Source organism: Saccoglossus kowalevskii, chromosome 3 (assembly GCF_978046115.1).
Source record: "Saccoglossus kowalevskii chromosome 3, keSacKowa6.1, whole genome shotgun sequence".
Taxonomy (NCBI): Eukaryota; Metazoa; Hemichordata; class Enteropneusta; family Harrimaniidae; genus Saccoglossus; species Saccoglossus kowalevskii.
The window spans coordinates 32,161,222-32,233,310 of NC_140643.1; the positions used below are offsets into that span (position 1 = coordinate 32,161,222).

Here is a 72,089-nt window from a genome sequence, read left to right on the forward strand (position 1 = left end):
TTGTAGGAGTGTCCTGTCTGTGATTCGAACTTGCAATCTTTGAGTTCCCAGCGCACTGTCTTGTCCATTGTACCACCAGTGTCTTCACACAAATGATAGGATTTAAGGTATAGATGCATGTTCGTGGGCACTAGGAGTGAAATTTTTTCTTTGCTTTTTCTTACCCAGACAGTCTTGGCTAGATGGTGTTAACATTTTGGAGTATTGTCAATGCTGGAACATACTCAAAAATCGATTTTAAAATATAGGGAACCGAGGCACGCGTATGGGATTAAAAGTTCCGAAATTTTGTTTACGTTGCTCTTTGACTGACAAGTCACTGTTGATGTTATATGTAAATGAGTTGATGGCCTCAGTTACGGTGCGGCGATGTGTTACTTCCTGTCCGCGACCCAGTTTAACTTACCTCAAGCGCTAACAACTAGTCTCGCAAACTCAAAAAAAACACAGACAAGACGTAGACGCTTCCAGCATGCAAGCGGAATACAAAAAACATACAGTTGTAAATGATAAGTAAACTTGTTCACGCTTATCTCACAACATGTCGACAACTTCTAGCCATGCATCTTCCAGTGGTGTACTGTTTTTTTTCACGCATTTTTTTCTCCGAAGGCATTATAAAACTGACTAATTATACATTTTTCGTTTCGCTGAACAATCACCGTACTAATAGCATTGCGATGCAATGGATAAACACCATTGCTGTGCTGTCACCGATAACTAACTTTTCAGTGGCAAAATACACAAACGTAAAATGCTTGGTTAATTAAAAATAAAAAGTACCCCGGAAATTACAGAAACATCGGCAACGAGATGCTGTTTTCTAAACACCACGGAAAAATCAAGCACTCTGCGATACCATCTTGGTTACCTTAATCGGAAACCCCCTTGTCAGCTAGCATGCATCTGTAGCGATGTCGCAAAGTACGTTGTACGGCCGTGCTCGGCGACCTCTGGTACTAAGACACTCTATGAATGAGGTATTTCCAGAGGTCAGGGTTCGTTTTAAATTGTGTCGACCCGTCTCGTCTGCTCGTAGTTGAATGAAACCTGTTTCGATTTACAATAGTTGTCTTCAATTTCGTTGTGTAGCAAAATATTACGGCCTGTTTCAACCTGGCCGTCTAACTTCGCACGGTCCATTTCACCGGAGATCGTGAAAAACTGCGTCATACAGAGTATATTTTTAAAGGTTTGAGGAAAGGCAAATTTAGACTCACCCCACCCAATGGTGATCGCTATGTTTATATAACTGTATGAATATCTCATCGGCTTTACGTAATCCATTGTGCCCCTCCCTAAGTGGAAATGATAACACGACGCCATGACAGTTTTCACGCAAGGTTTTGACACCGCGGACGATTTTACGTCTGTTTCCCTGGTATTGTAAATATTTTTATTTTATTTTTTTATCTGACGATTGAACATCAGCAAGCATCGATGTATGATTGATTTTGGCATGTCGTCGTGATCCAATAATCATTTTTGTAGACGATTAACGTCGCTTTCATAAAACGGGCATTATCTCCGTTCGTGTTTTCTGGTTGGTTAGAGAGATTGAAAATTAATTAGCTCCCACAGTTTTTGTCAGTTTTTCTTGATATTTTCACACTATTTGGACAACGTTTCTACGAACAAAAGGACGTCTTGGCTTATTTTTAAAGCTTTGCATTCTCGGACAATGACATTCGAAGTGTGAATTACTGACCGAGATTGAATATACGGCACGCATCCTGCTTGACAACTTTGTAATATGAAAACAAAACACATTACATATACGCCTGGACGTCTTTTTGTTGATAAACAACTGATAAACGTTGTGTGAAAGTTTCACTCAAAATAAACAAAAACTGTGCGAGCTATTTAGATTTGAACTTCCATGCTAAACTGAAAAACACAAGTGGAGATAATGGCTAATTTGCATAACCATTCACTCAGTAAGAAGTTTGCTAATGCTCATAATAAAAATGGCTGTAACAGTTCCAAATTTAAACCTATTATCGTTTTGTAAAAAGTTAAATATAGTGCATAATATGGAGATCCCGTCATTTCTTTTTTTCACCATGTTTCTCTTTTATTACTTATGTACAGCCTTGCTAAATCTTGCTAAGCATTCAAAAGAGAAAATGTTTGTATCTGTTATCTACATTTTAAAATCGTCTTTTGAGTAAATCCACTATTCATAATGCTGCAAAATGTTAACAGTCTATAGCCAAAACTGTTTGGGTAATAACAAGCAGAAAAAAGAAAATTCACTCTCAAGTGCCCACGAACCTGCATCTATACCCTAAGTCCTACTTATAGGATCAATGTTTTCACTAGCATTCAAAAATCGTACTAACCGTACCGGATTCGAACCAGCGATCTCGCACATTGCCTACATTGTACATATCCACTGAACCATATGGGTAGTCATGCAAATGAATGATTTGTTTTCATATTTAGCTTTATTGCAAATTAGTGTTTGCAGGGCCTCCAGATCACGGTGTAGACAACTGAACCACAAGACCACAATTGATTGACTGGATGTGTTTGCATTTGATAAGACTATATAGTGTGTATATATATAGAAATACAACATATTTCTATTATTGAGTTACAATTGTCCAAAAAATTGCCAATTTTGTGTTTTTACTTGTGTAAACTATATGCATGCCATAACCCGTTAGTGTACATCTTGCCAATTGGGTGTTTGCCATTTGCGTTGCCCATACCTGACCCGACCCTTACCCTAATGCCAAGACACGTTCCTGTTAATAATTCCGTTGCCCATACCTGACCCGACCCTAACCCTAATGCCAAGACACATTCCTGTTTATAATTGCTCAATAATGATACTCTGTTGTGCACTGTCTGCGGGTAAGTTGCATTGATGTCAACTGATTAAACAAGTTGCGTTTAAGTAATTTCCACTATTAACAAGTGGTTAAATTGTGACAATAAATGTGTGGACAAATATTTAAGCTTAATTTTGGTGTAGACAACTCTCGTTTAATTATTTTACACCATTACAAGTTGTTAAATTGAGAGAATAAATGTCTCAACAAATATTTAATACTTAGTTTGGTGTAAACAACTCACGTTTAATTAATTCCCACAATTACAGGTTGTTAAATTGAAAGAATAAATGTGTGAACAAATATTTTAGACTTATTTTGGTGTAGACAGCTCTCGTTTGATTAATTCCCACAATTACAAGTTGTTAAATTGAGAGAATAAATGTGCAGACAAATATTTTAGACTTATTTTGGTGCAGACAGCTCTCGTTTGATTAATTCCCACAATTACAAGGTTGTTAAATTGAGAGAATAAGTGTGTCGACAAATATTTTAGACTTATTTAGGTGTAAGAACTCGTGTATGACCAACTTCCACCATTGCAAGTTATTAAAATAATGAAATAAATATACTGGTATCATTGGATATTTGATTTAATTGTGAAACTTTCTAACAAAATGTTAACTGCTGACTTCGAACCCTCAATCAACAATTCCGCAGACACAGTATAAATTCCACAACACCACAGAAGATATTCGTCTGTTGCCTGAATTGTTTTCGTAATATAGGGAACGCCATCGACACTTTAACAAAACTTACCTTGACTTGGGTCTTGTTTATCTCTTGTCACAATCTGGAAACTGTTGAACAAATTGCGCATTGTCCAGTTTAAGACGTAAGTTATTTTATTATTTATTCATTCAGTTTTGTATGGTGGAGTTTTGTGAGGTTTATTATTTTTTCGCGACGTTCTTGGTTTACTTGTTTACGGCTTGAAAGATTTCAGTTTATTTGATTTACATTTTTACGGTAGTTCTGAGTGGGACTCGAACCTACTGTCTTTTCAAGCTAATTTTGTTTTATTTTGATGGCACGCTTGTGTACCACGCCACAACGTTGGTCGTTAAGTGGTGTTCATTTTTCTAACTACTCCAGTGTTTCGATGAGTTGAACGGAAAAGCCAAAATGATTGCTGGTTTCTGATTGCTTCGGTTCTGGTGAGTGTGTATCTAGTGTGATTCGAACCCATGTCGTTTGTATTGGGCGTTTTTTATTTCCCATGTTGGCTACGCCGTAATATGCAACCACTTTCCCGTTTTATTGTGATTTTGAGAGTGTTTAATGATGTCTTCCTCACCCGTCACGCCATGACCCAGTTTCAACCACACGGCCATTTTGCAACACAGTGCGTGACCCTCGGCATGACCTGACTGACTATATGATCGTTCTGTTCAACTGTTAAGTTAGGATTTATTACCGTTATTATCATTATATTGTCACGTGATTTTTTTTTACCTTATGTGTAATGTCTTAAGTATCTTTATTGTAATTTGTATATACCAATTCGTATATACCGAGGAAACGATGCCGATTGAAGGTCATGTACTGTGTGACGTCACCAATTCGTGTGTAGGTACGGCTTCTAGATCCGTGCCATAGTTTATAATACTTTTAAATTATATAAAAACAATCTATATATAACAACATTGTTATTGCTTTTTCCTTCATAGATAAATAAATAAATATCTAAACGACATCAGTGGATATGTATGGTTTTGATTGTTTGAAAAATGCCAGTGTTTATTTCTGAGAGACATAATTGCTCTCAAAAACACAAAGTTGATGATACAAAAATAAATTTCCATCTCAATAAACATGTGAAAAAGAAGTTGCATAATTGTAATTCAATGAAAGTTGAGTATTTATCCCATAATCAGCAAGAGGCTGCATTTAGTAAAAGAAGGAAGGTGTGCATTGTTTGACACAGGATTAAGTACCTCAAAGTCATCAAAGAGAAACGACTTGTATTTTGTATATCTCATGAAATGCATTGCTGACATACTCAGCATTCAATACCATGAAAGCAAACTAGGACCGAATAAAGTAGGTATACTGACCAGTACGTAGATACATACTAAATTCAGGGACAGTTCTCAAAATACTGTCACTGATTTCACATCAAATGTGGCTTCAGTAAACGTCACCGACACGGCAACTGCTCCCTTTGTTATCAGTTATCAAATTAGAGAAACAAAGAACTCAAAGAAACAAAAGGACCTTTGATTGATCAGGAATTACATTCAAGCATGTGTCCAGTTAGCATTTGAAAGTGTTCATACTGCAATTCATTGCGGTTTCCAAATAAGTTTTGGCATACAGTTAAAAGTGAGTTGAATAATCTTGGGTCATGAACCATAAAGCTGGAATCCTTCAGTGACCTAGTGAATAGATTTGGCACTTGTGTGCATTGCACATGGGGAGTCACAAATTAAAACCACACCAATTTTTCTTTGGACTAGAAATAAAATCTTTGTTTTTCCCATCTAAAGTTGCATTCAATGTTATTAAACACTCTGAAAGTTTACAAAAGATACAATTATTAAGACTTATTATTATAATTTAAATCCATACTCACTTTTTTCTGAAGATTGCTTATTTCATTTTCAATATCAGCAAGACTTTCAAACTTTCTTTTCTGGCCAATGTCAACTTTCTCGGCATTCACCTTTAATAATCAAAGCAGTTAATATTAATCTTCTAATGCATCTCATTTGAACCCAAAATACAAGAACTTGTAATGCTCTTCATTACTCTCCATGTCCGTAGCACAAAATAATATTATTGCCGATTTAACTAAATAGACTATATATAGAAAGGGATAGGAAACACGATTCTCTCCATGTGGAAAGCAACGTGTTATCTAGCAGGGTTTTTCTAGGGGAAAACTGCAAGAGGGAGCACTGCAATTCAGCACCGCCACCAAGTGGGGGAGATATGGTTCTCCCTACCAGGGTGTGGAGTTTTTGATAATTCTAAGTTAAAATGGAGCATTTTATGGATTTCTTGGGGCCAAAATTACTATCAGGCAGGTCACAGTTGAAGACTGTGGCCACATGTGACCCCTGCTCAATCAGAATTTTATGGTTGCCAGAGGATCTGCTCCCCAGGGTAAGGGAGCGCATGGCCATGCCATGAGGGCGCTGCGCCCCTATTCCCTTGTTTAAAAAAATCCCTGCCTAGGTAACATCATGGAGGTATAAACTGTTTATACCTCCATGGTAACATCAACCCTCTATCATGTTTATTGAATAAACATAGAAAATGAACAAAAGTTTAAATTTAACACAAACAAAGCACTGTAAAAGAGATTCAAAGAAAGATTAGAAAGAACTTATGTGTGCTGAGAGTATTCAAGACACATTAAGATTAATTCAAAAGTAGCTTGGCAACTACCAGGTAATATTTGACTGCTATTTGAGATGCACAATGTGAAAACAATGTGATCCACATTATTCAAATTCATAATACTTACAGAAAATAAATTTGATTTTACATCTGTGGTTTTCAGTCCAATTTATTCCAGAGATATCAGATATTTATAATTAGATAATCAACATGCAAGTTTTTTAACATTAAACTAATCATGCCCGTGGATTACCCTACGGATCAAATTTAAATGAAATTTAATGAAGTATAACATTTCCATAGCAACTTATACAATAGACATAATATACATTATTTGTTTACATGAAATGGGCAGGGTAGTAAATTCTATGTCTCCGAATTAATTTAAAAGGAAGTTGTTATAATGTCAATAAACCAAAGTTGAGTATACCACTCAATTTAGCACAATCAACACAAAATACACACTTGCATCACTGAAAAGTAGAAATAGTAATTGGACCAAGAGCCCAACATTCTGTACGCCCATAATGTGTGTATATTGTCTTTATCTGACCACAGTCCCTCAATACTGGTGTTGAGGGACTGTGATCTGACATTAGCAACTGCGATCACCCACTTATTTACAATGATGCGCTTGCTGATTAGATGTAGAGCTATTAAACTCATTAATATTAATTAGAGCTCTTGATAATATTACAATATCACTTTTTGATTGGTCAATTTGAAATGTAAGCCATTTTGATTTTAAAATTTTATTTATAAAAAAAATGTTTGCATCATTCCCTGGTTTCTGCTGTTCACAGTGTATCCATCACTACAACTGACACTATATGTAGTATGTATGTAATTCAATACAATTATGGAACTAAAAACATAAATCAATAATTTAGTTAACATTGGTGCCCGTTTCGAAAACACCTGACATACGGCCTCAATGAGGCTATTCTACTCACGGTTACTGAAAAAAAAGTGACCGTGCTTTACTATAGTGAGCATCCCCTGCGGTACAGCGCGTGCATCTCCCATGTTCAAAAAAGCGGCGCGGTACACAATATACTAGTTGCATGATCGTATGTAGTTGCGTTGTAAACTCTGAATTTACCAGGGCTTTGCAACACATTCAACATGCACAGACGAGAGATAGGCCTCAAACATGTGTAATACTGTCGATGACTGATGACTGTGGTATGATCACAGGGAGCCCAGGAACTATAATCAACTGTAATACGCAGTCTCTATGAGCGCGGGGGGGGGGGGGGTGTCGGCTGGTATCTAGTGTAAGAAATAGACAAGGGATGAAGGCTCCAGCCAGCTCACATTTTTTAAACTCGAAAAAACAGACGAAAAGAATGAAAAATAAAATCTAAAAAAAATACCAGGTTGAAGAATATTAGTTGCTTCTTCAAATTTCGCCAAAGCCCTACCTACATTTTACCGATATCTGCAGAATAAATCAAGAAAACTACACAAATTTACTCCATTTAGGAATTCCTAACGGTTTGCCCGAACGCACGGCACAGTTGGAGGCGTGGCCTGTTCAGCATTTGTCAACAACAAATCACAAGATGGTTACGAACCACATCGAGGTCACGACTCGGTTAGCCTTGCTCAACTGGTTCGTAACCAGTCTTGTGATTGGTTGTTGACAAATGCTGAACAGGCCACGCCTCCAACGGTGTCGTGCGTTCGGACTAACCGTTAGGAATTCCTAAATGGAGCAAATTTGTGTAGTTTTCTTGATTTTTTCTGCAGATATGGGTAAAATGTAGGTAAGGCTTTGGCGAAATTCGAAGGAGCAACTAATATTCTTCAACCTGGTATTTTTTTTAGATTTTATTTTTCATTCTTTTCGTCTATTTTTTCGAGTTTAAAAAATGTGAGCTGACTGGAGCCTTCATCCCTTGTCTATTTCTTACACTATATACCAGCCGACACCCCCCCCCCCCCGCGCTCATAGAGACTGCGTATTACAGTTGATTATAGTTCCTGGGCTCCCTGTGGTATGATAACCAAAACACTGATGGTACGCTCAGCGTATTAAATGCAGTCACGGAAAAATAAAAAAAAAACACATAATATTATAACCACCCAACCGTCCAGCCACAAAACTAAACATGTGTTCATGACAAATAACATGCTTACCTTATTGGCCGATATGCTACTATTTTTCCGAGTGCAAGACATTTGTAACAAGTTCCTGCCAATGGGAACGATCCGACGCCGTATTCATGCTCTCTGCTCTTCTGTTTGTAAAAACCATCGAGCTTCTTCGCATCTACACCTGTCAGTGTTCATCCGCAAAAGGTAAAATTTCAATCAGTGGACACAAGCAGATTGTATCAGATTAATTTTCATTTTATCGTGAAACTTATATATAGTTTTACAAGAAAGCGTGAATTTCATAAAAGTTGATATCACTTACCTAAAACGACCTATATTGTATGCGAACGCTTACAAAATAGAAACCGGTGTGACCCGTACCCAAAGTGCAGTCGCCGGTCTTCGATTTTGCGTATTACAGCAATTCCAGGCACTGATTTGACGCTGAAGTAGTGCTAGATGTTGATAACTTACTACAATAGGTTACACACTTTGTTTTCACATTTACAGAAGTTGATACAAATAATGCAGACAGCATGTCTGCAATTTGAAGCGCACCGGAAGAAAACTCCGCCCATAAAAGTGGCAGTACATTAGTTTTGAATTTCTCCTCCAATAAACGATCTCAACTTAGTTTTGTACTTCAATTTGCGTCACATGTTATTTCAGTGAGAGGGCGCATACAGTGTTGGCACTGTAAAGAACATTATTTTACAGAACCAGCTGACCGACTGATCATGACAGAATTATTGATCAAAGTGCATTCATTATTCCTACTATGGAAATATCCGTATCACGTCGATGCATATAACTGAAAGCTGTCTGCAACAAATGTCCTATAAAGACGTCATCCAGTATATCAATAATGAAAATGAATACATAGGTAGAATGAGTGTTATTCGATTATTATTTCTCGACGATGAGAACCAAAAGGTTGATGTGCCACCAAATAATAGCTTTAAAAAGTTTATCACTCAAGGCTGGCAACACATGGTCACACGTCCGGGGAGGGTTGCCGCCGTACACAAGTAAATGCGCGGTCGCAATGGTTTAAAATATTCGACATACTAGTAGTCTATAACGTTGTCAGTTTCCTGGCAGGATACTCTCGGTGGTAACAAACCGTTTGACGATATTATAAGCTGTCTGTTTTGAAACACCATTTCGATCTCTAATCTCAGCAAATGACAGTCCACGAAAATACAAATCGACAACTCTTGTTCTCACTTCAACTGGTTTTTTGACTCCTTGCTTCTCCATCGTGGTGCTTAAACAACTTGGACAAATGCCGATTTGTAGACACGCAATCTACACGATGACCGACCAAAAGTGAATGAAAGAAAGACGCGCCTCAAAGTCTAGGTGTACCTGACTTTGTATCAAAAGTAGAAAACATTGTGGGGCAATATCTGTCAATCATTCCTCTGATTCGTCGATGTTTATATTTCTAGTTATAACTTCTGTAAATGTGAAAACAAAATATGTAACCTACTGTAGTAAGTTATCAACATCCTGAACTACTTCAGCTTCAAATCAGTGCCTGGAATTGCTGTAACTCTGAAAGCTTTTACATAGGTGTATTTAATTTATTGTTTCAATAAGTGTTAGTGATATTATATTCGACTTAAAATTGGATGATCCGCCCAACCACAGTCCCTCTATCACAGGATTCGTTTGGGGTGGGTGGCCGGATGGAGGTCTCGTGTGTCACCGTGCCTTCAAAAATATAAATTTCTAACTCAATGTATATTAAAGTTGATTGAGAACGACAGATGATTTTTATGTCTACATTGTAACTCAGACGATATTATGGAAGAAAAACGTAACTGCAATGGGAACGATCGTTGACTAGCGAGTTGATCATTTTTTACCTTACTAAACCCACATATGGTTAAGTTGCGTAATAAAGTTATTATTATTATTGATAATAATAATAATATCGAAAAAAAACGTAACTGCAATGAGAACGATCGTTGTTGATAATGTCGAAGTACAGGCGTTGACTTACGTTTTTACTGGTAAAGCGCGGTGCTCGTCGCGCAGCGCGTGCTCGAATTTCATGTAAATAAACAATGTATTTTACGCGCGTTGTATACGTCGCTATGAGTCGCATATCGAACAGGACGCGGCATAACGACTGCCGCCCTTTAACTTAGACGGTGATATCAAAGAAAAACGTAACTGAAGTAAGCACGACGATAATACTGAAGAAAAACATAACTACAGTAAGTACGAGGCGAGCGTTGACTTAAGTTTCTAACTTAGACGATAATATCGAAAAAAAAAGTAATTAATAATGAATACGGCAGTTGACTTACTTTTCTAACTTGAGGAGTGTCGCTATTAAGGTAATTATACTCAGTAAGTTTCTGAAACTTTCTGTAGTAGTAGAACTAAGTACATTTGTATTCAAGAACAAATAAAATGTACCACCTGTCAATTTTGGGGGTGGCGCCCTCTAGTGTCAAGTAGTTGCCTGAAACTAAACCATGGGAGGCACTAACGGAAGGTACTCCGTTAGTACCTTCCATGACTAAACTAACTCCTAAAAATCAGCAAAATAATATTTTTCTCAAATATGATTTCAATATCTGGCGAATCAGTCAGTTTATCAGAAAAGAATAATCAAAGTTCTGTATAGCGAAATGATACTGAATTATGCTAAATTATCTGCAATATTTGAGAAGATTACAATTTAAAATTTCATTAAAAATTTTGATAATAGCAACACAGCAAATTCCTAAAACTGCATATAACTTGTTCACCGATCTTGATTTTAAGATATTTACTTTACAAATCACCATCGTCCGATTCGGACAGTTCCGCTAAAGGCTTCTGTCGAATAAATGGTCCTTGGCTGGCGAAGATGACAAATCACATGAATCCTAATAATTAATGGAAGTTGTAATGGTTTCCATAGCAACAAGTAACTGTGGTAGTTATGGAAAATTGTACTTGAAAAATAATTTGAAACTAAATTGATTGAATGTTTATCTTGGAGATGTGAATTTTGTGTTGCCATGGCAACCATATTTTAAAAGTTAAGAATGTGTCAAATTGTTCAATGAAATGTGAATGTAAAAAAGTTACAATATACATATTATTTTAGTTATGACCTATCTTTGTTGAAGTGAGAGGGAAAGGGGCAGTTTAATACTACATTCATACTACATTGCATTACAATAATACCACGGTGGAAGGTACATCAGTCAAGACAACTATACATGGCACCTTCCCTAGTTATGTGATCACTTTCAACCAATCTAGGAAAACAATCATCGTCTGGGTAATTGCTTTTACTGGGAGAGGTCACTACTTCTTCCTGATGTTGAATTACACCGTCACCCGGGCTCGACTGTGGTAGGAATGATCGTCATAAGGATCGTACACTGTTTAACCACATGTTACACGTTTGTAACTGCCATCTAACCGTACAATCTCTCGCTCGAAAACTCCACAAGTAAGAGGGGAGGCAAGGGGGTAGCTGGTACAGTTTTACGGGAAATAAAAAGGGCTTTTTACAATTTACAAGGAAAAAAAGACGTTTTTACAGTTTACAGTGAAAATTGAATTTTGCAGTGACTTGTGTCATCTAGTCGTTTTACAGTTTCGAAAATGTAATTTCCATGGATTATTCTTTACGACTTTTTTTATTTTGGATGTAAATTCTTGTACATACCGAGAAAAATGACACATTTTTACAGTGTACGAAAAAAATATTTGATTGATTACGTTGTACGTCTAGCCTGTGATTACAGAATTACGGAATTTATTTTTTCAATTTACGTTGTACGAACAAAAAAATATTACAATTACGTTGAACGAAAATAACCCTTGCCCCCTTAAAGTAACAAATTTGCCGTTTTTATTACGAAACATACTTGTTGAGGAATTTTAACACAGCGCTTCATAAAGAAATTGTTTGACCTGACCTCCAATGTTTGCCTTGAAATTTGCGGAACACGCGCATAGATATATGCACAGAAAACGCCAAAAGTTTTAAAATTGTGAAACATTTTAGATACATTTATGACCATCAATTTAGTTTCCAAACGGGCAATATACACCATGTTTGATCTCGAAAATTCCAAACGTGTATATTACTCTAGTGTAGGTCTTACCTATAGACACTAAGGAATACCAACAACTTACGAGTAATATACTTGTATTGAAGAGAAATATAATATGAATTTTATATTACAAGATTGGAACGACGCAAGATCCGACATCAAAGTCCGTGAACACTATCAAACACTTGTGGACCTGTGGGTGTGGCCGGGGGTGTGGCTAATCACAGTCCATCAAGAGCGTTAAGTTGAGGTTTCCGAAATTAGACGACGCCTGATTTTAAGCGGATTTATTCCAGCACTAAACTTCGACTGAGGTTTAGTCACTTGTCATCTTTAAAAAATGACATGTCAGTATAATAATTATATATTTCCAGTTTATTATCGCTATCGTAACTTGTGTACGTAGTGCAGTGTTTATAAAAAAAAAAAACGTAACTGCCGTTGGGGCAGCATACAAAGGTCATTCCAACAATTGACAAATCTGATATTGAAAACACATATTCTAAAAACAAAAGATAAACAATCACTAATTCATTTTGCAAAATATATCTTTGAGTGCTTCAATTTAAGAAATGACACCCATGAACAAAAAATACCAGCTGCTTTATAATTTTTATAATTGAAATAACTTATTAAGATACCTCTTCTGTTTTGTTTTTCTAACCATTCCTTGTTCTCTGTTTTTATTTTAATTTTATTATGTTTTCATTATGTTTTCATTTGTATTTTTTGTCTTGCCATTCTGTATGTATTTGAAACTTTATTGTATTTTAAAAATCCAGATCCTGAACAGGATATGATTTCAATAGAGGCATTATTCTAATTCTACAATCAACGACCACTCTACTACGATAGCTTTTCCACTCACATATTTAGACGGGCATAGTAGTGTCGGGGTTTGTAGGTCGGATGGTAGCACAGTTTGGGCTCAATTCGGGTCTATGGTAGCACGGATTGGACTCAACTCGTACTACCATACCTACCACCACGACTATAAACGTTCATGAGTTTTCATTAGAACATTACTGATTAAACATAGTAAAACTCTTCCAAGGCCGTAGGAAGCAAAAATTAGTTGGTCCGGCCACAGTCCCTCTATAGAGGTCCGGCCATCCATCGAGGGCCGTAAGGTCTGAGGCGTATGGTGACGTGGGCCGAGGGACCATGTCTGCTAGGGGAGACGTGCAGAAGTGGTCCGGCCATAGCCGGTACGGTTCCTACGGCCTTGCCTTCTTGTGAACTCTCTGAAGGAAAATGGAGTCTACCTTTAAAAAAATCTCAGATTAGTGATGTCATCATTTGGAGCGTGACAGCTGTAAAAAAATCATCCGCTATTAGTATTTATTGATTTTCAGCCCCCAAGTGTACGGAAGCGTATTAGTGCCATACTCTTAGCAAAATAATAAAAAAAATCTCGTTATAACGAGTTTATTTTTCTCGTTATAACGAGTTTTTTCTCGTTATAACGAGTTTTTTCTCGTTATAACGAGTTTATTTTTCTCGTTATAACGAGTTTTTTCTCGTTATAACAAGTTTATTTCTCGTTATAACGAGTCTTTTCTCGTTATAACGAGTTTTTTCTCATTATAACAAGTTTTTTTCTCGTTATAACGTGTTTATTGCGCCCTCAGCGTTTATTTTAAATATGAATGTATTTCTGGTTCATTGGCATGCTTTTATGTTTTATGTAAGTTTTCTGGTCTACAATGGCAGATGATGATAAGTTCAACCAGTTTTTACGAGAACGCGGAATAGATGAAACAATAATAACAGCGCTAGCCAGAGAAAAGGTAAGTCTGGGGAAAGTGAATTGAATATTTAACAGATGTGTGTTATGTTTATGCTCCGTTAATTAGCAAGCAAATTTGACCCCGAGGCAGTTTTGCTGTATGGGGGCCGGACAGCACGCGACACTTCGCGGGAATCAGACGGAACTTAAATAGTAGACGAGAGAAATACGAGAGAAATCGTGTCATTCGCGGGGTTAGGGTCTTTTAACCCAGATGGTAGGACCAGTGTTTAGCTTGTGTCGTGGATGAGCCATCGTCCGCCTGCACGGTGTTGCTCCGTTCGAACATTTCTCCCTCCACAACACCGTGCGGTAATTCTATTCATAACCGTGTATGTCACGTGGTTGCGCGATAGAAAGTTTACCGACCAATAGAAAGCTTTGTTACAATGACTACCAAAAAGCGTTTCGGGCTTTGCATTTCTGATGTCTTCATCTTCGGCTTCATTTCTGCCAATATATGTTGCAGTGACACCATGAGCTTTGAAGTATAACACCTACTCTTCTATAATACTCAACAGGCTGGTAAAGCATAATAACATAATGATTTACCATTTCCAGTGCGACTAAAAACGAACACATCAGACTCGGAACAAAGTACCCTGAACGGCTTTTGTCCGAATATTGTATTGCCTCGACATCCAAGCCAACACAGCTTCCACTGTGCGAGCATTTTCACCGCCTGGCAACCATCATGGTGAAAACAAAGGCCAACAACTCTCAGAAAACGGTACATTGGGATGGTTGTTGACACTCCCTGAACCGTGTAACAAGATTACCCTGCATATGCAACATATTTAAATTTGGTTGTTTTGGATTTCTTTAAAGTTATGTTTGTGCTGTTTTTTCGATTTTAGCTATTTTCAACGGCTTTTCGACCGGCGTTCCACAGCAGCTCGCACAGAGCCCATAGAAATACATGGTAGAGTGGTGCGCGTCTTTAATAACGTCTTGTGACTTAGCTCTGCCCCGACAATGTTGATAGCTTGGTCAAGCGCGTTGATGAAAGAAGCAATATGATTGGCTGTTGGTAAACTGATTCTAAACTGTGAGGGCATTGTCACATACACATATTCCTAATGAAATACTTCAAGGTGATAGTGGAGTGCTTCGCCGGAACATTCACCTTGAAAATTCAAGATGTGGATGAGCTGAAGCTAGCAGACACTCCCAGTAGACAGTAGTAGACAGTGGAAATTAGCAGACATTAGACAATGTTCAAATGGCCAGATAGTTACGAATACATATTCCCATCAAATAATCATTTTTCACGATCAGCATAATGTATAATATTATAATAAAAACACATAGTGACTACAACTTATGATCAAGCAACTTAAACACCAAAAATTCAACACAGTGGAATGCCCAATAGAGTGTAATAATTATACAGAAGCAATTTTATTACCAACTATCTGTTCTGAACAACATGACTTTGACCCGTTGACCCCTACATGTCAGGTCTAGCTTATTTCAGGGTGGATATACATAATTGAGGACAGATATATATTTCATTACAGAACGTAAAAATATGATGAATACACATCTGAATGAACTGATTTAAAGGCCGGAGGTTATCGTGCGTTATCCAATTTCGAGTAAACAAATAATATATTTTACATGTGTTGTATATGTCGCTATGATACCCATATCAAACATGACACAGCGTAACGACCACCAGACTTTAATACTGCAAGTTCAGAGAAATATGATTGACCTTGACCTTTTGTGTTTAGGTTCTGTGACGATATAGCCTGAACCCCATATTATGCCACGACCAGTTTTCATCAGGTTGACAAGCAATTGTATAAACACCGTAGCCCTTGTGGCTGTAAAGTAACATCCCAAAATATTGTGTTTTTCTTTATCCTGTGAAGTGTGGCATTATAGCCTAAACTGTATTTTGGGGCTTTATAACCATGAACTTTGACCTTTTACCCCCCCTCCCAATATAACATGTCCCGTTTCCTTCAGGGTAAATGTACATGCCAAGTTTAAGCACCTGAGGCTGAGATGTTATAGCACGAACTGTTTTTTTTAATGGTTCTTGTGACCTTGACCTTTGACCTGTTGACCCCCAAAATATATCACGTTCTATTTTCGGCTGGGTGAATGTACATGCCAAGTGTAAGCACCATAGGTGGTCTTGTTTTTGGTGTGAACAAACACACATACGTACATACACCCATACATACATGCACACATACATAGATACACACAGACGGCACTGAATGCCCTACTTGCACTGCCTCTCGGGCAACAGTAATAATTAGCATGTTTTCAGATATTAATTTCAAAATTATGCTATGGTCCTAAAAAATGTACCCTAGCAGACACTGTTTTTAATACACTAATTACACTCAAAATTGGTGCACAATCTGGGAGATTTAGTGTTATTAGTAAGTTACACACAAAGTTTCTTACACAATTGAAATGAATTTCGGATAGACGAGTTCCATCTTTGTGTTCGTCTGTGCACTCGGAGCCATTTCTTGAACATGCTTTGACTGATCTCATTCAAACTTTACCTAAATATAGTGTATGATGATGTACAGATGCAGAAAGATTTTCGTTGTCATTTGCTCAAAGTTTTAGTCATCAAATTTGCTTATTTATTATGGTTAAACATGTCCGGAACTGTTTCTCGAAGATGAACTGGGTGATTCAAACATTGGATAATGATCATGTTTATTATGTTACATTTTGAGATTTTACATTTTTCCATGTGCGTGCTGATTCCTCGCTACCAGTATTTTTTTGGTGGATTCAGTTGAAACATTGCACAGAAGTACTATACTGGTTGTGTTGTAGGTATTGCACAGAAATTGTCATGAGGGGGATAGGGATTATGTAATTTAGTAAGACTTGTTTTATCATATTTTTGACTCCCGTGTGCGAAGGAGGAGTCTTTGCAATGCGCAGATTCGATTAGGTTTTGGTAATAATCTATGCATATTAATTACCTAATTTGCATTATAATTAGCAAATTTTTAACTGTTTCATGACTGTTTCACTGATATCTAAAGAACCAGTCGTTGGATTTTAATGAAACTTAGTACATAGATGCTCTGAACTAATGCGCGGACTTGATTAGTTTTAGGTGAAAATCTGTGCATATTAATTAGCTAATTTGCATAATTAAATCAATTTTAAGCTTTCACAGTACTAATTATTCAATTGGTACATAAATGCTCTAGGTCAATGTGCAAGCCTGATTAGTTTGGGGTTAAAATCTACTATTTCCATAATTAGCATAACAATTTATAATTTTTTTATTCTAATCACATTTCAATGAAACTTGGTACATAGATGGTCTGTTACATTGTCTCTTGTCTCCAATACTCTCAGTACATGAGAGTTCTTTCTAAGCTTTCTTTGATTGTTCATTTGTTTATTGCACTAAATAAATAATTATTATTCAAGTGAGAGAATCACTTGTTTTTCTGTATGGCTCAGTTGACTTGATTTTTGTATCATATTTATTTTATTTCAGATTGATAGTAGTGTTATCAGATTCATGGATGATGAACAACTAGCCATGTATATTAAACAGTATGGTGATAGACTGGCTATATTCCAGTTTTGCAGACGAAGCGCTCCTGAAGCCAAACGCAAACAACTTCTCTTTCAGAAGCTGAGAAAAAAATGAAACTGAAATCAGCTACATCATCTGAAAAAAGTGATTCTTCTGATGATAACAAAAGTTTATTTTGTCCAACCCGTCAAACAACCGCTAGTAAATTGGTTGGCAACCTAAATGCCAAGAAAAATTACAGGCAAGTTGAAATTGGTTGGATTATGAAAGATGTGAGCTACAGTAAGCATGTACGGACCAAGCAGGGTGGTGGTACAAGGAAACTAAAAGTTCATAAAAATGCCAACAAAACTGACTTGCTCAAAGAAGGACTAAGTCTGTTTTTCCCACATGGACAATCAACGAAGGGACCAGAAAGTGATTTTGTGTTTGACATCTGTGGTTTCACGGAAAATATTGTGGATGAGAACATCACTGTAGGACAGATGTTCATTGAGACAAAACTGACTTCACTGCGTTTTTATTTAGCCAGTACCCGTAAACCACGTACACAAAATAAAGCACAAGTTTGCAACGTTGGGGAATCTCTTGGTTCAAATGACGTCAATGCAGTTGAAGTGAAGCAGTGCATCTCTTGTATGCAATCCAATAGTATAGCTGTTCGCATGATGTCAGTGTACTCGTAAGTGATGATGTAAATGCTATGGCAGATACAGTACAACCAAGTGGTGATGATGTGGTGAGAGGTGATCCAGTGTCGTCACCCAGTGGTGATATGATTGTCGGTGATCTTGGCCCGTCAACCAGTGGTCATGTGATGAATGATGAGCAAGAGCCGTCAACCAGTGATGGTATTAATGCAACAGGATTAGATTTACATGTATATGATAGAATTCCTGATGAAGATGATAGTGAAATTGAATTTGGCCCTTTGAGTCCTTCAACCACTGACCATAATGCCACTATCCCAGCAGTAACTATAAGAACTATTCGTGTGCACCGTGGAAATGTTTTGAAGGAAATGATAAATGCATTTAATGATGATTCACTGCGAGTTGGAACTGACATAATTACTATTGAAATGGTGTTACCAAATGGTGTTACTGAAGCTGGCGAGGACATGGGTGGTGTTACAAGAGACTGTCTGTCTGAATTCTGGGATTCTTTTTACGAACAATGCACTATGGGTTCTACATATAAGGTTCCATGCATTAGACATGACTATGGCAAGGAACAGTGGATGTCAGTTGCTAGAATAATAGAATTTGGATGGAAACAAGAGGGATATTTCCCAGTTAATCTGGCTCCACCATTTCTTGAGCATTGCTTTTATGGTTGTGTTCATAGCAGCATAGCTGAAGCATACGCTTTATTCTTACCAGAGTCAGAGGCCCAAGTGATTCAGCAAGCGGTTAATGATTTCACCAGTGTAGATGAAGATGAATTGACTGATATACTTGATAGCCATCAGTGCAAATCACTACCTACATGCCATAATATAGCTACTATTGTAGATGAGATAGCACACAAAGAAATGATACAGGAACCTATGTAGGTTATTGATTGCTGGCAACAAATGTTCAAATGTATGCCATTATCATATGCTGAGTTGTCAGAAATATATGGTAAAGTGAAACCTACAGCACGAAAGGTTTTGAAGATTTTGAAATTTCCAGACAACTTATCCTGTACAGAAAATGAAGTTGCCAACCATCTGCAAAGATTTCTACGTGGACTTGATGAATCCATGCTGAAGAAGTTCCTGCGATTTTGTACAGGTGCAGATTTACTAATTAAGGATGAAATATCTGTGCAATTTACTAGTTTAACAGGGCTTGCACGCAGACCAGTTGGACACATGTGTGGATGTGTTCTTGAACTACCAAGAGTATATGACAACTTTTTGCAGTTCAGATCGGAATTTAAATCAGTTGGATGCAAATGTTTGGGTGATGGACTTTGTTTAGATTGTTGTCCATCTTATATAACATAGTGTTCTCAGGATGCATTAATACAGTATAAAATACGGAAATTAAAACCATTTATGGATCTTTGCCCTTGGTTCTCAAGATATTGCGTATTTTAGTAGTCTTAATTTAGAGTATGGTGATTGGCCATTTTTAGTTCGAAGAGAAATACTCTCTAAGACAGGGGGCCTGACATATGTGATGCCTAAAGACGTCATTCCGATCTTAAGAAATAATATATGAAATTGTCTGAAATTGTATGTGTGATATCGTATGAGCAATTCCAATTGTATTTCTGCTTATAGTATTGTTGCCATGGCAACACTAAGAATTATGGGTCAAAATAGTGGTCATTATGTTAAGTAGGTTTTCACATGTAAAGGTCAGTTGTTTTATCTTTATCATTTATATGCCAAAAAGTATGTGTCATAATGACCATAATCACAGAAATAAAATGTTGCTTATTGGGTCTCTGTGTGATTAATGTTGGCATTGCAACAATTGTATAGGCAGAAATACTGTAGTTATTACTCAACACACAATTTCCATCAATTTGATTTATTATTAGCTATGGTTATTAACATTTATTTCAATTTTGGCATTGTATGAGATGATGTCCGACCTCCTTATAGCATACTCTAAATTAAGCCTACTAAATATATGATATCTTGAGAACCAGGAATGATATCAAAGATCTGTAAACAGTCTTTGTGTCCTTAGTTCATCATTTATTACATGCAGTTAGTAAATAACCACATTTACCTTTCTTTTATTATTGGATGTGTACTGTTGACAGTGTTTATGTAGTATTGTAAGATAATACTAGTGATAGAATACGTAGATTATGTGTATGTCAGTTGGCATGAATTGAATCTGAATTTGTCAACAAATTATTTTGTCTCAAATTCAGATCAAAAGTGCATCTGCTTAATTTGCGTAACGTCTGCCACATTTGGTTATGTTTAAAAAAAACATATTTTCTAATGTTCTGAGTTATTTTAGCAAAATAATGCGCTTTTAAGGAACATAATCAATGTATACTAGTAGGTATTTGGCTCCTGTGTGTGCGAAGCACAAAACACGAGAGTTTTGCAGTTACCCTATCTGTGCGTCACACTTGCCTTTGTCTAATGCTATCTTTAAAATGCTTTGGTCAATGTTTACCAACTTAGCCTGAAGAAGCTATACATTCATTTAAAGAGTTGAAAAAAGTTTTGTGCAATTCAGTACTAATTAGGTATTTTTTGAAGTTATTTATTTTAACTGTATGGCTTGTTCGGGTAAATTTTGTGGCTGCCTCTTTTGAAGAAACCTCCACAATTTGGCCTACTTTTATATATCTTGGCATCCACAACACTAACAAACATTATGTTTACATGGTGGGCGGCTATAGTAGGACCAGATGTTTTTTTCCTAAATTTGGGGTGACCTTGGATGACCTTTGACCTGTTTTTACATATCTTCAAATCTAATCTTCAAACAATTACTTGCAGGTTTGGGGACAACTATTTGGCAAAACATTTCTCAAAAATGTTGTGATGGTAATTTGATGACTTTTGACCTTTTACATATCTACGCATCTGCAACACTTGCGTGCATAGTAAAGAGTTTGGAGGATTGGGGACTATTTGGCATAACATTTTTTCCACAAATTGACATTAAGTGACCTTTGACCACTTTGCTACTACACATTCAAAGTTTTCTTTGATGATATATTGATATAGATGACAGTATATTGTTTTGGTCTATACAGTTGTAGTGTAACTGCAATTGGCTATGCATAAAAGCAAGCCTTGATTCAACTTCAGAGCGAATTAGCCAACCTACTATACTATCATGTGTTTTCAAGGAAAAAATTAGTTGCATTATTATCCCACAACATGTAGGTGCTGCAGGGGATATTATGGATCCAAGTCCGTATAGAGTAATATTTGTGACTTCAAACTTAGTGTAGTTATTGAACTTATGGGTCCAGTGCTGTCAGCATGTAGTGTGTGTGATATTTTGCATATTTGCATATGTTTTCATATTTTAATGCTTGTTGACTAAGTCATATCTTTCATTTCTCTGTCGATCTTCACTTGGTGCTATCATGGGTGCGGTGGCGACAACATATATTGTTGGTGCTTATTTGCATATTTGCATATATTATTCCATAATTAGCGTCTTTACCAAGTTTTTACCATATAACTTCCTGGTTTATGCACCGATGAAACCTGTTGTGCTTGGTGTAATTGTGACTACCATGGCGATGACGTAGAAAATGTATGCTAATATACGTCTATGCACATATTAATAACAACAATCCTCCCTCCAAAAAAGCCGGTGGATTTCTGATCGCTTTCTTATTCGACATTGTTGATATTATATTATACCATTGTTAGGGTTTTTTCAAAGTAAGTTATATACCTGTGTAGTATAGACAAATATATCTTTATATCACGTTTTATAAACATTCTTCTGTTCATGTTGTTATTATGAGTGTTATGAGTGAATCCAATGAATGAAAACGACATAGATTCGTGCACTGAATAACGCAAGCAAAAGTCAGTGTGAGATAATTACTTGTGTTGTTGAAGATTATACCATGAATTAATAAGTAATGTTTGTGAATGGCACTACGTTAATTGAGAGTTGTTTATTGCCCATGATGATCCCTTCACTACAGAAATCCAACATTGAATCTCAATTGAGTACTTCGTTATCTAGCATATTCACCAATGGTCAGAAATTACATGGCAGTCCTTAAAGTATGGTTTTATCTTTATTGTATTAATATCTACGAACTGAAATGCATTCAAATACATTTAAACGAATTTTAAAAAACTGGTTGCACTGTTTTCACTAGTGCAAATGTATATTGGCCAGTAAAGACACAAATAACTTTGTCTCTGGTCTGATTGTATTTGATACAAAGAAAAAGGCAAATAAAGCTTACAAATTGAAGTGCTCCGATATGTAGGGGCACTATTAGGAAATACTTTGCAGTGCTCCGATATGTAGGGGCACTATTAGGAAATACTTTGAAGTGCTCCGATATGTAGGGGAACTATTAGGAAATACTTTGCAGTGCTCAAGGAAACCTGATATAGAAACACACGCCAAAAGCTTTATCTTGCGGAAAAAAACAGGTTTTTGAAAATGATGCTCAAATCTTCAATCCTGGTATTACATGCATCTATATGAAATGTGCTTAAAATGTGCTTTGTGATGACAAAAGGAGTTCATACAAGTAGTTAAGTAATACAGTTAAAGTGTTTGTAGGTTACAGAAATGTGAAATTCATCAAAATCCAATAAAGATATTCGTCGATACAGCACATTCTGGAAAACTGCTAATTGGTATGCAAATTTTTAATTAGCATAGATATGTGCTGAAGTCCACTTTGTGGTACAGGATTCAGATCATTAACCCTGGTTACATTGCCTTTGCACCAAATGATAATTAGCCTCAAAGCATCCATTCATATTTTATTCAAATCATAGCAGTCGCATATATTTCAGGGTCCCAATGTTTACTTCGTACACAGGAGCCTATGATCTTAGTAGTCTGCGCTACTGTATCAAAGTTTCACAAAACGGCATTGAATGCACCTCTCAGCGATGTGTAAAGTTGTGCTGCGGCAAACAGATCTGAGGGTTTAAACCAACCGTTTTCTTCCATAATTATGCAGCTAAGCTCAAATATAGTCTAGTCACATGGATATTCCGATTTGGGAGTGCATTCCCCTTCACATACGCAAATTTCCTCTACATCGACATCACGTATCTGATGACTAGTTTCATACAACTCTGGAACTGAATACATCATTAATGGGCGGCCGCTTGGTGCTGTTTGATTTCTAGAAGATCGAATCCTGTGGCTGTTTCAAATTCTGGCAACTTCGTCCAATTCCGCCTTAAAAGAAATGAAAAGAAGTGTCAATGTGAAAGTATAAAAATATTTTATTTTATTGGACGTCAGATAAATGATCGACAGGCAATGGCCACTTCGGCACATTTTGTCACGATTCGATGCGACTGGAATTTACAAAGACGTACCACACACTATTATGTGATAACTGAATAAACGAAAATAAACGCATATAAGTACTTCTTCATGGCATGTAATGTCTACATCCAAATTTAATTTAGAATCTAAACTAGGCGGATACCTATTAGCGATTGAGGGAGTGTATAAATTCCACACACCCATCAGAACGAGATGTGACGAGGTGGGATTAGTAATGGATTGCTCTGTGGTGAGGTAATTCGTGTAGTTTTACGGAATGGATCATGATTAAACTACAATACGGGTTACGTTAAATGTAATAGATAATATACCTGAATTACAAATCAGTGTCTATAGGTTTGTCATGCAATTTAGTGCAAACGAGTCTAATACATCTGTAAGATTTAGTAATTTCAGAACGATTGAAATGTCATATCCTCGAAACCTGAAAAGCTGCCAGGGATAGACGAAGCGTTGCGAAAGAATCAATGAAATACCATTTCACACAACAATGGTAGTGATAAATCACGAGACATTACATACATATCAGGACCACATGGGTGACGATACGACAGTGTGCATGGGAAGCGTTTCAATGAGCATTACCTGTATCAAATTCATAAAGCAGAACTGGATGATATTTACATCAAGAAAACTTCCAGAAAACAAACCATCATCTCTAATATTTGCAAACAGATTTATCCAAAACTGGGAATTCTGCTTCCTCATCGTACTCCACCAACACTCTATTCTTTGATTTGAAGTACTCCGTCCATATAAGAAGCTTTTAGATCCAGCGAATGAATCAGTGTGGTTTCTCCGCAGAAATATTTGCATTTGTTCAATATAGCCATTTTCAGTGCCCCTGTCTGCGCGTATTATTCGTGGGCACCCTTGTCTAGCCTTTACAGCTTCTACATAGTAGCTTGCAATGACTTTAGGGTCATTGTTCGTTTTATATGCTTCAAGCCATATGATTGATCTGGAAAATCCATCAATGCACCCACTGATACATATTCCATATGGCTTGAGTTTATCATACCCATCTAGATGCCACAAAAAATCCGGACCTTTACTATAATATCGTCTTCGTCGCAGCCTACGACGGCTTCTAAGAAGAACACCGACAGGATCCAACAACTTCAGCAGGAGTCTCACTGTTTCCTGGGTCACAACAAGTCCACTTTGTATACACTTTAAATGTATCCATCGGTAGCCTGGCAATTGATTAGATCCCTGAATTTGTCTCTGAATAAAACTGACCACGTCGTCGATATTGGTGAATTTTTTTCTCCTGAAGAGTCCTAGCTTCCGCAACCATCTTTTGAGAGACCGGATACTTAAAATTACATTGTGCCTGTGAGCTAGGTTGACCAATATTTCGTTGTAGTTGAGACCAAGGCGGAAGTAAAATGTAATGAGTTCATCTCTATCCGCCATTGCACAGCATATGACACCAGCTGGGACAACTATAAAATAAACTCGTTATAACGAGAAAAATAAACTCGTTATAACGAGAAAAATAAACTCGTTATAACGAGAAAAATAAACTCGTTATAACGAAAAAAAACTCTTAACAAAATAATAAAACAATCTCGTTATAACGAGTTTATTTTTCTCGTTGTAACGAGTTTATTTTTCTCGTTATAACGGGTTTTTTCTCGTTATAATGAGATTTTTCTCGTTATATCGAGTTTATTTTTCTCGTTATAACGAGTTTATTTTTCTCGTTATAACGAGTTTTTTCTCGTTATAACGAGAAAAATAAACTCGTTATAACGAGAAAAATCTCATTATAACGAGAAATAAACTCGTTATAACGAGAAAAAACTCGTTATAACGAGAAAAATAAACTCGTTATAACGAGAAAAATATACTCGATATAACGAGAAAAATCTCATTATAACGAGAAAAAACTCGTTATAACGAGAAAAATAAACTCGTTACAACGAGAAAAATCTCATTATAACGAGAAATGAACTCGTTATAACGAGAAAAAACTCGTTATAACGAGAAAAATAAACTCGTTATAACGAGATTTTTTTATTATTTTGTTAAGAGTATGGCACTAATACGCTTCCGTACAAGTGACTGTGCTCACACATAAATAATATATGGAGAAACAGAAATAACTAATGGCAATAGAAAATAAAAAAAAAATATGAATTGAATTACGTGACCAATTAAACGACAGATTTTGATTAGGCGACTATTATTTGAAGGTTGAAACAGTTAGACAAACGAAATCGAAAACTCCAACTGAAAACACGATTTGCGGATTATGTGATAAAGTAGGTATAGAAGATGAATTCCACTTTATTATATCGTTTCCCAATTTAAAATCCATGATACATGGCTTTATGAATCAAAACGAGAAATAATGAACGAAAATTACACAATTACTGAAAAACTAAATTTATCAAATGCAGCACCGTCAAATCATTATATAGAAAGAGCAAGTTGGCCTGTGGCTAATGACGGCCAGGTGAATTTCTAATATTTTTCAGGAATCTAGCATTTTGCTTTTTGATGTAATTTTAATTGATGAATTGGCGTTAATTAACAAAGAGATTGTTGCCATGAACTTATTTGAGTATTTTTTTTCATGACGAGTGACACAGATAGCATTACGTAAAGAACAGTAATTGGATATATTGGGTTAAGTTGTGAGCAAAAAGGCCCAAAAGGGGCTACTGTAACTGCGAAAAACGGCAGAATCAGGACAAAAACGAAACAAATTCTTATTTTTGAACTTTTTTCACTTCCAAATAAAACAAATACTGAGACTGGAATATTAAATAATGTTTTAATTTTAACTTTTTATAATTTTATTCATGTGAGTGTGTAATAAATATTATTTTATAGACAACATTGTATACCATACCTGTTTTTTTTATTTTATTTCTCGGTTTGTGTTGTATCACCACAGATGGCGCTCGTAACCGTCATGCATTGCAAAAAACATGGCCGATGAGCAGACGGAGTGCAACCAAGATCCTGAAAGAAGGATGGTATCTTTCGGTTTTTCTAAAAAGAAAGAAAAGGCACACCTTGAAAAAGTCAGTATAATAAACGAGGATGGCGAGAGACGAAAAGAAGATACAGATTTTGTTCTATCGTTGGAACACAGAGAAGTACAAAGGTAAGTAAGTCAACTGACATTGTTATCGGTCCTCTTCATGTCTGAATACTACGTTGGTACTACGTTCCACCAGTCTTCAAATCCTCGAAAAACATACTCCGATCAGTGGCCCTATGGAGTACTTTGAAAGCAGACTTAGTTCAATGTTTGATTGTCTGTCTGTTCTTCTATTCCAAACCTTCATTTGCCATATACTAGTATATTGTCTGAAAGCCTGGATATAGACACATTTGAACATACTAGACAATCATTTGTTTACTTGTAGTACCACAGGGAGCCCAGGAACTATAATCAACTGTAATACGCAGTCTCTATGAGCTGGGGGGGGGGGGGTATCGGCTGGTATCTAGTGTAAGAAATAGACAAGAGATGAAGGCTCCAGGCAGCTCACATTTTTTAAACTCACAAAAACAGACGAAAAAAATAAAATCTAAAAAAAATACCAGGTTGAAGAATATTAGTTGCTCCTTCGAATTTCGCCAAAGCCTTACCTACATTTTACCGATATCTGCAGAATAAATCAAGAAAACTACACAAATTGACTCCATTTAGGAATTCCTAACGGTTAGTCCGAACGCATGACACCGTTGGAGGCGTGGCCTGATCAGCATTTGTCAACAACCAATCACAAGACTGGTTACGAACCAGTTGAGCAAGGCTAACCGAGTCGTGACCTCGATACCCCCCCCTCCCGCTCATAGAGAAATCCTCCAAATAACTACATGTGACTTGAAGACAGGTATATACAATTGAAATGAGGGAGGGACACTGGAGGTACAGGGTTAGGATTAGAGTTATGGGTGAGAGAGGGGCCCCAAGGCACTCTTACCCAGTACCTGATAGTCAATTATTGAATGACTTTACAGGCACACTCAGGAACTCTACAACATTCACTTGAGCGTTTTACCTGTACATCTAAGAATAGAAAGTAATAGATGGTAACATTGGTTATATCACTCATGGCGATCAACATTTCAAAAGCTTTCCATGATAGCTTTAATTTAGAGTTCATTTTGATGTATGTGTCTACATTTGCGTGTTAAATCGTATCAGTGCAGCAACGGCCGACAGATTGCTATTGAATTACTGTCAGATTGCTGTTGGATTGCTGTTGAATTACCTTTAAAATGAAGTTGGTATAATAATATATTAAATAGGAATAACCACCCTGGAGTAGAGTATACCACTAGATTATGACCAGTTCACCACACACACTCACTACCGGTACCATTATAGTCATGATTCTGGTCAAAGTCTTGTGGTATACTTGCATCTGGGAGTGTTAAACGAATCGTATTGATCCAATTTTTGTGATTCTCAGCCCTCAAGGGTGTGGGGGAGGGGGAAGTGTGTTAATTCGAAATGGAGTTAAAACACCTGTCAATTTACATAGACAAGAATGTTCGTAATTATGCTAAGAGTATGACCGCCTAGGCCCATGTCTATTTAAAATTCAATAAATCAAACCTCAAACAAATTCAACTGTGACCCAGGAAAAAACTTAATGCATTGTCATTGGCTGTACTACAGTGCACATTGAGTGTACGTACCTCTCACAAAGAATATTGTATTGGTGTAGCAGGAGTGAGAGTGTGAGTATCGTAGTTATTAGGCCTTCACCAGCGGATTCTCTCAGAGACAAATTATCATAACATGATTTGGTGCCCTAATTTTAAATATCCCACTAGTAAATAATAGCCTTTATTACAAATACGAGATACAAAAATGAAACTGTCATAACTGTCATAGTGCGTTTAGTGATCAAAACTGATCAACTTCGACATGCTCAGATGAAGATTATTTATCCGCATGTCTCACTAAAAATTATCTGCAAAAGAAGAACTATTAATAAATCCTATTAATTGATTCTATGCTCTTTTACAGTATTAAACCGGCTGAAAAAAAAGTAGATTTAGTCATTCCGTTAATTACAAAGAATAGATGGAAACTACAAACATCAGACAGCAATAATGAGCAGATGAGTGGTGGTCTTGATCAGAATGCTGCTCAGGAAATCCTTGAAGGTACTGTTGTCATTTAGTTTTGTGTTTGTACAATTGATTAAATTAAATAATTTATTCTCTTTCACAATCAAAGTTAAGTTCAGCAGTCTCAACATGATGATGATGACAATGATGATGAAGTTCATATCATCATATCTTTTTGCTGTACAGATGTAGGCAAAATGTGTAATACACAAAGTTGTTCTACTGAAATTGTAAATCAAAGTGTCAGACCCAATCACAGTGGTTTGGTTTATTCTAATTAGACTGTTAAATCGAGGGAGTCGTCACCTGCGCATGCGTCAGATGGCCATAGAGTGTCATTGTTTACAAACAAGCGTGTACCTATGAGCCTTTGCATTTTTAGCGTGTGTTGTTATCGTCGCTTGGGACTCAATTCCTGCGCGTGTGCAGGTGACGACCCTCCCGCTTTAATATATTGTAAACAAACTTAATTTTGAGAGAGACAAAGTTTTGCAAATTGAGTAAATCAGAAAAATTAAAAAAGATGAATCTTGCAGCATTAAAAATTACACTGGTGTCTTTAAGTCATAGTCACATTGACGCTTGTCTCCACGAACATCATTGCATCATCAAGCTGTTTATAGTATCGTGTTAACCCTTTTCCGGTCAAGTCGGTGAAAAACCGCCGTCAATATGGGTATGCTAGAATTTCCCACTCCAGCTAGCTAACTGGTTAAGTCGTTGAAAAACGGCCTGTTATTTAGGTTGCTCAGACGGTCAAGCGTTTATAATACGTTGTACGGAACCTGATATTTTACACTTGCGAAATTATGGAGGGAGAGAATTTTTTTTCGATTACGTCAAGTCAAATAAATTAACCAAGTAATAAAGAATGTAATTCTATACTCTTGTCTGCTCATTTCACTATTTTACCGTCACAACGCGACGTTTGCGACGACGTAAAAAAACCGCCTTGACCACATTGCAAACTGCAGCATTACAACCGTATTTGAACGACACGATTCACGGTTATAACGGTAGTAACGTATTTTGACCAGCTTGGCAAATAGTCCCGGCACTTAGAATGAATAGCATAACGGATTCCAACAGCTGAGCTTGGAATGTCGGCAATCACCAACGTAAAATGACCGGGACAGCTGGTGGGAAATATTAAAGTCCACGTGATTTCACCGTCTGAGCTAGCATATGCAATTTTATGTGTATGCAAATTGTAACCAATCTGTGTTCAAAAAAATAACATATTTATTTACATAACAATAAATATTCAAATTGTGGGGAGATGCAGTCTTGTGGACATCTGGTCGTTCAGTATAAATATGGCCGAAGAAAGTGAGATAAAGCCCAGACTCGCTGTGTGCCTCCTTTCCGACACATACGTTAATATGCCGTCCTATACAGATAGAAAGTGTTTTATGAAGGCAAGAAGGAAACTGAAGAAAACGCGTCAATCGTGCAGTGGCACGGGGAGTGATAAGTTTGACATTGACACGACAGATTTTTCACCAGCAAAGCGTGGAAAAAGAAAGAAATCCAAAGCAAAGGAAACATTTGACGTCGGTGAGTTACCAGCCGAGCGTACCACGGACACCAGTGATAATAGTCCACTCAAGAAAAGGCGTAAAAAGAATAAGAACAAACGCAAGTCGGAGACTGTCTCCTCTGTCAATGAACATGCGATTACAGAAGAAAACCGTTTGAAGGACTGCAGGGGCAAACCAGGAGGCAAACGTAAATCGAAGACGAACCGTAAAGTGGTTGAATTGCCAGCTGCCGACAAAGCAGATGCCGAAGAAACGGAAGTTGGTCACGCTGAAATACAACGTGCCGTCGAAGATGTGATACAATTTTTGCAAGACAATGTTTGCGATTCGGAACCGTCGACATCCGCCACAACTGCCAACGCAGAAAAGCAGGGGCCTGAACATATCGACCCAGCGAGTACGCAACAAAACGTCGATGTCACCAAAGAAATGGTACAAGAAAATGTATGCGGTACAGAACAATCAACACTTGCGAGTTTCCCCGAAAAACAAACTATTAAAAAACGTGTTGTGTATGCACACGCATCGCCAATGGACACGCGTGATGATGAACTTGTATTGGACGAAAAAACGGGTGAGCTACGACACAAAATACCAGATGATTTCATAGTTGCAACTGACGACGATACAGATTCAGAAATCGATGAAGATCGTGCTGAGAATGACGATTTTTTAGAGCAACGTTACCCACCTGTACTCGATAGCGACATTGAAATTGAATCCGACACAGAAATTGGTGCTACATTCGATTATGTTGCCTCCGGCACTGGTGAATGGAGAATGGCCACGGAGGAAGACGGCGATATATTTACTATTCCAGTTTTTGAACCCGAACCTGGACCAACTTTCGAACTGCCTTCATATGCTCGTGAGGTGGAATATTTCTACAAATTTATCCCACCAGAACTGATAGAACTGGCTTCTACCGAGACTAATAAATACGCCAAATATCATCAAAAATGCATTGCAAAAAAATTAAATGCCCGCTGGCGTAATACAAATTTCATTGAAATGCAAGCATTCTTTGGTGTGATGATATGTATGGGTGTTGATCACAAATCAGCAATCGACGATTATTGGTCGAGTGACCCCTTTCTGCAGAACATGGGAATTGCATCAGTAATGACTCGGGCCAGATTTCAAATGCTAATGCGTTATTTTCATTTAGCTGATCCAGTAAATGACCCACGGCGGGATCCTGACATTGAACGTCGCCGTCAACGATCAGAGGCCGACCCGTTGTATAAAATCAACCCGTGGCTGAAACCCGTACTCGAAAATTGTCGGCGATACTACCAGATGGGACAGGAAATTTCGATTGATGAGGGTATGATTAGATTCAAGGGACGGTCCAAGTTTAAGCAGAGATTGCCCCACAAACCCGACCGTGATGGCTTCAAAATATGGCAGGTGTGCGACTCGACAACGTCTTACATTGCAAACTTTGAACCATATTTGGGGGTGAAATATAAAACTACAATTGAGGGGAGAAAGAAAGAAACTGGGACAATCAAGAAGACAACACACCGGTTGCTACAGCCCTTCACAGAAAAAAACCATATTCTTTTCTGTGATTCGCTTTTTACGTCAGTTAACACAGCCCTTGAATTACAAGACAAGAAAGTGTACATGGTCGGTAGTTTTAGCAGACGAAATCGGAAAACCATGCCGCCGCAATTAATTCCTGAAGGGAAAAGCAAGAAGCTGAAATTGAAAATTGGTGAAATGAAAGCAGCAACTAGACCGGACGACACTATCAATATTACTGCATACCAGGATGACAGCGCGCAAATATTGATTTTAAATACAGTCTATCCCCCACTGGCTACGTCGGCAGAAGCAGTAGATGACGAGAGACACGTGCCTGTATCGTTACAATGTTACAGACATCACATGGGTGGCGTGGATCGTTCTAACCAAAGGCGAAAATACTATCACACGGGCAGAAAAAACAATCGTTGGTGGATCTACATGGCCTGTTACCTCATAGATGTTGCATTGGTCAATGCTTATGAATGTTTCAAGGCATTGAATCGCACGACTAAAGTAACGCACAAATTCTTCAATATCCGCACAGGTAAACAACTGATTGGTGGACACTCGAGTAGAATTCAAAAATCCATAAGAGAAGTTGGCTCTCTTCCAAGTAACACGTCATTTATTCGTAGTGAAAACATGGATTCGCACGAAATATGCAGACTATCCGGGCGTCAAAAATCGTGTAAGCAGTGCAGCAAGGACGGGAGAAAAACTGCGAGTGGCCGATTATCAGAAACATCAAAAGGATGCCCAATTTGTAAAGTTCACCTTCACGCGGGCGAATGTTTCGCTGCTTTTCATCACAACATGGCACTGAGGGGAAAACGCACCGTGGGAACACAAACGCGAAGTACAGAAGAGCAGCCCTCGACATCAGGCAGACGCATGGGAGCAGCCCGCCGGGGTGGACGACTAAGAAAGGCGTACAACAAATAAATTTGGGACTTATTACAGCGTCACGAACTGTACAATAGTTTGAGTTGGTGAAAATACGTTATCGTTAATTTAGTTTCATGCTCAGTCGGTATTTATACGTTTTAATGTCAGGATAGTTCATCGGGTCTAGTCGGTGGAAATACGTTTCTGCGTGAGTATATATACACGCCAAGTCCCTGCAGTTACGTTCTCGCTAGTTCGTTTTATTTCAAGTCGTTAAATATACGTTGAAATATTTAGTTGGTTAATGTGGTCATGTCGGTGAATATACGTTGCCGTGTGAAGGTAACCCCGATCAAGTCGTTGCAATTACGTTCTCGTTCGTTTCAGTCTCAGTTTGAGTCGTTAAATATACGTTGTAAGTGTGGACTTACTCATACGGTCAAGTCGGTTAATATACGTTAGAGCTTGAATATAACATCAGTTAAGTCACGGAAAGTACGTTGTAATATGTTACACATGTAGTTCAAGTCGTTGAATATACGTTGCAATTTGAAATGTACGCTAACGGGTCCAGTACGTCAAACACGTTTTCCCCCGTACATGTCCCAAATATCCCCATACTCACGCGTTTTTTTTCTTCTTACTTCGAACTTGCATTCATGTAGTGACCTTGTACTTGCTTGTAATGTGTTTTCAATTAAGCAATATTTATTTCAATGTTTAACACGTGTTTATTGAGACTGTACAAAGGGCAAAACATCGTTACTTAACGACAGTAAAAAATGTGTATTGAAATAAAACGGTGATTTTTTTTATACGAGAAATTGTTGTCCATGGTGGTAATGAAGTGTGTATGCAAACAGATTGCAAAAAATGTGAAAACTGTGGTTGATACAGTCTGTTAACTATGGCCTATTTTTGCAAAAATGTCTGGCAGGATAGCATACACAGATGCTGGCTACTGGAGTGCATTGAATCATGACCGTTTTTCAACGACTTAACCTGATAGCGTGAAACTCCCCTGACCGGAAAAGGGTTAAAATAAGCTTGTTTTGAAATCTTTCCAACAAAATTTACAACCTGTGATATATGGTTATTTTCAGACATTGCCAAAGAAAAAGAAGATTTAATCCGAAGGAGTAAAGAGAATAGCAACTTAGCCATTCCATTATTAATGAAAAATAAAATACCAGAGGGTTTTGAAACTGATGATAAATTGGACACTTCTCTCAGACCTAATGAGGTAAGTTAGAATTCAGTAGTGAATTTAATGCAAAATTAATGAAAATAAGAGAATCTGCAATTTATTGTTTAAGGTGCCAGAGTATCATGCAGGTTTGTCATAACATTTATGTCTGGGTATTTAACAAAATGGCCAATTACTAAATAAACTATAAATCAATATAATAAGCTTTCATATTTTTGTTTAGGCCTCTGCAGCTGACTATGATGAGGTACCTATAGAAGAATATGGTATGGCAATGTTAAGAGGAATGGGATGGAAACCTGGTGAAGCTATTGGAGGAAGATTTAAACAGTATGTTATTATCATTAAGCTTGTGTTTGGTTCAACCATATATTCATGAGTCCTCAAATGTAAGCCTACCATTTCTTGGCAATACAACCAACATGCCAGTGACCTGCAACCTGAATGATGCTATGTACTCTAGGGGAGAATAGAGAGGTCTAATCATAGGCAGACCTACACATATTGGCTAATGATCAAATGCAAGTCACATTGAAACACTCGTCTATGGTATTCAAGTATTAGTCAGGGCCTTCATGATGTAGTAATTGTTGAGCTTCCTATCAAGAGTTGTTAGAGTTCAATTTATTTATATGTTCACATTTGTAATCTATTTCCTACAACGTGTAAATGTTTGTGTTAATTACCGGGCTACCATAAATCCTATGGCTCAACCTATTGGCACTTGAGTTTACATGGGTGAGAATGAATTTGAAACTAGGAAACAATAAAATTCATTTGTGTGACATCTATCACCTATCTTACTGCTATTCATATGTAAATAAGTGATGCTATATTATACATTGTAAACACAACTGCAATCAACATTTCTTGTCAGTGACTGAGATTCATTCATTTTCATTCAGAATTGCCAAACCTGTTGATGCTGTATTGAGACCAAAAGGTCTTGGTCTAGGTGCAGATAAGAGACAGCTTGATGCACTTTCTGACAAGAAGAAGAAAAAACTGAAACCTGGTGACAAAGTGGAGGAAGAGGAACCCCAAGGATTTGCTAGGGGTGTTGGTGTATTGGTCGCAAGTGGGCCACATAAAAACCTATATGGAAAGGTATGTGGTACATTTTATTAGAGTATCATAATCATAAATTTGTTGAGATCTATATTTGAATTTACTATTCTGGTTCATTATAGTGATTATCTCACAAGTTTCATAACTAAAGAACAAAGATGGCATTTTGCCCATGTGGTCCAGTTCACAACAAGGATGTTGGCTTATGCAAAAGTTCTGCATCTCATATTATTGATCCATAGACCCTAGGGTCTATGATTGAGCAAAGGAATTAAATTTTGTGTTCTGATCCAGCTTCTAGCTACTATTATAATCAAAATTTGGTCTCAGTTGGGAGTCATGGCAAAACTGGATTGTATGACTTATATCATGTATTTTAATCTAGTAAGTTGCATGGTGCTTTAAAATATTTATGTTCATGTCAGACTCTAGCGCCTTTAAAAATTGCTGGTTGAATATCAGTCATCTTTGATGGCCTATTATCTTTCTTGTAATTTCATACAACACTGAATTGTCCTTTTGTATCATATGCAATTCAGTTAGGAGTAGATACTGGTGTTGCCACATTTACAAAATCAAAAATTCATTTAATATGTAGCATTGTTTCTCTTCAGATAGAAGGTGTTGATGAAGATAATTCTAGAGTTTTAGTCAAATTTGCAATTAGTAACCAAACTGCAAACATCAGTCAGTATGCTGTGAAGATTGTGGATAAAAAAGAATACAGAAAATACTCTCTTGATATCAGTAAGTAAAATTTCTTAATTTTATTAATTTTGTTTGACCTTGAAAAATCCAAGTTATGTGCAAGTATTCAATAAGGCTGCAATGATGGGATGAGGCGTCAATGTTACTGTACTGTTAAGCCATAATACACTGTCCTCCCAAAAAGACAGCTTGAAATAGCATGTTGTGATTTGCGTACATGAATATTCTCATAATATTCTCCATTGACCGTGTTTTGTGATAACATTTTTGAATTATCTTTCAATTAACTAGAGAGAGATGTCTGTGTTTTTCTGATTTTTTGACCATAATTCACCCTAATTACATCATGAATAAACATTTTATGTGTTGCCTGATAGAGACAGCACCTGTGTTTAAACATGTAATTGTTATAATTATTTATCTGGGATAGAGTTGCCAAGATGAATAATGTTCATGTTTAAATATATTAATGCTTTGGTTAATGTATAATGGTATGTAATAATATCTGTTATTTTATCACCCATGATGAGACAAAGGCGAAGATGAAACTCTGTCAGGGTTCTGATTACTGACCATTTTCACTTTCCTTAACTAGGTCATTAGTTTAAGCCTGAGGTGGTAGAAACAAGCATACAAAAATAACAGAATTTGCTCTAGTTTTTCTATTGATTAGTGTGTCATTCATTATCACAGGTAGACTGTCCAAAGCACACCAAGATAGAAAGGACGAGGAGAGGAGGAAACAAGACAAAGATAGGAGTGAAGACAGAGATAATTCAGATGGGTATAGACACAAAGACAGAGAGAGTGATCGGCACAACAGAGATAGACACAGAGACAGTTATGACAGGCAGACCGATAAATACACACACAGAGATAGAAGGAAAGAAGATGAACCAGATTCAAAAAAAAAGAAATACAAAGATGAAAGGTACTGATATTTCAGTCACATATGGCTTTTTCATCACTCTTGGCAATGTAAGATTTTAGAACTTTTTTTGAATAGAAAAATCAAATGTGACAATACAAATTAAACATGGCTGACAGAATATTACTGGTATTCTTATTTGAAACTTATATAGCACCATAATTCCAGATAAAGTTGATACCAAGGTACTTTTAGGTAGTACCTTTGGGCAGATCATTGTATTACTCTTCAGGAAATCTTGATGACTGAAATAGAATTCAGTTTGAGATTAACTATCATCATAACTTGAATAATGATTCTAATAAAAAATATTCTTTAAGCAGTATGGATCTCACAAGTTAATTAACAAACCCACTCATAATCTAGCAGAAGTGCTTGACCTCATATTAATAAATAGCAATATATAAATTTTTATGTTCTGTAAAATGCCTTATTTTTGCTTTTTTTGCTGGAGGGATGATTCAGTAAAAATAAAATCTAGCGAATATACCTTTTTTCCTATATTTTACATTCAACTCATCAAAAACCAGTGAAAATAAACCCAATACAAAACACCCAAAAAGTCTCTTCATTGAAAATGAATTCATGAGCTCAGGAACAATGATCAAAACAGTGTTCTGATAATCAAGTTTGCGAACCAATCAGTTGGAAGCATTATGGAAGGTGAACTTGGCCGCAAATATAGAAATTGTACAAAAATAGGCCTGGGTATTTAAACGAACATGGGGCACTAAGTCAGTCAGATTCAGTACTTTTCATACCACTTCAATCCTTTGTTGCTGATAACCTTTCATACCTTCTTGTTTCAGATATACTACAGCATCTTCTGATCTTAGTGACCAAGTATACTGGTTGCGTCCAGATTTAAGAGTTAGAATTATTGATAAAAGATACAAGAAAGGCAGATATTATAATAGCAAAGTATCTGTAGTAGATGTTGTTACTCATGATATGTGTTCATGTAGAACAGAAGATGGCAAACTACTTGAAGGTATAATATTTAATACTGCCCAGTGTATATCAGTGACTACCAATCTATTTTGATAAAATTGAAAATGCTTATAGACATGTTGATTTACTGTAATGCTTAAATCTACAATTTGATATATATATATGTATATTTTATTTCATAGAATTAAAGCAAGACATGTTGGAAACGCTTATACCCAAGTCTCAACCAGGTTATATTATGGTTGTGAATGGAAAATACAAAGGACAGGTAGGCATTTCAAATTATTTATGTATTTAAAGTTATTGCAGCTAGATGACATGCCCCCCAATAACATGGTAATAATTATAAACCACACTTTGAACATTATGAGGTTTGACAGCTGCCCACTAACATTGAATCCCTGGTAGATTAAAGAACAAGGTGTTGAGATTGGAGTTGCGAGTTTAAATTTAACTAGGAGTGTTTCTTGTAGTACCATTGCTTCAAAATTTGGTATTTTCTATAAATATAAAACAGGTTGACAAGAGTCCTGACTTTTTACTAGATTGTGGATGAGCTTGTTGATAATATTAAGATACTACCCTGCACTAGGTCAATTGGTCAAAGAATTTCACATAACAAATAGTTAGATCACATGCAGTGTTGTAATTGCTGTTACTGTTGAGTGTTTTATTAGTCTTTTATCACTGTATTCAATCACATTAGTGTTCAGTCAAGCATCCCTCTCCCCCTTCAAAATCATAAATTCTGAGTTGTGGTCACTGGCCATTACCGTAACACATTCAAGATTTAGACATGCTTTTCCTGCAAATGTCATAGTTTAGTATATACAAAAATCCATGGTATTTTGTTGGCAAATGTCAGCTATAGTGAATGTTTGACTGGTTTTCATTAACCATTGATGTGTTTCATGTCTTGTAAACTTGTCGATTATCAACTGAGAGGCATTTATTACAAATTCAGCCCTAATATAGGTGTGCACTCACACAAGGAGGACATTTGCGCTCCTAACGTCGGGTAGTGATATGACAGAATGCCATGACATTTATGGGGTTTGTTATTTTCAAGAGTAATGCAGTGTATCCTGCGACCATGGATACACCATATCATGATAATTCTTGATATTGGCCTTAGAAGAGGTCAATAACTGAAATATATTCCTGACTGTAACAGTGATTTTTTTAAACAAGGGAACAGGGATGCAGCGCCCTCATGCCATGGCCATATGCCCCCTTACCCTGCGGAGCAGATCCTCTGGCAACCATAAAATTCTGATTGACCAGGGATCACATGTGGCCACTGTCTTCAACTGTGACCTGTCTGATAGTAATTTTGGCCCCAAGGAAGCCATAGAATGCTCCATTTTAACTGAGAATTATCAAAAACTCCACACCCTGGTAGGGAGAAACCCTGCTTGGTGGCGCCGCTGAATTGCAGTGCTCCCTCTTGCAGTTTTTTTCTAGAAAAAACCCCTGCTGTAATGTATTCCTCAAGTTACAGTACAGTATGAATCAGAAATTACTGTCTACTTCATCATTTTTTCGTTTATTGTTTTTCAGTTGGGGACTGTGATAGACAAAGATAAATCAAACTGTATTGCACATGTGGAGTTATTAATAGATCGGACTAAGATAAGAAAACTGTCATATGATTCAATATGTGAATATATTGGTAATATACAGGAAGAACAAGACTACTGAAGATAACATCATGACAACACACTGCCTCATAACGTATACCAAGAATAGTTATAAGTACTCTGTGTAAACAAGTACTTATGTCAGACAACCTTTGGCTGAGTAGAAGCGACTGTTTGGAGCCAGTTCATAATCAATTACTCAATTCAAATCAAATACATGCATGGTATTTATTAGCCCCTGATAAATGCATTCAGGGGGCTTATGAATAGAGTTCCATTTGTCCAACCAACAAGGATTTTCTCAGATGTTCATGGGTCAAATTTTTCCAAATATAATACATAGTAATTGATAAATAATTGTAATAAGAACCATATACATGTATATGTTGATAGTTCATTTGTCATGTCTGTACAACAAGAGAGGTGACTGTGATATTCTCAATGACTGTACTCAGTGAATAATGTGAATTGATATTAAGAATACTGCTAAGAATATGCAGACTGTCATAGTCCAGTATGTATAGTAGTGGAAGTTTATACAACTAAGAGTAATAATGTCTTCTGGCTTAATACCATTTTAATATTCATTTTGTAAAATTCCAAAATCAGGTGTGAACCTGCTTCATTCATAACTCTTTTCCATTCACTTATCTCAAGGCAGTTCTTTCATATAGTGTGTTTTCATGTGTCACCTTAAAATACAACAGTGACAATTTCAGCTGATTTATCTTTCTCTATATATTTATCTTTCTCTGATACATCAGATGAGTTTTATAGATGTAATTTATTCTTTTTTTTTTTTTCTGCCTAGATTTCAGTAACAACCTCAAGTGTTACTGTTTGTAAATGGATTTGTTCATTAAGTGAAATGCTAAAAAGAGGGTTTTATTTTGTATTTATAAAAACAGCTGTATTTGGTATTTTTATAAAAATATTAATCTAATCTGATCTGAGAAATGTTTGTCATCATTTATTAATCCTATTTCCTCAGACAATACAGAAAATACAGATAGAATTTTAATGAATTTTTGTACTGTGGATCGTTTTAACTTCAATTTTAGAGAGACGCACAGTCAGCTGGCATATACCCGGTACTAAAATAAATGCATTTATAATTTACAGATATTTACTATACTTGTGGGGTGGAGCATTTTCTTGGCATTTTCACCATTGGCAACCATCACGGTAAAAACAAGATGTTGAAAACTGTACTTTGGGGTAGTTGTTGAGACTGAACAGTGAAACAAGATTACTCCTACATGTACAACGTATAACAAATTTGGCAGCTCAGTATTACTCAGTTGAGTTACTTTATGACTGCATGCTTACCTATGCAATATCTGGATATTACACTGCCATAAACCATCATGTCTTGTTTTAGAGACCTTAACTCGTATAAACATTAGAAAATACAAATTTGGAAGTACCTGTACTAGAAGCAGGGCCACTGGGAAGGAGAACATTCTACGCTAAGACGTACACTACAGTACAATGTATTCTGCACGAGCTGCTGTGGAGCACCACTGAAAGCAGCTGAAGTCAAGGAAACAGCACAATTGGATGTAATGCAAGTTTGCCATGTTTGGCAGTCACAGCAATGCACCAAATTCCTGTGATTGGTGGGTTCTACTGGAGCCAATCTTAACACCCTAGGAGCTTTATCCAAAAATAATTATTACCGGTACCAGTACTAAAATAATGTGAACGAGATAATGCTGATAAAAGCCTTGAGATGTTTGAATTCTATGAAATAGCTGTGACATACCAGGCAGCATTTCAGCTACATCTATTGAAAAAATGCCCATGAAATTCTGTAAACCTGTTCGAAACTAAAAAAACTAACCTATATTTGCTGTCAGTTCAGCTGCAACGGCTGGGGCCGTAACTTAGCTGATAACAAAGTGTAATTTCTTAGTGATGCAATCAGAAGTTTTGAGTGAAACAAAATCTCATTCTGTTGAATGGTGATGTAAAATTGTCAGTCATTGACGGCAAATTAAATCATTTTTTTTCGTTTTGCTAGAGGTCCATAGGGATCGTATGAATGGACTTTTAAATTAAATTATTTATTGTTTAATTCGGATTGTAGCAATTTGTGTAAACGAATGACATGCTATGTGGCCACAGAGGGCGCACCGACTGAAATTTCAAATATTAATGCAACCAGGTGGCGCTGTGTACTGCTTTCGAAGACTACCATTATCAGCCGAAAAAATACTGTCTATGGTTGAACTATGTCCGTTAAATAGATGACCGGCAGACGTTTTATTTCAACAGGTAAATACTGCCCTCTCTACATAAAATTGTCAACACATTTTCACAAGAAAAAGGTTCGAAATATAATTTTGAAAAAAAAAAAACATCGTGTCGGCTACTCCGCAAATTGGTAGGAGGCGGGCCACTCATTCACAAATTGAATGTCAAACTTGCTGTGCGTTCCACATTTACGTGTATTTGACGTACAAGATAAGCAATTACTACGTATTAAGAAATTGAAGCATGAGAACTGTGGTAAAATACGTACAAAATCCTCGCCAGTTTCGACAACAAAATATGAGTGATGGTATTCTCGCCGAAATCATTTCTAAACAATGTATTATAAAAAATGTACGTGTTCATTTGAAAAAAAAAATGAACGCGCAATGTTCTCGAACTGTAAAGTAAATTAGTCATTCCTGTTTCACCAAGCTGTCCTCAGGCTGTATGCAACTTACTGATGTACATCCATTACAATGTACTGTGAATTTCATGAAGGTGTGAATTTGTTTTATAAAATGTTTGAATACAATTAGAATTAGACCAATCACAACATGTGCATGGACAACAACCCAAGTATCTATTTTAGATTTGAATGAAGCATGAGCATCTTCTTCGGTAATTGTTTTGTAAATATTTCAATAAAAGCAATTCATGTCGTCATGGAATTCATAGTAAGTGGTAATACTATATTGTTTATACCTAAAAATGCTTGATGAATGTGCAAGAGAACCAAGTTTCTCCAGTCCCTTGCTGTAAGGCAGCTTGCTGGGTGCCCGGGGTGGAATCACAGTAGCATGGCGACAAGGGGCTGGAATTGAGTCTAGGTAACAACAGCACTGCAGGCACTAATTTAAATAATTTATTTGACTTTTCAGCAGGTTAGGTTTTTCATTAGTATCTAAAAATGCTAAATAAAAATCTGGGTCTCAATTTGAAGGTGGTATACAAATTATACAAGTCTGTATCTATTTTCTCAGTTCTTGTATGAGTAATGTCACCCGATATTACTGTTGCATCGTAGAATATGTCCTCTGATCATGGTTCTAATCATGCATAGTGCGTCTGCACTAATATTATATTCAGATATTGACAACAATATTTTCAGTCTCGGTATTGAGTTCCAATTCCATGTATTTATAATCCTTGTTCAATTAGTCTGCCTGATGAACTGCTATCAGCAACAGTGGAGATGTTTTCATATGCAACATGATTAGTAATAATAATAATAATAACTTTATTACGCAGCTTAACCATCTGTGGGCTCAGTAAGGTAAACAATTATTACACAAGACAAATAAAATAAGACACACTAAAACACTAAATTAAAATACACTGAAATTCAACATAGAAAGAAATAAAAATTAGAAAATCTCTGAAAAATTGATTAAACAGCAGCAAGGTTCTCCCAGACCACAGTTACATATTTAACTTTGGAAAATTGTATTTTTTAAATAATATGATAAAGCCATATTATTTCCCATTATTTTCACGAAGCTTTCCATTCTGGACAACTCATTAATTTTTATTTTAAAATGCTTCAAGACATGTTTTCTCTCTACTTCATAGAAATTGCAATCTAAGATGAAATGCATTTCATCTTCAATTTGATCTGAATTACATTTTTTGCAAGTTCTTTCATTTTCTGGGGTTTTTGGTTTACTCTTTCTTCCCAATTCAATTCCAAGGTTGTGGTCACTGAGTCTGGACTTTGCTAAAACTCTACGTTGGCTGAAGTTTTTCAGGTCATTTAGATAGTTTTCCAATTCAAAATTTTGTTTAAATATACTATACATTGTATGTTCTAAGTTTGTTCCCCTTTTTTTTATTTAATTGTTTTCTCTATGATTGAATAGATTCATTTGTTTTTACAACATTGGTTAGTTGATTAATATTGTTGATCTTATAAGTTTCTTTTATTTTAGACAAGTTTTTTTCTCCAAAAATTGTTTTTATTTGAGTAATCCAGGCAGAATTATTTTGTATTTCCTTTAATGCACATTTTAATATGTGATTTTCAGGAAGCAAATTTATTCTGTACCAGTATTTAACCTTTGAAACCATTGCATTTATTCTTACTGGTAATCTACCTAGTTCACCCCTTATACCAACTGATGGTGTAAATTTACTAACACCAAGAATAAAATGATAACAATTATTACAAACTTGGTCTAGGTTATTTGTGTCATTTGTTAGTTCACCTGCCCAAATATCTGACCCATACATTAGAATGGATGTAACCAACTGATCAAATAATTTTAAACACAATGAAGTTGAAATCATTTTATGACTCAGTATAGTTTGTCTAATGGCAAATAATGTCTTCATTGCTTTATTTTTTAGCATACCATGGTTTGTTTTAAATTTTCCATTTGTAGTGAATATCAACATGATTAATCTTAAATCAACCAGTGTTTCTGAATCATGATGGTTGTAGTATGATTCCATACTTTCACAATGTATTAGTTCCTTGTCTTCTAGAAGGAGATTTTAAAAGATAGGTCTTAACTATTTCGTAGCATAAAAATGATTTGCTTCCTTGCTTGTTGTGACACCCTCAAATCAACTGATTTCCATTCCGCTCAAGAGTCAACAATGGTATATGCCTCTATTTTATGCCACGGCTCGAAACAGTCTTTCTTGCTTGACATGTTCATTTGCCTTCAGTTGAAAACAGCAACCATCTTTATGTAAAAAAAAGTAGAACCTGAACTGGCTTTGTAGTGTATAGCCTCACTATGAAAATGCAATTTTTAAATTACACGAGACATGGTTTAGGGTTTAATTGTCCATATAGCAAAATAGGGTTTGGCCTGTTTGTCATTTGCTATTGACAAACTGTACCATACTGAGCTTTCCATTCAAAACTGCTCTACTTATGGTGACCACAATATATTTGAAGGTAATATCTTGTTGCCATGATTTTAGTCACTGTTGCAGATAACTGGGAGGTAGTATTGCAACTGAGACAGATAATACATGCATTGATTTACTGTATGAAGAAGTCATGCAGATGCTAATTACGGGATTTAATAGAACGACCATTTGCAGTAACATTTCCATTATATCAAACCACTTATTTTGAATGCTCATCCCTCGTTAACTTTTTACATGTAAGATCACAAATCATGTCTTTCTTTCTTGAGCTGAGTGCTGTGTCAGTAGTATTGTGAATTCTCATTCTATTTAACAATGATTCACACTTAGTCTTGGGAGACCCGTTACTGCTGGTAATTAAACTGAATTACCAAAGTGTTTTGTAGTGGGATTAAAGAGAATGTAGTCATTTTGATTTTATTAGTAGTTAGTAGCCATTTTGATTATCAGTGTGTCATAATCTAGTGAATTAAGTTGAGGCTATGACTTGCATATTGAGTTGGTTACATGTCATGACGTATTAATCTCAGTCTTGTACAGTTGAGGATCAGACTGGTGATTTATACACTGTTTTGAAAACAGTGTTTTTAAACTATAATGAAATATAATTGTTTTATGCAATAGCTATCATTCGGTTTATCACTTATATGGTACTGAGACGTTTGATGGATACAAATACAACTTGCTGATGCCTATTTATTATGTCATTACTAATAAGCATTCTTTGGAGCCACTTCATCTTAAATTGCCATATTGTGATTTTGAAATAATAATCATAGTTTTATATGGTGATTTCAAGACAATAGCAAACATAGTTTCATATGGAGATTTCAAGATGATACCAAACATAGTTTTTATGGTGATTTCAAGACAATAACACTTATTGTTTTTTTATGATGATTCCAAGGCAATAATAACACTTGTTGTTTTACATGTTGATTTCAAAACAATAACACATATTGTTTTACATGGTGATTGTGCAAGACAATAGCAAACATAGTTTCATATGGTGATTTCAAGACAATAGCAAACATACCGGTAGTTTTATATGGTGATTCCAAGACAACACTTATGGTGATTTCAAGACAATAGCAATCATAGTTTTATATGGTGATTTAAAGACAATAGCAGTCATAGTTTTATATGGTGATTTCAAGACAATAGCAATCATAGTTTCATATAGTGATTTAAAAGGCAATAGCAGTCATAGTTTTAAATAGTGATTTCAAGACAATAGCAATCATAGTTTCATATGGTGATTTAAAAAGCAATAGCAGTCATAGTTTTAAATGGTGATTTCAAGACAATAGCAATCATAGTTTCATATGGGGATTTCAAGACAATAGCATTCATATTTTCATATGGTGATTTCAAGATAATAGCAATCATAGTTTCATATGGTGATTTAAAAGACAATAGCAGTCATAGTTTTATATGGTGATTTCAAGACAATCGCAATCATAGTTTCATATAGTGATTTAAAAGGCAATAGCAGTCATAGTTTTAAATGGTGATTTCAAGACAATAGCAATCATAGTTTCATATGGTGATTTAAAAGGCAATAGCAGTCATAGTTTTAAATGGTGATTTCAAGACAATAGCAATCATAGTTTCATATGGGGATTTCAAGACAATAGCAATCATAGTTTCATATGGTGATTTAAAAGGCAATAGCAGTCATAGTTTTATATGGTGATTTCAAGACAATAGCAATCATAGTTTCATATAGTGATTTAAAAGACAATAGCAATCATAGTTTTATATGGTGATTTCAAGACAATAGCAATCATAGTTTCATATAGTGATTTAAAAGACAATAGCAGTCATAGTTTTATATTGTGATTTAAAAGACAATAGCAGTCATAGTTTCATATGGGGATTTCAAGACAATAGCATTCATATTTTCATATGGTGATTTCAAGACAATAGCAATCATAGTTTCATATGGGGATTTCAAGACAATAGCATTCATAGTTTCATATGGTGATTTAAAAGGCAATAGCAGTCATAGTTTTAAATGGTGATTTCAAGACAATAGCAATCATAGTTTCATATGGGGATTTCAAGACAATAGCAATCATAGTTTCATATGGTGATTTAAAAGGCAATAGCAGTCATAGTTTTATATGGTGATTTCAAGACAATAGCAATCATAGTTTCATATAGTGATTTAAAAGACAATAGCAATCATAGTTTTATATGGTGATTTCAAGACAATAGCAATCATAGTTTCATATAGTGATTTAAAAGACAATAGCAGTCATAGTTTTATATTGTGATTTAAAAGACAATAGCAGTCATAGTTTCATATGGGGATTTCAAGACAATAGCATTCATATTTTCATATGGTGATTTCAAGACAATAGCAATCATAGTTTCATATGGGGATTTCAAGACAATAGCATTCATATTTTCATATGGTGATTTAAAAGGCAATAGCAGTCATAGTTTTATATGGTGATTTCAAGACAATAGCAATCATAGTTTCATATAGTGATTTAAAAGACAATAGCAATCATAGTTTTATATGGTGATTTCAAGACAATAGCAATCATAGTTTCATATAGTGATTTAAAAGACAATAACAGTCATAGTTTTATATTGTGATTTAAAAGACAATAGCAGTCATAGTTTCATATGGGGATTTCAAGACAATAGCATTCATATTTTCATATGGTGATTTCAAGACAATAGCAATCATAGTTTCATATGGGGATTTCAAGACAATAGCATTCATATTTTCATATGGTGATTTAAAAGGCAATAGCAGTCATAGTTTTATATGGTGATTTCAAGACAATAGCAATCATAGTTTCATATAGTGATTTAAAAGACAATAGCAATCATAGTTTTATATTGTGATTTAAAAGACAATAGCAATCATAGTTTCATATGGTGATTTAAAAGGCAATAGCAGTCATAGTTTCATATGGTGATTTAAAAGGCAATAGCAGTCATAGTTTTATATGGTGATTTCAAGACTAGCAATCATAGTTTCATATAGTGATTTAAAAGACAATAGCAATCATAGTTTTATATTGTGATTTAAAAGACAATAGCAATCATAGTTTCATATGGGGATTTCAAGACAATAGCATTCATAGTTTCATATAGTGATTTAAAAGACAATAGCATTCATAGTTTTATATGGTGATTTCAAGACAATAGCAATCATAGTTTCATATGGTGATTTAAAAGACAATAGCATTCATAGTTTTATATGGTGATTTCAAGACAATAGCAATCATAGTTTCATATAGTGATTTAAAAGACAATAGCATTCATAGTTTCATATGGTGATTTCAAGACAATAGCAATCATAGTTTTATATTGTGATTTAAAAGACAATAGCAATCATAGTTTCATATGGTGATTTCAAGATCATAGTTTTAAATGGTAATTTCAATACAAATTGAAAATTCATTTCCTAGTATGCAACTTTACATACTTCTAGTATATACAATATGATTTATGTTAAAAAAAACCATAAAGGCTAAGTGTTTATAGTTATGAAGTCTGTAACATGGATGATCATCACAATGTATCAACCTCGCCAGTGAGGGCACCTTTCATAAATGATTAAAATCAACCCTTGGGATATTGCAGTGTCTAGACCTTTCACCCAAGGTGTTCATGGGCATGTAACCACTCATTCGGATTATTATTCGGTTTTCTTAGACAAAAATTAATATTTAAAAAAAAAATGAAATCTGAAAATATTAACTTTTTGTTGAGTGTACATTGTGTGTTTAAATAGTGTGTATCTACTATGCCAGCTAGTAATTTTCCCAGTAAATGAGTGAACTATTTTTAGATACGTGAATATAACCATCATTAGATATTCATTGTGTGGACCTGTGAAATCTAGCGACATTCATGATGACTTCAATTGATTAATAGAATGTCTATGTGTAGTGATTATATTTGCTGCAGTGGGCTTGGAATGTTTTCACCTACTATGTCATTATTTCACAAAATACACTTATATGCACTCAACTCAAGTGCTATTAGATTTCTATGAGCATGCAATAACATCTTCCCTACATAGTCAATGGCTTGGGGAAAATTACTTTTTCTTTCATTCACTCGCCTCATCATTTTGATAAATTAAATTCCGGTTTCAATATAGCTAGGCTATAGTTTTGACACTTCTTCTATTCTTTCACCTCAGCTATCTCAATATAATCGGATTATATATTCTGAGAAAGTCAAGAGTTATTACATTTACAAGATAGTATTAAATCATTTCTGTCAATTGCATTCTTTTGGCTGGCTTTCATCCTACCTCTTCACAAAATGTAATTGATCTCAAGAAATAAGACTCTAATTTTAATACGAAGACAAGATTCAGTAATTTTCATTTTCTCTCTTGAGAATATTGCATTAAGGTGACAATGATTATATGCTCCTATGTCTCAACATAAAATGCTATCTACTTCTAAGACTAAAATACAGAGCTCAATTAAATACATAATTTAACACTGTATTCTGTAGTTACAGTGTAGATTCTTTTTTAATAGATGAAAACATCCCGAGTTGAATTTCTCTGATTGCTTGAGAATATTCATCCTACTTGAAAAACTGGATTGCTCTCAAGGCTTGTGATCTTCTTATATATTCATTGTGAAACTAAATTGCGTTTTACTAAATGATTGACTGTACACTGGTCATATATACATCAATATTCACATATTTATGCTAAATATTGTACCAAAACAAGAACTGTTAGAGCTAGGTTATACTGTAATTCATTTGCATGATTCAGTATAAAATAATTGAAAACTTTGTTTTATGTCTGCTTTTGATAGAGTAAATATTTACAGATGCCTTAAATATATATTGAGAATTTCAGTTTATTTTTCAGTGTACATAAATATTTTTAGCTACGTTCACTTTAAAGAATCTCGACACGTGCCAAAATTTATAATCCTACATGTTCGGAGAGGGATATTACAGCAGTTGTATTCATACTAGTTGGGACCACATTGGGACCCACTCAGCTTGTTCCAAAATCATGTCCACATTCGTTGATCTGATATTTGACCCAAACATGGAAAACATGCATATGAAGATAATAATAATTACTTTATTGAAATCATATTCATTTGTTGTTTTGATATTTATTTAGTCATCGCACACATGAACAGCAAATAACAGTAATTATTTCACATTGATGTAGCATTGCAAAAAGAAACCTTGTTGCAGCAGCAGCAGCATTGCCGAGAACATTCTGCATTCAGTACTACGGCATCCAACAATATCTAGCTACATCAGCCTCCATATCATACTACCATACTCGGTTTGACACTCGGCATGTGCAAAGAACATCTGTAACATGAACACCAGTATTTTGACATCCAAGATGGCTGCCACCATCATGCCTCAGAGGTCTACAATTTAAAAATCACCTTGTGTGCTTTTTCTTTATTTTTCATCACTACCAGTGTGCTGACAATCCTCATGAGGAATGTCATGCGTTTTGTCGAAATGTAGTCACGTTTTGTAATGTGATGTTTGTGCCGTTCAGGGTTCTGACACCAGGATGATGATAGATGTAGATTGTTGTTCTTGTATGCGTCACCGCTTTGTGATGAACCTCACTTGAAAATGCAAGTGCAAGAGGTAGAGCGCATGCAATTATGAAATTCCATTTACACAGGATTTGATTTGAACACTTGTGTTTAAGAAGGTTTGCAGCGCAGTGGTATAGTTTATGTACACACCGTTTTGATTTCCATGCATTCATGTGACTGACTTGTAGATAAGTACTTGTAGGGGGGATAGCTGGTTCAAGTTACAGGAAATAAAAGATGTATTTTACGTTTTTACAGGAAAAAATAGGATTCCACACTTTACAGATAAAGAAAATTCCTAATTCCTTTTTACATTTTTATAATATACATGTACTATAATTTATATAATAATATTTTATAAATTGTGTTTAAGAATCAAAATTGGAAATTACGTACGAATTACGACATTTAATGTGGAAAATGCTTTATATACTTACAAAAAATAAGATCTTTGTACAAATTACGAACGAATAAAATAGCTGATTACATTTTACAACTTGCCCATGTCTATGAATTTACGTTTTTTATTTATTAAAATTACATTCTTACGAAATACCTTTTGCCAACCCTCTTTTAATGATAAAAATTCATCATTTCCGCAATCTGGATCTAGATCTCGGTCATGCATAGACATATTTTGTTCAAACTTAGTATAAACATTGAATTTAAATGTAAATGAGAGTGATGTGTCTATAGCCAAAACGACATACTGTGGGTATGTCAATTTGGTGATGTCTTTATTATTTGTACTTCCTGGTTCAAAAAATCTTAGCACACAAAATTTTTTTGGAAGGTTTCTTTGATCATTGCAAATTGTTCAAATTAATGATGCAACACAGACTCACATTAAATCAATTTCAAAGTACGGTAATTTTTGTTTTCAACAAATCAAAGACCATTTTTATATAGATCAATCAATTAAAAAAAACGTAAATGAAAATAGTGTAGCCTTAAAGAGTATTGAAAATCCAGATAAAAAGCAAATGTCTATGGATTATATTTTATTGTTTCACTTTGAAAGTTCTTGCATTTTGTTCTGTTTGATACTTTTGTCAGTCAGTTTGTTCTTTGCTTGTGCTGTAGGATTCACTGCATCACTTGTGAAAAGAACTTCAATACTCATCAAAGTATCAAAGCCTTCTGCCATACTATTATGTTACATCATGTTTTTAATATTTTTTCATACTGAATAAAATTGTTCATGAATTTAAAAATATGAAAACATGTTAGTTTCATCTTGGTCTGTCTTTAGCTGTTACACAAGATGGCTGTATGAACGCATATAAATAAACTATACAATTCTTTTCATATTTTTTGCTAAAATGCTACTATATTAAATACATCTTGAACAAAGTATTACATGTATATAATATTTATGTATATATCAATAATAATTACACCAGAATAATCACTGTGAGTACTATTCGCCATTGTTGCAAGCACAACTCGACCCAATAAATAACGTTGAGGGCAGTGTACAAAGGAAACATACTGAAAATATGGTGTGGAAAAATCTGTCCCTATTATTTTTGAAATGAATAATAATTATATTAATAATAAGCAATAATTAATATTAAAGAATCTAACATACAAAAACTGCTTGTGTATACAAAAAAATCAAATAGATATGTCTTAAAGATTTATTGACATGCTCTGGAAAAAAAAATAAATCATACCATTTAGTAATGGCAGAATCACTTTTACACATATAGCAGATGTTTGCAGAGGCTGATTAAATTTTCAATTGTTATTGTCTTTTTGTTTCATACTAATTACCATCATCTTTAAAGTAGGCTTTCCTAATCACAACAGTAAGTTTGCATTTGATGAGGTGTGTTATATTGAAGATGTGACCTTCACAGAAGCTAATGTTAAGTCTGAACACAGTCCTTCTATCATATAAATCCTATGTTCTGAAGTGAAGTGAAGTGGAGACTTTCAACCATTACCTAACTGTAACAGTCATTAGTTAACCTTTTCACAACCAGACTTTCTCGCCCAAATTTTTGTGCACTTTTTCTTTTATATTCCTCAATATTTCTGTAAATGAACCCTAATTATGGAGCCAACAGATTAAATTTGAGTCAATTTTCAATTTTCACTCAAAAAATTTTGCTATTTTTGTCCCAAACTTTTGAAGGAAAGTGCAGACTATAAACGGGACTATTTGTGAATGTGATGAAAAGAGGGAACTGGTGGTGAAAAGGTTAATGTAGATCAATCAGTAGTCTGTACACTTTATGCAAACATGCACTCAAGTATATCCTTTTGAACATCATTACTTTTCCCATTAATATTTGCACAATTGTAAATATTTTTCCATAATCTTTTTTAGACCATAATATGCACATCATTTTCAGTTGACTATGGAAATAATTATACAAGATGTTTCAGAAGTTTTGACTTTGATGTTTGAAGTGTAATAATTCTTTAGAGTAAGTATTCCATGTGCTGACGTAGAGTGTTTAGTAGACGCAATCACAGATGCTCTGTCAGGGATAACTTGACTGTAGGTTTTTTTTTACAGTATTTAGTTATAGAGAATTCTATTTAGATTGGTGATTTAAAATATTACATGTATAAACATATTTTATGATGCATCCTAATTTGATATCCCAGAAATGCATGAACTGATCAGGTTCAAATTATACAATGTATTGTTTTGTGATAAATGTTTGCCATTCCAAAACCAGATTTGCTTCACAACATGACAGGACCGAGATACATGTCAATTTGTTTTATTGATCAGATTCAAAATGGCCAACTGGTGGCCATTTTGTTTTTGAATTCAAGTTTTATAGTCGTAGGTCAGACATGCCTGAAGTAATTACATTGAGACATATACAAATAGGTACATTCGTTAAATACATTCTATGATAATCAATGATAATGTTGTTCTGATGCAAGATGACTAACTCACTGTGGTTTTCACTTTAGTAATGAGAGTACTTTCTTTCACTTGGATTCGCTTCTCATTGGTATTGAGAATACTTTCTCTTATTGTGATTGGCTTTCACCTTGGTAATGGAAATACTTTCTCTCATTCTAATTGGCTTACATTTTGGTAATGGGAATACTCTCATTCTTATTGGCTTTCACCTTGGTAATGAGAGTCACACTTTCTCTCGTTCAGATTAGCTTTCACCTTGGTAATGGGATTACTTTCACTTATTGTGGTTGGCTTTCACCTTGGTAATGGGAATGCTTTCTCTTATTATGATTGGCTTTCACCTTGGTAATGGGAATGCGTTCTCTTATTATGATTGGCTTTCACCTTGATAATGGGAGTACTTCCTCTCATTCTGATTAGCTTTCATCTTGGTAATGGGAGTACTTTCTCTGATTCTGATTGGCTTTCACCTTGATAATGGGAGTACTTTCTCTGATTCTGATTGGCTTTCATCTTGGTAATGAGAATACTTTCACTCATTCCGATTGGCTTTCATCTTGGTAATGGGAGTACTTTCTCTCATTCTGATTAGCTTTCATCTTGGTAATGAGAATACTTTCACTCATTCCGATTGGCTTTCATCTTGGTAATGGGAGTACTTTCTCTCATTCTGATTAGCTTTCATCTTGGTAATGAGAATACTTTCACTCATTCCGATTGGCTTTCACCTTGGTAATGGGAGTACATTCTGTCATTCTGATTGGTTTTTAGCAGATTCACTCTCCAATTGACATGGGCAGTTCTCAAGAAATCATGATCTTTTTTAGCTCCTCTGTTGACTTTTTTGACTTATGAGTGATTGTCTGTCGATGTCCAACTTCTCGTTAAATACCACAAGTCTGATTGCTTTGATATTACATATAGTACATATGGACCTCTCTCAGATTTGTTCATTTCTTGATGATATCTTCAATTCTCTTATTTTTGTAAATATTTTTCTCTTTTTTAGTTAAAAGTGATATTTTCGACTTCTTGTTAAAAACTGCAAGTCTGAATGCTTTTATGTTATACATATAGGTACCTCAGGTAGACCTCTCTCAGATTTGTTCATTTTGTGATGATATCTTCAATTCTCTAATTTTAATGAATATTTTTGTCTTTTTTGGTGAAAAGTGATATTTTCGACTTCTTGTTGAAAACAGCCAGTCTGATTGCTTTGATACTATACATATTGTTTATTTTCTAATGATATCTTCTGTTCTTTAATTGCAATGTACATTGCTAACAGCGGAGCTATCTCAGTCGACAGGCTGCTTGTCTTATATATGAATTATTGATTGGAGAGGTACACTGAATATTTCGCACACTGTGAAATGATATTGTTAAATATTCTAGATGATATTATAAATTGTTTTGGATTCATTTATGTAGGCACAATATCTGAGATCTAGCATTTGATTCTCTGCGACAACACATGTTAGCTCCTTGATATACATTACTACAAAATACACAGTAATAGTTTGTACCCTAAGGGCAATGCGTTTGTCGGTACGTCTTCCTTAATATCATCAAAGTTCAAGTCCCACCTTTGGCAAAGATTTGTTTCAAAATAGGAATTGTCTCCAACAAGTAAGCTTTTGTGGTGGGTTATGTATATCCTCTCATGGATGTGCCTTCCGGGCCAGCTGGGTCATGCCTTAGGTGCTCTAATATCTGCTATCATAAGAAGATTGTTATCAAAATTTTGTCTGCTAACCCCAAACTATGAGTTTTTCTTTAAATTTACATAGTTTTAATGATATGCATAACTATATACGTTATGCAAAATTGACTTTAGTGAAATTTGTGTTGTCACAAATATGTTTTATAAATGCACTCACTCTGCTTCCCACATTTTTGACTATCCAATCAGAGTTCCCCTGTTATTTCCACCAATCATGCCTTGCCCCGACCTTTTCTTGCATTTACAAACAAGCAGTTTTTGTGACTCAACGAATATTCCAAAATGGCATTGACTAAGATTCCAAAATGGCTTCTCTTGTTCAAATTTATTAAGGTTTACCTCGCTGCTCAATACAAAACGTCATATTTCATTGGATGTATCCTGTTTCTTTGTCAAATGTTCTTTGTAATTATCTATGTGTGTTCATTCCCCTGTTCTCATATATTAATGAAATATTGATTTTCCAGGGATATGTATTACATGCAGCTCTTAGCAGTCTAGGTTTTCATGGTTATTTGCTCAGTTTCCAGTATATAAAGTTGGTACAACAGAGCTTTTAGAAAAACACTGTCCTAGAAAAAAGTGATGCATTATGGGTCATTCTGATTGATGCTTGCACGAAAAAAAAAAAGAAGTTTGGTGTGACTAACTTTATTTATAGATCTGTTCATTTGCATAAAGTTTGGAACACCTCAACAAATAATGTACTGCTAGTGTTTATATTTATTTATTTAATTAATCACTGAACATCCATGGAAGATAATGGGTACAATGCACGCAAAAAAAAGTGACATGACAAAGCAAAAATGATACACAGAGGGGAAAAAAAGTTTAATACACGAATGTCTGTTTCAGCTTCTATCAATGTTTAAACATTTTTAGCATCAGAATAAAAAGGAGATACAATAAAATATTAAAAAAGGTTCAGAAAGAACTCCAATGGGAATCATGGGTATTGTTTTACTTATACTTGATCTATTAAAGCTTACTTGTTGGAAATAATCATTATTTTAAAATTTATGTCAAAGATGGAAATATGGTCATATGAAGCAAGAAGTATCGACTATCTTCTTGCCCTTGGGGTAAAAACTAATAATTACTGTTTATTTAGAAAAGTCGAAATGGATTTTAACAAGCTCGACATATGTTTCAGTGTTGTGAATCTTAATGCTTCTGGATATACATCTGGCTCACTTAAAAGTTTACCCCGCTACTCTATTCTATCCGTACACAACATTATATTTCTTTGGATGTTTTTTGTCTTTTTGAAAAAGTGTGTTCATGCATTTCCCCATTATGTCATGAAATATTGATTTTCTAGGTATATATATTACCGGTACATGCAGCTCTTAGCCATCAAGGTTTTCATGGTTATTTGTTCAGTTGGTGATATTACCAATCTAACACATTGTGAGCAGGTGTATTTGATGTATAACAGCTGATTAGTCACAGAATCTACTCCTTACAACACCTTTCATCACATTTCAAAGTAACTTAATGGATTCGTAGAATAATTCTCCATACATTTGCACATATATTGTTGGTTTTCCACTTTTTCTTTTACTTATCAGTGCACTGAAGACAATATATCTGTAAGTTTTTTACTTGTACTTTACATTAGTACTTGTACTATATATTAGTTCCTGTTCTGGTAAAGTTTGAAAAACAGGAACTTAGGGATTGACGTCTGAGTGGATGTGTATATGTATGTGTATACCTGTCCCCACAAGTATCTTGCATGCCTGAGCCAATCACATTCGAACTATACATCTTAATAAAGATTGGAACAATGTACCTAGCACATATGTAAACACAAGTGTGAATTTTGTCTTGTCTTAATAATCAATAATTTAAATAAATATAATATAAAAATATAATCATAAAGGAAAGCATTTTCTTTGTCTATGAAATGTTTCAGAATGTAAATTGTTACAGAGTAGAAGGACCTTTTAAACTTACTTATTTATTATTTTGTATGAAAATGAATAATGTAACATTCATTAATCCTAAATATCTTTTCCTGTTTTTATACACTGACAAATATTTAATAATGACAAATTAATTACATCAGTAGATACAACAATAATTAACAACAATTGTTACTGTTTACAATTATTTTCAAGCTTACCGATAATTTTCATATAATTTTCCGATAATTTAAATAAGACTAGTATGTTAGTATGCTAGTCAAAATAAAAAGATACAATACAAATCAAAGAAAGTTTGTGTGCTGAGGGTATTGGAAACACAAAATAGAAATAATTAAAATTAATTAAAAATGTATAGCTAACCTATTAAACAAGAAGCCTATTGTCTAATATACATGACTTTAGAAATATAGCAAAATAAGCGAATTTGATTATATACATCTGTGATTTGCAGTTTGTCCTAGAGTATGTAATTTCATTTAATTGAGATATTAATTTATGCAAATTAGGTAATCAATATGCATGGATGCATGTTAATCCAGTCTTGATTAAGTACATGTACCTAGTTTTATTCAGTAGTGCAACAGCTGTAAATTGCCAAATTTATGTAAATTTGAATGGTTCTTAAAATATATTAGTGGAACAACTGGCTGATTATTATGCAAACTACATAATTAAGAAGTATGAATTTGAACCTAAAACTAATCAGGTCAGTGCAACCAAGGGAATCTATATACCTATATATATTTCTTTGAAATCTGATGAGTGGTTCATGGGACATCAGTGGAACAGACACACATACATACATGTTTACATACACACACACAGACAGACAATTGCACCCACAAAGACTCCCATTGTGTGCTTCAATAATGTGACGTTTATTGCTATTATACAGAAAACACTATTACGGTATTATTAAGACAAGGTAATTCTTTTTTGTCACTGTATATTATACATTTTATAGTACAAGTGCCCTTTCTGTCATTAGTAAATACATGTATAGTGAGTTGGGAATTTTTTATAGTGATAGTCATAATTTATTCAGATACCGTTACTAAGGCCAGCGGCTTAAGTAAAGATATCAAACTCTGACGATGAGGACACTGAAATACACTCAATATTTAAAATGTGGTATATGCTTGCTTAAATAGCGCATTTGAAAAAAAATAATAACACAAGTCATGTGACTGGTATATATTCTATTATAAATTGTAGTTACAGTTTGAAATCATTTAATTTTTGTCGCTGTCAATATTTTGTGATACTTTTAGATCATTTTTGTGATTCTGATTCACTCTTAAGATCCAAGACTGACTCTTAAAGATCCAAAATGTGCTGCTTTTCATAGACTCACAAGCTCTTAATAAAAGTATTTACAAAATATCCTATATATATATATATATATATATACCTGGTAGACACAATTAAGTATTTTGTTTTCCTCGATGGGTACAATCTCAGCAGCTATAAAGTTCATTATTAAGTTATGATCAGTGATGTGAGATATGCATTTATAGAGGACATACAAGCATAAAAACAATACTTCATACTTAGTCTTTGATGGCTTGTGTAGTATCTCTGCCATTGTAATTATAATTACCACAATGCATGAACCCAATGCAAATAGTTTCTCAAAATGTTATTTATGTTGTTAGTTATCCTGTTCTCATTCGCAATCTTGAGTTTTCATTTCATCTTAAAAATTATGCCGCATAAATTCTGATTTTTTTTTTTTATTTATGATATAGATATAAGCACTATAATTCAACCAGGTATATTAAAGTGAGGGAGTCGTCACCTGCGCATGCGTCCAATGGCCATAGCGTGTCATTGTTTACTAACAAGCATCTACCCATAAGCTTTTGCGTTTTTAGCATGTATTGTTATCGTTGCTTGGGACTCAATTCTCGTGCGTACGCTGGTGACAACCCTCCGGCTTTAAACTTGTAAATTGATACACTAAATGATGCACATTAACATAACAGCAAAAAATGGAATAAAATGTTGCATACTGAACCAGAATATTTGATATATAAATTAATACAATAAATTACACAATTCTTGCGAAATTAGTTTTTAAATAGAAGTTCAATATCAAGTAAACAATAATAATAGAGTAAATAAACAAACTGAATTAGTTTACTCAGATTAGTTTATTTGTTTGAACATTCCCTTGATTATAATAATAACTTATTAATTTCCAGATGATTTTATTTGTCAGAAAATACTGTATCAAATTTAGGTGAGAACAGTGCTGAAACAAAAACAATGATTACATGAAAAGATTAATATTTAAGTTCCTCAATTAATACTTAATGGACTGTAATAATCCAGTAATGTCTTTTTTAGAATAATATAACATGAATTGCATAAAAGTTCACAAATAGTACAGCAACAACTGAGTTAAATAAAAAGATTGAGACCTTAAAAAAATTAACCTGAATATTGAACCAGAGAAAATATACAAAAATAAACAAGCAAAAATGAGATTGAAGTGGGAATAATGATTGTAACTTGTCTGACCAAAAATTAACAAGAACGATGAGGTCATCAGTTAATTACATGAAAAATTAATTAACATTCATGTTTCTTGATTGATACTACATTAATCTCATTTAATAATAAAGAATAGTATAACATTAAATGTATAAAAGTACAAATAGTAACAACAATATTTAAAGCAGACTTTTATGCAAAAAAAATACGCCACACTGTAACTTATGGCGTTACCGTGACAGATGTATGATGGTATTAATTAATAGTCCGCAGATAAACTGTTGTTGACTTCACATTTGTACATTTATTATTGAAATATGTAGTATTAAGTGCTACAATTGTTTTACTTGTATCCTGCCACTCCAGGTATATATATTGTCATGACACAACATTTTAGATATGAAGTAGATTTCATCACCATAGGAACCAGTGAATTATAATAAATTACAAAATTGCAGCATAACCAAAATAAATATTAGTTTGGTGACCTAACATTTCTTTACTCCAATATCTTTTGGGTCAGAGTTTTACCTATAAAGTCAAATGAGGATTAATTCAAGATAATTTCATTTCTGAGTACAATAAAGTATATCAACTGACAAACTGTTTGATTGTTTGAATATAATGTTCTAACATGAATTATTATTTGATATATATATTCCAAAAATATAGTTCAATAAGCTCCTTTGTAACTCAGTCAAAATTTGCAAAGGCCAGTTAAGGTCAATATGTGAATGTGTTAATTTATTTTTATTTAATTTGTGAGTGAATCAAACCATTTAAAAAAATCACAAAACAATTTTATTTCTTCTTTGTTATTGTTTCTGTTTGTAGTTTCCACCAATCTTCTCGTGATTAGTCTGCCCAGAGTCATGCTAGCTGCTACGACCTTGATTGGGAATTATCAGCAGCATATCCTCTAGCTGTATTCATGTATCTTTAAGGAAACAAGTAATAATAATGTAATCATATGGTATGAAAAATGGTTGAATTTAGTAGTGTAAGACATGACATGTCATAGAAAGGATAGAACCTTGATTGCTACTTGCTGTATAGACTAGATCAGAATTAACGACCAATGTATAATCGTAAAAGTGATCGTAAATGAGAAAAGTAATGAATTTTCCCAGTTGAAAGAATAAAGACTCTCACTGATATTTATTTCCACTTTATTTCAGACCCATGAAGACAAAAACATTCATATCAACATAATGTTGTTGTTTTTTCTGAACTATCTGTGTAATTGCTTGATGTAATTAGCCTGTATTGTTGTGTGTTTAGTCAACTGAAACTCAAATTTCAACTGAAAATACAAAATAGATGAACAGAAAAGGATTATATGCCAGTTTTATCATCATGCTGGAACCACTGATTGCTATATATCATATTAATAATTTTGTATTGAAAATTATCCACCTTTCAGGAGAAATCTTTGTATTTACCTTTAATAATCATGAAATTTGCTGTATTTAATTTAATTTTCATACATTAGGTATTTATATTCCTGCAAATTGATCTAAATATCTGTTTAGGTAGGAAGGAATAATATAAATCATCTTGGAACTATGAAAAGAAGGTCTAGAAATAAAAATGTGAATTCTATGAATAGGAGTATAATGATGGTCATTGTGGGTCTACACAGTGTTAGAGGGCTGTCAATTTTAACAGCTTTTTTCACAGTTTAGAAGAAAAGAATTGACTTGTTCATTGTAAGGATTCATCAAAAGTGAACAAAATTTTTAATGTCTAAGCTTGTGTAAGTTTTTATTGACAGTAAAATCTCAGTCATTTCAATTTTACAATTACTTGTATCCTGTATGAATTTTTTGATCAATGAACAACATAAAGTTGAAAAAATCCCAGCCAGGTGCATTACAATTGTTTGAAGGTAGAACTGCTTACATTATGCCTGTATGTCTGAGTTGGTCTGTGTGTCTCTCTGTCAGTTTGACCATCGATCTGCCAGTCTGTTTGTGTCTGTCTCTCTGAGTGTCTGTAATACAATTTTAGTGCATAAATTAGTTAATCCTCTGACATCTATTATATTTCTAGATAACACATTTGCATATTAATTGAATAATATGAATTAATATTTACTTTTATTTTTACTTATGATTTCTAGTGGACAGTATTCAGTAATGATTGTCCTAAATAACTATTAGTTACTAGTTGTTTCAAGCAATGGCTTTATCGATAGCATAGAAGAAAATACATTCACATTTATGTAAATTACATTATACTCACAAAATTGCACATAATAATAACATTTAATAGTGACAAGTTATCTAATTAGTATGCCCTTTTAAGAAATTATTGTGTGTATGCATGCATAGTTTGAAACGAAACAATTTTGAATGCAATAAAATCATGCAAGAAACGAGTGGCGTCAAACTGGTTGTCGGTTGGATTGTTTTGTAATAGACATAATTTTAGGGGCTGTATAATTCTATGTAATGTTTCTAAGTTTAGTTGTGGGTTATTTCGTAAAGAAATCGTTGAAATTACATAATCTATTCATGAAAAGGACGTTGTTGCTTCAACGATGGCCTACAGACAACTTTCTTCAAAACATTCCATCCAGATCGAACGGCGCCCTCTTGTGCCATTGACCCTATATTGGTTGTTTTGAGATCAATACATGAACACAATAATGAGATCTGTATGTGCCGATACTTTGAAAAAATACAAAAAGTGAATTTCTTGTAAATATTGTTCTCATCTATATAAGTTGGTACATTAATAATTACCTTTGAAATTTATTTTCACTGATTTATGACAAGTTGAATGTGAAATATGGGGGAAAAGGCAAATTCGCTAGATTTTATTTTCACTGAATCATTCCTTCAGCGAAAATAGCAAAAATTAATTCCAAGCGAAAATAAAATATTTTACAGTATATGCAAAGTTGACCACTTTATACCACCTGCTTGTTTTCTCAGTGCAATATGTAAATATTGTAAGTTGACAGCTAAATACAGTTGAGTCATAGCATTTATATAAAGGCAGAATTTGATACGTTGAAAAAACGTCAACAAATAAGCTGCTCTCTGATTGGTCTGACTGTTAGGTGTTAGGTTTGGGTAGCCAATCAGACACAATCTAAGCCACTCTCTGATTGGTCTGACTGTTAGGTGTTAGGTTTGGGTAGCCAATCAGAGACAATCTTGTAAATTGTTTCACATTGTCTCGCTAAATATAGCATAACATGCTGATTTGTATATGGCAAACAATTCTGAATAATAATGTGTGTTGTAATTACAACTTTATATTCTGTGTTATTTATAACTACTTGTGACTGTATGTTAATTAAATTAAATATTTTCATTTTTCAAATTTTGTATATCATGTGTTATTAAATTAAAATTTGAAACTTCCACTTTTTCCTTTACAGCTGCTACTCTATGTAAAAAAGCATACAGTAGATCCTCTATATAATAATAACCAGTACTTGCTTCAAATCTTCAGCTTCTTTTCATGAAAACCTCACTTTTAATTTAGCTAATTAATTCCTAAAATGATAGTTTATTTGTAAGGTCCACTTGACTTTTTAGATTCCACTTGACGTTTGAGATCTACTGTTAGCTAAGATGCATAAATTGGAGCTAGCTATTTATATAACTCATTGTCAATTGATTTTCATCCATCTATAATCCGTCTTTAATTCGATCATTAAAATGGCAATTTTTTTCCAGCACTTTGAGATTAAGTTTAGTTTGACCTAATCAGTTCTGCAGTAACATTTGATCCAAAATAATAATTTTAGCTTCTCCTTCAGGCTTACCTTCGAATTGTAAAGAAAAATTTGTGTAATTCATGTGCTCGCACCAGCTACTAATAGAGCAGTATGGTATTAAGAATTGTATATTTTGTGAAAATATCCTCGATACCATACTATTTTGACTGAAATCCGTTGCTTGATTTGCTTACCATCCTATTTATTACAGTGACAATTGTCATTATAGATATTTTCTATTCCTCTGTCAAAAACAAGACAGAATTCTAGAAAATCATACATTTTTCTTCTACATTAGAATTCTACAAGTTATGTATTGAATAATTTTCAATAAGCACTGAATACTGAAATCCACAATGAATTCATAAGTGTACCGACAGTAGAAAGGCATGTCATAGTGGGAGACATGCACATTGATTAGTTTTTTATTTTGTTCTTCGACCAACTGCCATTTATGCCCCATTGCATCAAACAGCAACATTTTACCATATACTCAACTGATTCTCAGGCATCCCTAGGCCAATTTCAAACTTGGTCTTGGTCTGAGATATAATATATTAGAGCACTATTATGATAATACTGCAAAAATGGCCACTATCCGCCAAAATACAACCATTATTTTTTTGAAAATTAAGCTGGTGACCTCCAATTTTGGAAAATGAATAAATTCTGGGTATTTGAAATTATGCACAGGATTCTACCTTAACTACAGTATACAACATAAAGGTTAACCGTACACTGTGAGTAACCCCCCCCCCCCCAAATAGTCATGAACTAAAAAAAACAATAAAAAAACAGATTTTAATGGGTTTGATGTTTTGTTGTGATTAACACATACGCAACAAGCATACCAATTAATATCAATAATTGTTATGACAGATCAGTTAAGATGGTGACCTTTGCTATGCTTGTTTCACAACTCTTTCAAATCGGTACTGACAGTGTGGCAAATACTGGGTCAAAGGTCAAGCTAATACTTGTATCAGGTAGTTGTTGTTTGCTATACATGCAAACTTTCATTGTTTGAAAGTCTTTTTCCATCAATCTGTTTAGTAGAATTGAGAAAATTACTAGTATGATGTTTCCAAAGCACAAATCTCATTATACCCAAGCTGAAAGGTGATTTTGTTGTACTTATAGTTTTGACTTGTTTCTTCTCTGAAACCGTGAATGTAAAGTAAATTCATTTTAAGTAGAACAATTTGAAATGAATTTGAAAGATCGGCATGATAAGAAGCAACTAAATTGTTTTTTGTCTTTAACCACATTTATATTATGTGTAATAAATAAACAAAGCAATGTTTCGTTGTGTAGTATGGAACCAGTAAAAATAACATACAAATGCCATCCTTTAAAAAAAGTACAATTCTTGCAAATGTCTTAAAATTGTAAATTTAATAAAAAAAATTGAATACCTTTTCTCAACAATTTTGTCACTTTTTATTGAATAGGTTAATACACAATTAGCAAAATGCTGAAGTTGAGCTTTAGTATTATGTTACTGATTCTCCCTACTTCACAAAAACTAGTAAACAGATTGATTTGATATTTGGTATGTATGTATTTGCCTAATTGGGATGACCTCGTTGAAATTTGTTCATTTCTTTGTGCGTATCTAAATTGTGATAAATATCTTGACTTCTTCTTGAAAAAACTGCTTTTCAGATTGCATTGATATATGTAGATGCCTTGGAATGAAAGCGACCTGACTTGCGAGAGTAATAATTGTAAAATCTCACCTTGAAATAATATGAGTGACTCCTGGTATAAATTTGCACTATTTTAAAATAAATTGATATGAAGTGTTCTCATGCCAAAATGTATACACACGTATTAGCTTTTGAAATTGAGGATTACAAGGTATTCCATCTCTTATTTGATTAATTTTTTTTTTTTTAAATTTAATTTTCAATTTATCATGTTTAAATGAAAACAAAACTACAGTCATTTAGTTTTGCAATGTCCTGTATTTCACATGTTCAGACATTCTGAACTGTGATAATGTGCCTAACAATTTTGGAGATACATGCTTAATTATTTTCTGTTTCATCTACCTGATTCATTACTCAAGTAGGATGTAATTTATTATTATTCTTGCTACCTTTGTTAAAAAAGAATTAACAAAAAACGTGAAGTGTTTCAAATGAATGGATACTTAATTGAACATTTTGAGGTCACCGGATCTATTGTATTAATTGTATTATGAAAATCATGACTTTCCAACACCTTCCAAAATTGACAAGTGTACCTTGATCATGGATCAAGTTTATCATTACTCATATATTATCTGTCCTAGATTATGCATGTATTCCAATCCCCTATAATGGTTGGATGGTATAATTGTTTTTTCCCAATATTAATCATTAATTGTTTTGTGTTTTTCTTCATTAGTGGGAAGCATAATAGCCAATATATCATGTGATCATTAAATTCCTGTAATGTCACAGGAATTTTATTTATGGGTAAATTTTCAGTCTCATTAAAAATGATTTTTTTTTTATGTCTTAACTACTATACTATCATGTACGTCTTGGATAGGATTTGTAATTAAAGTGAGAAATTATGACAGTATTCCCCATGAATAGGTGGTTGATAGCAAGATAGGTAAGAATCCTGATATTAAATAAATAGAAAATTATCATTATTAGAATTTATATCTTTAATTATGATAATGAATGATTAAACTAGAATTTAATCAACTTACTGTTAGTTATTACTTGTGTTGAGTTACAACTTATAAGAATGATATATTGTTCTGTCTCTGAGATATTGTTTACCAAATGTGAATGCTGACCTAATGCTGAATATCAGCTCAATTTGATTCATAGATTGAAAAACGCCATGTGATATATGTTCAATAAATTTCAAGGCTCAGAATAAGTTTTTGTTGTTGCTACTTCGCTCATTCATGAATCAGATTATTGTTTTAGTTTAGATTGTATGTTTTTTTCTATTGTGTTAGTCTTTTGAACTAGATTCAATGTGAATTGCGTATATGGAAAATAAAATATATTAGAATATAAAATAAAATATATTAGAATATAAAATAAAATATATTAGAATATAAAATATAATATTAGAGGGGTTGCTTCCAGCTATTTCAAGTCATACTTAAACAAATATCTAGCTAGAACAATAGTGGTAGTAATTGAAATGATGCCATAAATTCTAAATTCTAAGAAATGCACACACTTATTATTCTACACTATTGTTACGTTTTGTGTGTATTGAATTCATCATAACCCGTAGTAAGGCTTTAAGCCAAATACATCACATGAATTTTTTAAGAAAGCTTTCTAGTACCATCTGCAGGTTGCCCTGAGCTGAGGTTTTTCGTAGATGAATAAAATACCTTCAAGGTCGGGACAAAAACTGAAGTATCAGTTGAACTGATTCATCCATGAAGGATGTGATAATTGTGAAGCAGTCGTGCGTCATATCTCACGATAAGTTGTAGAATATAATAATAATAATAATAATAACTTTATTACACAACCAAAACCATCAGAAGGTTTAGTATGGTAAATAACAAAAGACTAAAATAATAAAATTAACTGATTAAAAGCAAAAAATTAATTATTTTTCAAAAATTTAGAGAGGGCACGGTCATGCTTCGTTATTTTAAGAAAAACATCTGCATTTTGCTTGCCTGTTATTTTTTTAGTACATCCAAGTATAAACTTCGTTTTAAGCTTTACCTGACTAAGACTATTTAATTGTCACCTGATATATTTTACTATTTCAATCTCCCGCTGAATTACCTACATTATCGCTAAGTGGTCAATTTGGTGTGCGCATGTTGTAATCTGAAGATCTTGCTCTCAACTTTGTTGCCAAGATCAACCAACCATGTTGTGATTATGAGTTCTGGTAAAGCATGTCACTGCGTTGTGTCATACACGTTAGATCTGAGCCCCTTGCATGTAAGATACATTGCTTGAAATTCAAATGTGAGCTAGAGCGACGACTGTTTCACTTTTAGCACAAAGTTGTCAGCAGGCGATGTACATGTTAAGTTCAATAAGTACAGTACTGTAGAATACTTTATTTTAGCTGGAATTAATTTTCGCTGAAAAGACATTTTGGGTATTTTGTATGGAATTTATTTTCACTGATTTCTGACAATTTGAATGAAAAAATATAGGAAAAAAGGAACATTCGCTGGATTTTATTTTCACTGAGTCATTCCTTCAGCGAAAATAGCGAAAATAAATGTAAGTTAGAGTATTTATTTATATGCAAATTTATGGAATAAATATATACACACTTTAATACACACATGTACATGAGGCAGGTGGTTAAGAATTTTCAAGCACTCTTAATGTAATAATAATAATAATAATAACAATGTTTTAAAAATTTCTATCAGTGTACAGCAATAAAGTGTTAAGGTATAAAATTACTTAAAGGAAAAACAAACAAACAGTTAGAATAACTCTTCCAATAGAAAAATGTTTATATAAATATCTCCAATCTTTCTAATCATGTTATCTTCAGTTAATTATTAGGTAAATAATTTTTTTTTTTTTTTTTTTTTTACTTTTTGAAAAAATTCACAGTTGAAAGTAATTTCTGTCTGTTTCTGTATATTGTACATTCTATGCAGAAATTCTGGTTGTTTCTTTTGTGTTCATTTAATTTATTTACATCTGAATGCAAAATTGTCAGTAGATAGTAGTTTTATGTTTTCAAAAAAGATTACTATACTATAGAAACTCTTAATACTGTCAAATCACTGATGAAACATAAAGAAATATAACAACAGCAAAATCGTAAACACAGCTTCATTTGTTTCTGTCCTTACCGGTACTACTAAATATATTTCACTTGCTTTCATTTTTCACCCCACACTCCTGCTTCCACCCCTGTACGACCGGTCACTCAATAGTCATTGGTCAATGCTTGTACCTTTCACATTATAATGATAAAATCAATTTTGTTTTATTCAGAGAATTCTTCAACATGAAGGTTTGTTATTCAGCTTCAGTGAGCAATATTGAAGTATGATACAAATTAACAACCTTTTCACCACCAGACTTTCTCTCCAAATTTGTTTCCGCACTTTTTTTTTAAATTCTTCAACATTCCTGGAAATGAATCCTAATTTTGGAGCCAACAGAAAAAAATTTGAGTAAATTTTCAGTTTTTACCAAAGAAATTTGGCTATTTTTGTCTCAATCTTCTGAAGGAAAGTGTTATAAACAGGACTATTTTGTGAATTTGTGATGAAAAAATTGAAATGGTGGTAAAAAGTTTATTTTAATGTATTTTCCATCATCCAAGAAAAACCTGCCGAATGACATCAAAATAACAGTAGTTCATCATACACATATGTAGATAGATTCATTGATGATTGAGCAGTTTTTTAACTCCTTGAACTTTCCCTATCTCCATTTTTGCACATTTATGTATTTTTCTATGACTAAATTTTAGACAAAATACTGTAAAATCATTTATTTTCACTTACATTTAATTTCACTATTTTGATGTTTTGAAAATATTCACTGTGTTTTAATTTCAATTTGTCAAGGAAACAATGAGTTTTATTATTATTTTACATGTTCTCATAGATTTAATTTAATGGATTTTACTTATCAGCGAAACTAGTGAAATTAAAACCCAGTGAATGATTGATGCATTTACAGTATACATAATTTTCTATTAGTCTTGATCCAAAATTGATATACATTGTAGTATTATACATCTGTCACTGCGATATTTTATGGGCTATTTTCACCCTACCATATTAGGAAATGTGAATTCCAAATATTGAATGATTACACGCGTAAGCAGTCTCTAATAATATAAAAAAAACATGGCTTCCACCAGAGTTTGACCAGACTCCACACAAAGAAATTCGCTGATTCTGTTCTAAACATTTTGAATTTCGGCATTCCCATGGAATAATGATGGTATAATAATAAGGTTATTAGGAGAATACCTCAAAGTATGCACTCAGACAGTACGCAATTCATCGAACTCTGCTGCGCTGTACTTTGAGTTATTCTCATAATAAATAATATTCTCATGATAATTAACCAAAATATTGTAGATTTTTCTACCTTTCCAGATTCATGTACATTCAGTTACTATATTTTTGTTATCAAACTACGTTAATGTTTTGTTCAGTATATGCGATGAAAATGTTTGATCATATATAAAGTGTCTGTAATACTTTCAAATGCACCTGTCACACTTTGAACATGTCCATTCAGATTTTTAGAGCTGGCAACATTTTATTGTTTTCAAATGTTTATATCTGTCTTGACACCAAAATGAATAATGATGTAAAGAGTATTTTGAAATAATTGTATACTATACAGGTGCATTCGGAAAATATTGTCCGAAATCAATACCTCTTTATTGAACAGATATTATTGACAAACTACCGGTACTGGCTATAAAATTCTCACTCAACCTTTTTGAATAATAAACAAAACATTTCAAAATTTTAATGTTTTCACCGCCAGACTTTCTCGTCCAAATTTGTCTGCACTTTTTTCTTATACTCTTTAACATTTCTGGAAATGAATACTAAGCTTTAGGGCCAACAGTCAAATTGTGAGTCAATTTTCAGTTTTTACTCAAAAAATTTGGCTATTTTTGCCCCAATCTTCTGGAGGAAAGTGCAGACTATAAACAGGACTATTTTGTGAATTTGTGTTGAAAACTGATGGTGAAAAGGTTAAAACAAGAAATATGCCTCCTTCATATTTAAAATTTTTCAAGAACTGATATTTTGAGTTTACTGAGCCCGATTTCAATACTTATTCAATATTTATTGAAAATATTAATTTATTCCTGTACAGTAAAAAAATCTTGATTTCGTTCTAATATTTATGACTTTTTTACCCAAACAGAGATACATGTTAATATTGATTCCTCAATGTTCAATCAATGTGATATAAAATATAGAGCTAAAGTACAATAGAGCGACTGCCCAGATTTGTTTGTTACACTGGCCTTTGTTATTAATTATCTGTCAGATAATTTTTCCGACCTTATCAATTTGGATATTATACTAAAAAATGCATAATCCAGCGGCAGACGGGGGAATTAAACGAAACATAATATGAAATGACCAGGAGTGAATATTCAATCAAATCAGTTTTGTCTATTATTATGCTAATATCAGTGTAGTTTAAGAAAGGTGATAGTCTGGAATTGATGAAATAATACGCATTGTTAACATGATATACGGTTGGTAATTCATGAACTTAAATACCAAGTTGTCATATTATATTAGAACACATCTTTATGGGCTAGCAGCATGCTTTATCATATGGAGTCTTTCCTACTCATTTATCTTTCCACTGTAATATTATATGCAAGTACATGATAATATTTTAACCCGAGTAATAAATAAATTGTTTTTATTTTTAAAAGATATCATAACAATTATGATCATGGAAAATAACTATTTAGCCTGTAGTGGTAAAAAAAAATCTGACTTCATTTTTAGTTGTCAAGGTGAATATAACTTGCTCAGTTTGAATACCGTAGTTTATTGTTTGAATTTATTGGTGGTATTTGGTGGCAGTCGTATCTCAGAGAAGCTATCAGAGGTCATTTTGCAAGTAAATTGATATATACAAAGATGTTTTATAATGCCTTTTATGTATTTGATGCAATTATTATTTAACTTACAAAACATGTGATGACACTGTTTATACTGTATTAGTATACTGAGTTCAATCCTCTGAAGCTGTCCTTGCATCTGTTTGCCTTGGACTTGTGTTAAATTTATGTTGCAAAAATGATGGCATTTAAAAAGTTAAATAAAATAAATTTGTGTAAAATAAGAAATTGTTACAATGTAATACAGAATTCAATTAAAAAAAACAATACATTTGAGCCGCATATATCAAATATATTTAACCATTGCATAGATCAGAAATAAATTAAAATAATTTTTTTTTAAACATTTCAAATAATGTTGTAGATACATTTTGTACTGCGGGTTAAAAAATTGAACAGTATCAACCGTCCATTTGGTTCAAGTTGCAGTCTGCTGCCATCAGACATGTATATTAGGAAGGTTTATATATCACCTAAAGTTTACGTATATACAAAGAGTGGGCAACTATACTGAAGGGTTCATGACATTGCAAGAACCGCATGCATATCACATGCATTTGCTCACAACCAAAGCAATCATTCTTCCCAAATAACCTGCATCAAGACTATGTTTTTAAATATTTGATATCAGTACATGTAATTAGCTAATTGTCATAATTGTTACAGGTGAAATGGAAACCTGATCATTGTAGATAGAGTTTCATTTTGTTAGCAACAAAAGAACTTTACTCATCTCATGTGCATGACTGCCTGCCCTGTAGGCATCGTGTCTTCTCCATTACATGCCGTATTTGCTGTGTGATATGGAATATTTACCTAGTCTTAAAATTACTTTATCCAATTTATATGTGAATTGATTCTCTCTTTCACCCGACAGTAAACTCCTACATGTGTATACACTGCTAAGATACTGTAATGACTCCCCAAACATAAAGTGAGTTTGATAGTAATTTGATTTTTTGAGCAGTTTTTAACTCATCAATAACAAAATGGAGGATATGTAGTTTTTCCTGTACAAAGTAAAAGTGATACCGTATTTGATTGCTTATCTTTATCACACCTCCCTATGTAGATAATGAAAGGTTCAACATTTAAACTGAGATAGCGGAAAGTTTAATCTGATAATAATCTAGGCCATTATCATAGTTGTTATTTGGTTGTTATCTTTGCGATTTTATAATTTCCACACAATCACAGTCTGCAAATAATAGCTACTGGTTCTAAGAATATGTTTAGTCTAGCATTTTTTTCTATTGTAGGAATTTATAATTTATTTATGATTTATTTTGTATTAGGTGAATATAATTTTTACAGCAGAGAAAACCACTCTGAAATTTGTAATTGTCCCTGGGCTGACTAGCAATGATAAGTTGATGAAGCATGGATCAGCACAAGATCACATCAGCCAAAGCTGGTTGAATCTGGTTGATTATGGTCTATAGTAATAAAACAAAAGAGGTTTTGCAATGATCTTACACCTGTATGTCTTATATAATCCGTCTGCTTGGTCGATAGTTTTGCCTGCTTGTTTGCATACACTGGACTCCTTTGTGTAATAGAAGTGCCACACCGACCAATTGAGGGTATGTATCCTGTAATGTCTACCAATGCACATACACTAGACTACCTAATGCAATAGAAGTGCCACACCCACTAACTGAGTGTATACCCTGTAATGTCTAGCAATGCACATACACTGGACTACCTGATGTAATAGAAGTCCCACACCCACTAACTGAGGGTATACCCTGTAATGCCCACCAATGCACATACACTGGACTACCTGATGTAATAGAAGTACCACACCC

At 34.2% G+C, this 72,089-nt stretch overlaps 1 protein-coding gene, 1 long non-coding RNA gene and 2 pseudogenes across 2 annotated transcripts; 2 read left to right on the forward strand and 2 right to left on the reverse strand.

The window, feature by feature from the left end:
- Positions 1–5,464: 5,464 nt before the first annotated feature.
- Positions 5,465–8,427, reverse strand: LOC144350439 (uncharacterized). The gene is made up of 2 exons (XR_013420245.1): positions 8,325–8,427; positions 5,465–5,502 (listed from the first exon to the last, which is right to left on the reverse strand). It is a non-coding gene; the product is annotated as an uncharacterized LOC144350439 (long non-coding RNA).
- Positions 8,428–14,058: 5,631 nt separating this feature from the next.
- On the forward strand, positions 14,059–19,643 carry LOC144352681 (uncharacterized; annotated as a pseudogene).
- A 3,570-nt stretch (positions 19,644–23,213) lies between these two features.
- LOC146747743 (uncharacterized) lies at positions 23,214–25,073 on the reverse strand (annotated as a pseudogene).
- Positions 25,074–26,562: 1,489 nt separating this feature from the next.
- On the forward strand, positions 26,563–40,181 carry LOC100367820 (G-patch domain and KOW motifs-containing protein-like). The gene is made up of 10 exons (XM_002734024.3): positions 26,563–26,775; positions 28,660–28,799; positions 33,826–33,965; positions 34,153–34,259; positions 34,835–35,036; positions 35,612–35,744; positions 36,399–36,636; positions 37,443–37,624; positions 37,767–37,852; positions 39,145–40,181. Exons 1-10 carry the CDS (start codon positions 26,597–26,599, stop codon positions 39,283–39,285), a joined length of 1,548 nt encoding a protein of 515 aa, XP_002734070.1. The 5' UTR covers positions 26,563–26,596; the 3' UTR covers positions 39,286–40,181.
- The last annotated feature ends 31,908 nt before the right edge of the window (positions 40,182–72,089 follow it).

Excerpts from the sequence above, each read along its gene's own strand:
- LOC100367820 (XM_002734024.3), top strand. The coding sequence starts at position 26,597 with ATGGCCGATGAGCAGACGGAGTGCAACCAAGATCCTGAAAGAAGGATG. Across the intron at positions 26,776-28,659 it reads GAACACAGAGAAGTACAAAG|TATTAAACCGGCTGAAAAAA; the intron begins GTAAGTAAGTCA and ends GCTCTTTTACAG. Across the intron at positions 34,260-34,834 it reads ATTGGAGGAAGATTTAAACA|AATTGCCAAACCTGTTGATG; the intron begins GTATGTTATTAT and ends ATTTTCATTCAG.